We start from the raw sequence: 58274 nt of genomic DNA, 5'->3' as shown, positions 1-58274 counted from the left end.
AGCCATGACATACAACCAGCCACTGGGGCTTTGGGGGAAAAAAAAAAGGAGGATGGGCAATAGATGTTAACTCAGAGCCAGTCTTCCTCAGCAAAAAGAGGATAATTAGCATGGATGTTAGCTCAGGGCTGATCTTCCTCACAAATAAATAAATAAATAAATAAATAAATAAATAAGTTTTTTAAACTCTCCCACTATGATTCTAACTTTTCCAGGTTGTTATTTCAATTTTTGCTCTATATACTTGGAGGCCACATCAGTAGATGCATACACATTTACAATTATGGTTTCCGATACCATCCCTTCCCAGTAAAACAATTAATTTTCATTATGAAAGCAAATCTTCTCTCTCGTAATGCTTCTCACCGAAAGTTCATTTTGTCTGATATTGTTCCTAACTATTCAGGTTTTATTTTCCATTAGTATTGTATAACTGTCTTTTTCTAACCTTTTGTATTCCATCCTCCTGAATCCTCATGTTTTAGATGTCTTTTTTTGTGTGTGTGTGTGAGGAAGATCAGCCCTGAGCTAACATCCATGCTAATCCTCCTCTTTTTTTGCTGAGGAAGACCGGCTCTGAGCTAACATCTATTGCCAATCCTCCTCCTTTTTTTCCCCAAAGCCCCACTAGATAGTTGTGTGTCATAGTTGCACATCCTTCTAGTTGCTGTATGTGGGACGCGGCCTCAGCATGGCCAGAGAAGCGGTGCGTCGGTGCGCACCCGGAATCCGAACCCAGGCCGCCAGTAGCGGAGCGCGCGCACTTAACCGCTAAGCCACGGGGCCGGCCCTAGATGTGTCTCTTGAAACAGCAAAGAACTTGATGTTTTCAATCAAGTTTAGTGGACTAGATAAGGTTCAACTATCTATTCAACTAAGTAATAGATAAGATTACTAAGAAAAAAAGAGTCATTTGGTCCATTCCTTTCCTAAAGGGTAAATTTCTATAATTGCTTACTGTCCGTAATCTCAATTCATTTTGGGACTAATGAATGAAGTCACTTCCCACCACTTCAATATGCCGTTCTCATTTGATCAAAAACAAATTGTGAGTCAGGCATAATATTCTACATTTGCTAACCTTTGATACATACGAAACATGTCAGATAAATACGTTTGTACATATACTATAAATATATATATATATTTTTTAAACTGAATTTTTTCAGGGATGCCATCCTTTTTTTTTTTTTTTTTTGCTGGGAAAGAGTCACTCTGAGCTAACATCTGTTGCCAATCCTCCACTGTTCTGTTTGTCTCCCCAAAGCCCCAGTGCATATTGTATGTTCTAGTTGTGCGTCCTTCTCGCTGTTCCATGAGTTCCACCGCTGCAGCACGGCAACTGACAGACCAGTGCTGTGGTTCCACACTGGGAAACATTCCCTGGCTGCCAAAGTGATGAGACCGCTGAGCTTTAACTACTAGACCATCACGGCTGGCTCACTGTACATATATTTTTAACTGTGGAGAAACAGTCACTATTTCATTCACGTTCCTGTTCATCACACAGTGAGTGATATAGATATCCAGTGATAGAAACATGTAGATGTCTAGTAATATCAGAAGTCTATAAAAATTATCTGTAATGACAATCTCCTTAATGTATGGCTTTTGTTTCTGGTGATGGGCTTAGAGGTTTGCACCATCTGACTTTCTAGTTTCCTATTGTCTTGCAAAACCCTACTTTTTCCCCAGTTCCTTTTTTTTTCTTTCTTTTTTGTTTTTTGTGAGGAAGATCAGCCCTGAGCTGAGATCCATACCAATCCTCCTCTTTTTTTTTTTTTGCTGAGGAAGACCGGCCCTGAGCTAACATCTACTGCCAATCCTCCTCCTTTTTTTTTGTTCCCCCCTTTTCTCCCCAAAGTCCCAGTAGATAGTTGTATGTCATAGTTGCACATCCTTCTAGTTGCTGTATGTGGGACGCTGCCTCAGCATGGCCAGACAAGCGGTGCATTGGTGCGTGCCTGGGATCCGAACCCGGGCAGCCAGTACCGGAGCACTTGCACTTCACTGCTAAGCCACGGGACCGGTCCCCACAGTTCCTTTTTTTTTTTCATCATCAACATCTAAAGAGTGCCTCTCTCCTTCTCTTTTACACTCATCTCCCTCAGAAACGAAGCCTTCCAAGTCTGTTACCTTGGGTCCCTCATGCTTTCCTGTCCCTTTCCTGTTGTCAAAGCTTCAATCTACCAGGACTCTTTTTCAGAATTTTCTTAAGTAATGTAGATTATCTCCTTCTGAATAAAGTCTTAGCTCATTTTTGGGCACTCTGTGGCCCTTTTCTCTTTTCTGGACTATTTTTCTGGACTTACTAGCTCTCCACAAAGCTTTGTAACAAGAGTTCAGGAGATAGCTCTGATAAAATCTGATGTTGAGTTTTCTACTTATGGGAAGATGTGGGCTCTATTTGCTCTTCTTGTTGATCTTTGTAGTGTTTATGGAATCGATTTACATGTAGTTTGTGGAGGGCCAAGGGGAAGGAGAAAAGTCCCTGTGGCGTGCTCCATGTCCTCCATCCTGGCACCTACTTCAGCATTTTATAAACCTTAATGCCAGACAAAGGGGAGGAGATTGGCAAAGAGTAGGGTAGGCTTAATAAGGGAACAGTACACATGAAGGCTCAGGGTTCTTCTAGCACCTATTAAGAAGTCCAAAGTCTCCATTCTCACTCACTTGTGGGGACATTTTGATGTTGATACTTACCCCCTGGTCACTAGTACAAAGTCTCTTGCACAGAAGATTTTAGAGCCCTGCTGATTAAAAAGAGAATCCAACTGCAGATCACACAGACCTGTCACCTGCTTCCCTGCCCTTCCATCCGATTCCAACAGCAGCCTTATGGATAATCTATCATTTATTCTCTGGTTTATTCTCCCTGTGCTTCTTTCTGCAAAGGAATTCAGATAAATATATATTTTTGTTCCCTCCCTCTTCTCTTTTCTTAAAGATATAAGTGAACTACTATATTTATTCTTGCACTTTGTTCTTTTTTACTTAACAATATTAGAATCCATTCAATATCAGTTCATAGTTGTCTTGCTGGTTGTAGTTTATAGCTGCCTATTATTCCAGTGTGTATGTGTACCATAGCTTCATTCCTCAATTGTAATAGTTTTTTTTTTTAATGTTAGGAATAGTAGTCCTTTATATGTGATGTACGTTATAAATATTTTTCTCACACTTTTTATTTTATATTTTACTCTACTTATGGTGATTTAGCCATGTAAAAGTTTTTTTTTTTTTTTGGTGAGAAAGATTGGCCCTGAGCTAACATCTGTGCCAATCTTTCTCTATTTTGTATATGAGACACCGCCACAGCATGGCTTGATGAGTGGTGCATAGTTCTGCACCCAAGGTCTGAACTGGCGAACCCCGGACCGCTGAAGTGTAACGTGCGAACTCAACTACTACACCACCAGGCCGGCCCTGTAAAAGATTTTTTAATATCATCGAATTAGTTAAATTAGTTAACCTTTCTTTCTTGAATCAGGACTTTTGAGTCATATTTAGAAAGCCTTTTCAGACACACAGGTTATGGAGAAATTAACCTTTTTTTTTTTTTTTTTAAGACCCAGTATGATATCCTTTTTTATATTAAATCTCTGATGCATTTAGAGTTTACTTTTGGGTATGATGTGAGGTCTAGATCAAATATTGTCTTTCTTTCCAAATGATTATCCAGTTGTCCCCGCACTGTTTATTCCACGCACCATGCCAGGTGCTGTAACAACAAGATAAATAGGACCCAGTCCCTGACTTTTAGGAGTTTATGGTTTCTAAATAGAGACATATCTGTTAACAAATAATTTCAATATAGTAAGGAAGATGCTTCAAAAGAGGATATGGTGAGCTCTGTTGAGGGTGTGGTGGTCAGATCCAGCCACACTAATGTGAACACAATAACACTGGGTATTGAAGAATAAGCAGAAATTTTTTATTCCAACTAGAGTGGAATGGAATTTGTGAGAGAGGACACAACATGGTCAAAGACACAGAGGTACAAAACAGCATAATGTGGTGGGGTGGGTGTGACAAAGACTCTCTCCACCAAATTTTCCTCAAGCTCCTCTGAGTCCTCTTCTAGACTTGGCCTCAACCTTGGCCTGCTGCTCTGCCCTTGGCCTGCTGAGCCCACTTTTAGTCAAGAATCCTGCTAAGCTAACTTATGAAGAATCCCTCCACCTTTGATGTCTGATTACTTTGGTCTTCTTCCTTTAACAAGAATCTCCCTACTCTTGATATTTAATCAAGTTCCTCTTAGTAATTTTCCATCCACTGACCCCTGACAAAGATTCTCTCCCCAGACCAAACTCTGTGAAGTCTCTTCTCAACTAGGCTCTGACTTTTGGACTTCCATGTTCATCTCTGCCTGGTCAAATTTAGCAAGAATCCTGCTAAGTCAGTTTAGCCAGATCCCCATCCTCTATATCTGACTACCCTCAATATCTAATAGCGTTCTGCATCCTCTACCATCCCCTAGGGGATATCTGAGCATGCTGGCCTGCCTCTCAGCAGAAATCCTGTTAGGTAGGGCTAGCAGAATCCCCCCTTACTCCTGATGTTTCCTCATAGTAATTTTCCATCCACTGACCACACTCCCCCATAGTTCCTTGGCTAAAATTCCCACTTTTCCTTGTATTCGGAGTTGAGCCCAATCTCTCTCCCCTGCTGCAAGACTCATTGCAGTGGTCCCTATACCTATCCCGACAGTACCCCCTTGAACAAAGTCTTCCTTATCATCTTTAACAAGTGTCATTGAATAATTTTTGTCTTTAACACCCCCTCACTCTGAATATTGGCTACGAATCCCCAGTTGTCCTTGCCGTACTCAGAGTTGAGTTCAGTCTCTCTTCCCTATTGCAATATACTCTTCCCTGTTGCAAGAGTCTTGAATAAAATCTTCCTTGCCAGGTGTAACAGTGTCAACATAATTTCTCTTTAAGAGGTGTAGCGTACATTGGAAACGGGCAAGGGGAGGGTAGCTGAGGATGTGCCTACCAGATGTAGGTAGGCAGAGATAAATCACAGAGGCCTTGTATTCCATGCAACGGGAGTCAACAAAGGATTTAAGTAGGGAGTGATGAGATCAGGTTTTCGTGACATCAAGACCCTGCTGGCAAGCCTGTGGAGGATGCTTGGAGAGAACAAACTAGAGACATCATTTTCCATGGCTCACTGGCTGCTATCGATCAGATTTCAGGGATGAGGGTGGGCCTGAGAAAGCACCTGCCACAAAGTGGGCCTCAATGAATTATGAGTTGTGAGGGGAGCACAACATGCTGGGGGTGGGAAGGAGGGACTTACCAGCCAGGGAACCTCAACCCTTGGTCCTTGTGTTGGTCATTGGGAAATAAAATTGTAACTGTTGATTCCAAGGACAACACAAAAGAGTTTCACATCAGTCCTTCAAGGGATTATTGCCACAGACCATTTCAAGTTGTTTCATGAGAATTACAAAAATGAAACCTTACATCTCACACACACACACACACACACACACACACACACACACACATTTCTGCACTTATGCTCCTGGCTGTATGTAACGTCCTTGCAGCATCAGAACTCACAGAGTGGGTAACACCAGGCACCCAGTCCTGCAGACTTCCAAAGAAAATCTTTTCTTAGAATTGGCAAGTGGGGGCCTTCCCTATTTCTGCAGGAAGTATTTCTAGCAGTTGCTTCAATTTTTATGATAATCGTTGCAAGATCTGTTACACAAACCTAGAATTAAGCAGTCAAAAACTATGGTCCTCCCAGGGCCACTACATATGTCTAACGTTTTCTTCTCTATATTTTTAACCCATCAAACGTCATATATTTGAAAATTTTAAGGAGGAACTGAATTCCATCTGAGAATGAAAAAGCAAATATGAGAACATAATCATTTGAAGACGCAATATTTCATGAAAACCATATACCAGAGAGACAGTTTTGCACATGAGTTTAGGAAGGGAGAATGAAAACCAAAAAAAAAAAAAAAAAAAAAAAAAATTATATATATCTAGAGAGAGAGAGACAGAGAGAAGAGAGAAACTTTTGCAGACATGACAGAGCCACAAAACCAGCACTCCATTGCCTGCCTGGAGGCTGTCAAAGAAAGAAAAACCAGACAAACAAAAACCTTGGTGTTTAAGTCATGCTTTTTCTGACTTCTGTTACTAGAAACTGAATGTGACCCCTAAGAGTTTACCACATATGTGGATATTCTCTACTACACAAGGGTTGCAAATTGAATGTTTCCTAACTCAAGAAAGTCTTGGGAACTGCCATCGCCACTGGACTTGAGACCCCATGACCTTACACGTAGATTCCCATTCTCCACTTGAGGTTTCCCTTATCCCATTGGTAAGAGTGGGATTCTTGAGAAGGAAGCTCAAGAAAAATGAGGAACACAGCATCGGCTGTGGGCCAAAGGTAGGCTCCAGGCCTGACCAGCCGAGGAGGTGTCTTCTGCAGGTGAGGACTCAGGGCAGAGACCAAAAGTGGAGTCCTGGGAGGAGCGGTCCCTGCCTAACTACAGGTCAGAGGCCAGGCTTCCTGAGCTTTGAGGTGAGGTGAAAAGGAGATGCAAGAGGAAGGCCAAAAATGGAAGAACTGGCCAAATATCTTTGGTGAGTTTTATGAAAAGTGAAAGAAGGAAAAATTGGGAAAGAGACTGAGAAGTCTCCTGGAGAGGGAGAATGAAATAGTCAGAGCACTGTGACTAGGGACAGAGGGTGAGGAGGAAGGCGGGGCTGGCTGGTGAAGGCTTGTGTCTGAGTAGAGGGGTCCATTGATGAGGGGCAAGTCAAGAAGCCCTAGATCAAATTCAAAGACACAGACAGTAGAACAGGGGTTGCCAGAGACTGACATGGGTTGGGGAGGGGCAGGGAAATGGGCAGTTATTGTTTAATCAGTGTAGATTTTAGTTTGGGAAGATGAAAAAAGTTCTGGAATTGGATGGGAGTGATGTTTGCATGACTATGTGAATGTACTTAAATGCCGCTGAACTGTATACTTAATGATCAAAATGCTAAATTTTATGTGATGTATATTTTATCATAAGTTTTAAAAAAAGAGTCCAAGAGTGCATAATAAGGCTTTCTAAACATAGGCAGAAAATAGTGAGAAGCAATTCGTGTGCCAATTGGAGGTGAGGGGAGGACACCAGGGGTGGCCTGTGCTGGGGAAACCTTCAAAGAACCAGTGGCTGCCCAGCACACCACCCCCCAAGGCTGCACTTGGCATCAGGCCTTCTTCAGCTTCCTGGCCCCACACAGCCACCTGGCCACCACACCCCGCAGCTTCCCACAGAGCCACACGGTGCCCAAGGTGACCACCAGCAGGAACAAGAAGACGTCAAGCAGGTACTGCTCATGCCACGGCTGCTGGAAGGCATGGGGTTTGAGATGTGCAGCACCCTTTGTCTGGAGGATGTGGTCGATACAGCCCACCAGGTGCTGGGCAGGGGCCAGGGGGTGGGAGCGCCTGATGATGCTGGCAGCCACTGTTGCAGATTTGTACCTATTGGCAGAGATAGAGGCGGGGCATGACTCACGTGCTCTCAGAAGCCTTAGAGAGCTTGTATCACACAGGCACTTTCCACCATATGCACAAAAGACTCTGCTTCAAGGGAAAGTTGTTGGCCTGGCCTTGCCACTGTCTAGCTGGGTCCCCTTGAAAAGTTCAAACTGGTGCCTACCTGCAAGGATCCATGCTTAGTGCTAAAGGTACTAAACTACAAAAGAGTGACTAAGTCTATAAGGACTAGTCCTTATCTCAAGAAGATTATGGTACACTAAAGGAAAAAGTGTATATAAATATATACGTTGTAACATATACCTGATTCAGGGTTTATGTCTTTGAAACCCTAATAAGATATTCAGTCCATCTTGGTTATAGGATCATTGTCCTCGATGGGAAGTTACCTAAGAGATCTATGGGCCCTTTTGTTGACTCACTTAACAGACATTCCTTCGAACTTACTTTGTGGCAGGCCCTGTGCTAGGCCCTGGGAACGTCATGGAAACCAAGAGATACACGCTGCTGTCCTGGGGAAGCTTACAGTCTACTTTCTAGTGTGGGGACAGACAGTGAATTAAAACCTAATGAAATGGAGTTAGACAGATCCTGATAAGTGTTAAGAAGGAAATAATGAATGATGACTGGAGTGGGCGGGAGAGGAGTCTAGTTAGGACTGTCAGACAAAGATGGCCTCTCTGAGGAGGTAACATTGGAGATGAGACCCAATGTGATGAAGGATCCAGCCCTGTGAAGAGAAGGGAAGGAGTGTTCTGGGCAACAGCATAGACAGAGGTCCTGAGGTAGGGAACAGTGTGACATACTTGGGACAGAAAGACCATCTCCTAATCAGTTGAAATTCTACTATAAGCACCCCAAAATATAAGACCTCTTAAAGAGGCCTTGTTTAAGTAGTTTTGGTTTCTCACAGCCCATAAATTAGAAAATTATTCTCAGCAACTAACTTAAATCTAACCTAGTCTTGCTCTCAGAGGAAATAGGTCAGCTGTTAGCACCACAAACATATTATTCTATGTCCTTGAAGTTTCAATTTTCATTGCAAAAAGACCCACATGTGCCCTTTGTGTTTGATGCCTTCATTCAGCCTGTGTGGTCACAAGCCCTGAGAGCTGCATACCTCTTGTTTTCTATGACTTGCTTAATCTTCAGAGCCAGTGTCTCAGCCTTCATCTGCTTTAACTGGATAAAGACACCAAACTTTTTGGCTTCTGTTCGGAACAGGTTTTCAGGCTGGTCTCCAAAAAGGGGAATCCCCACCATGGGCACGCCATGTTGGATGGCCTCCATGATGCTATTTATCCCACCATGGGTGACAAAGAAACAGATGTGAGGGTGAGCTGTTGTAAATAAGAAAGCAGAACATCTCAGCATGAAAAGTTTTAAAATACCAGGTAAATCTTAAAGGGGAGAAGAAAATAACAATGGATTCTCAAAGTGTGTTGGAGCCATTGTAAAGATACGTTTTGCTTGGGACACATTCAAGGTGCATGTTCCAACATACAGGACCCCAGCCCTTGACTTTGTACAGAGACTCCTTGAGAAAAGTTGGAATCTAGCTAAGACTGAGAACCCAGTGAATCCTGTAGAAAATGGTGCTGAGCAAGTCATATGTCTCCATCCATCCATCCAGCCAGCCAGCCAGCCAGCCAGCCAGCAATCTTTCTCTCTATCATCCCAGTGCCTTTCGTTGCTTCTCTCATTTCTGGTTTCTCTTTGTGTCTCTGTCTGTCTCCATATCTCTGTTTCGAGCAATGTTTTCTCACTTGCCAACTAATTTCCTTCTCTGAATTCCTGACACATTCATTGACATCACAACTCATGTAGCACTCTTAAGACTTATACTGCATGTATTATCTCCTCAAGTATATGAGAAGACCCTTGAAAGCAGAGACTGGACCCTACACCTCAGTATGTCCAGTTTCACTGTTTCCATTTGATCCTTATGTAGAGCTAACTAAAGTGATTGTTGATAGTGTGAAGCGTTCATCTCAGCCTGTGACACTCAATTGTGATGTGCATCAGAATCTCCTTGTGTCTCTTTGAAATGAGAATCACGTGCCCTGCCCCAGACTTAGAGAAATACACTTGCAGAAGTCAAACCAGGAATCTGTTTCTTAAATTCCACAGATGACTTTGAGTCATAGTCTTGGTTAACAGCCTCTGATCCAGCCAGTGGCTATGGTGGTGAGGAGTCTCTACGAAGCATCAGCGGGCACAGAGCAAACTTGTTGGGAAGTGGGGAGAATCTTTGGTACCAGAGACTCAATGGACCAAAGAACTGGCTATGAGTTTTCTCAGCTTGGCACTCAGGTATTTTGGCATATCCCGAAGGCACTGTGGGCATCAATGTTGTGAAGGTATGAGTCACTCACACCTTAGTAGCTAAGGAGGTTGTGTGTGTGTGACTGTGTCTGTCTGTGTATGTGTGTGTGTGTAAGAACATGTGGATGAATAGGTTCTCCTGAAGACACTAAATACAGTGGCATTGTTCCATGGTACATGTTCTTAGAATTCACAGGTTATTTTGGATTGTGTTTGGGTGACCTTGTTCAAAACCAAATGCAGTCAGTCAAGGGGACTTTAATGGCTGCAGACTTCCAACCTGGGGGAAAAAAATGAAGAGGAGAGAGCTGTTTTGGCTTCTGATCTCATTGGAAGTATAGGCTGATTCCCCCAAAACTCCAGCTGATTGCTCCATCCCTGCCCTCTGGAGACTTACTTTTAGCTATCAGCAGGCCTTTCTCACAATGATGGGATTGCCCAACTGGAGGTCAGAGCCCTGAGCAGCCCAAAGACATGTAAATAAGATGAGAGAAGCCGACCTGCATAGTCCTTACTCAGGAGGTCACTCTGAGGAAGCCAGTCCACAATTTTCACATTTGCTGCCAATTTGATGTCTTTGGGCCAGTGAGAAGCCTTATACCTCCATATAACCTCTTGAGGGAGATGAGCAAAGGCACTGTTCATCTCCTTGAGAAGCTCCTGGGACGAATAGCTGCTCACCATGGAGCCCAGGGCCACAAGGACAAAACCAGAGTCTCCAAACTTGTCAATGAAATTCTCAAATTCCTGGAGAGAGAAAAGAAAGCGAAGGAGGTGTACAAAGCTGTCACAAATGCCAGGACAGCCAGGAAATGAAAGTCAGGTATTAACTAAGCATACCTTCCTGTCACTCCTAGACCTCACTGTCCTGAAACTATTATTATAGCCCCTGAGACAGCTCAGGACCCTCTGGACTGTGCTCATGCTAATTATGGTGGTTGGAACATCTTTCCTCTTTGAAACCCTGATCCAATCATCAGAGCCGTTCTAGACTCTCAACTCATTTTGTGTCCGTGGTGACATGGGATTGTTCCAAAACCAGACCAGAGGTGGCAGTGTAAGGAAGAATTCCAGTGGAGATCAGGGTCCAGCAGAGGAAGATGGGACTTCTGGAGGCTAGAGAGGTGAAGCTGGGAGAAGGCCTCTGGCATAAGAAGAAGTGGAGGCAGAATAGGGAAGGCACCTGGATACCCTCATCCAGTGTGCCACATAATGTGCTTTGCTCTAACATTCCATGATATTCTCAGTGACTGATCTTTGTAGTTCATCTCCTACCTCAGTGGTTCACCCATATGACTGCAAAGTATATCTGCATGGGATGAGTTTTAAAAAGTGGCGTATCCCAGCCCCCATCCCAGACCTGCGCACTTTATTTTTAAAGACCCCCAAATAGTTCTTAAGGAGGGTTGTGACCTTGCAATCATGGCTTTATCACTGTTTTCTCAATTCTCATTTCCAAATATTTCTGAGGACCCTGACTCTCTCTGGACTTCTGGGACTCCTCTCCAGCTCCTAGACTCTCATTCTGTTGGGTGGATTCCAACCAGAATAACACTGCCTGATTTACCATCTCAAAGGAGCAATTTAAAACGACCTTTTATTATTACAAAAGAAACGTGAGAACTTTATATAGAAATTGGAAAATACAGAGAGGAAAACGCTTTGAAAAAAGTCTCTGTCATCTCACAGCCATTACAACCCTTAAGCCCATTATGCTCCTACTTAACCATGCCCTCCGCCTGCCCGTGGCCAAGGCCTGAGTCACCCTCCTGGGTAAGACCTCCAGCAATCTGGCCTGATTATATTTGTGCAACTGAATCTTTCACTCTCTACTCTAGCCAGAGTCACCCAGGGAACCCAGAGTCATGGCCATCTCACTGCTACCTCCACACGTGGGGCTCCCTGTTCTCTCCACTTGAAATGCCTTCCCTCCTAGCTCATTCCTAAAATCCTGCCACCAACTCAGAACCCATCTAGCCCAGGCATCATTCTCTGACTCTTCCTGCTCACTCACTGCAAGGTCAGCAGAGGAAGGGTTGACATATCAGTGCCTGGAATGCCCAGGCCAAATCAGGGATCTCTCTGGCTCTGAAGAGTATGGTGGTGTGAAAGTCATTTCTACCACCTGAGCCTCAGTCCCTCATTTATAAAACTGAGGACCATCATACTTCCCTCTGCATGGCAAAATATATATAATTTCCATATAAATGGCAACCCAGTGCTGATTGGCATCAGGCATCAACTAATCTCAGCTCACCTCCATTTTGAAAACTTCTAGCAGTGGTTCTGAGTCTACGCATTAAAAACGACGGGGCAGCTTTTACAACTTACAATGCCCAGGCCAGAACCCAGATCAACCAAATCAGGCCGTCTAGGTGGAAATAGGAACCAGGGCTCTACAGGCAGGGGATACTGGAGAAAATGCCTGCAGTCAGTCCCACACTGTCCTGCCTTGGTTACACCCTGTCTCACAGTGTTTTGTGTTTCATTGTGAGTAACTCACCTCCCTAACAATTCTTGCATGTGACATGTGACAGAGGCTTACTGCTTACTTGCTGTACATATGATCATACAAAATGCAAATGAAAATATCAGCTTATGAAAAGGGTTATCTCACCAGGGCCAGGACTAGGGTGAGACAATAGATGACCCTGGGTGTACCATTTGAGGAAGTCCTCAATCTCAAGGCGTTCAAGTCCTAATACTGTGCACACATGACCCTGGAAGTGAGTACTTCCTTTAAAAAGTGAGCCCTAGGTCCCTCACTTGCCTCACCCTACCTCATTCCCAAGATGGCGTTGGCAGGGGCAACCCCCAGCTCTGCACTGAAGACCTCTGTATGAAGTCTTACTGAGTGCTAAGGTTTTACTTACTTGTGGTACTGCTTTAACAGGTTTGGCCGTTAAGCCTCCAACATACACAGTATTGGGAAGCAGAGGTCAAGCAAAATCAAAGGCAAAGTCAGAGTTAATAAAAGTCAACTCGACTTTCTTTAGAAGATGAGACAAAACTGGCCTAGAGCCTTCGGGGAAATGCTCTTTGATGGTGTTGTCAAATGCAGACTGCATTTGCCATTGCTTAGTGGACAAATAAAAAAACATCAGAAAGTTCTTCATTCTGTCCCTGAAGTCCATGTGGTTGGTTAGCAAGGAACGGGATACCGGCAGGGGGCTTGGGAGCTCAAGGTCTACGCTGCCCAAGGGGATGGGAAATAGGACACAAATCTCTTCCCAAGCTTCTCAGCAACCAGGAGAGAACAGAAATCAAATGCATCAACAAATATCAGGTCAAAGTTCTCATTCTTTAAGGAATCCATGATATCATTTCTCCTTAGCAAATGATTGCACTGAAGTCCCAGTAGTTCCATCAACTTTAAAAGGTTTTCGAACGTGTGTCTGTAAGAGAGAAAATAAATGATAAATATTCATTCAAGCTGTTAATTTCACAATTCATACAAGAATCTTGGGGTAAAAAGGAATCCCCCTGCAAGCAGGACCACCCCTAGCAGCAGCATCCTATTCCACCAAGTCCATTAATACCCTCTTCTCAGTCAGGCTGGCAGATGTTCTGCTCCTGAGAGTGTTTCCTTCCTCCTCTCCCTTATCCTCTCTGATCCACATCTCAAGCACTCCCTAAGTGAAAAAATTTATCTTGGAACTCTCAGTTCTTGAAATTCATGGGCACAGTTGAATTACATTAACTGAAATTGAATTGCCACTGTTAGGCCTTCTGCTCTGGGAGTCTTCTATGACCATAGCAGACCTCACAGGTCTCCTTCTACTTGATAAATTCTGAGATAGTCTCCTTAACCTTCATTTACATACTGACTCTTGATGAGTGATTTATCTTGTTTACTCAGCCAAAGTGTGGAAGTTACTTAATGACACAGTCCCCGAAATATTGACATATAGGCTACTTTTTAAAATCACTGTGTCTTCTGAACATGACAGATCACCTCACCCAAGGGATTCTTTGATCACATAGAACTCAATATCTCAGCTAAAAATAGGAATTCCACCTTTCTATGCCCATAGGTTAAGCAATAAAAAAAAAAAATCCTGGTTTTGAAACACTTTATTAAACTTTCCACTTCAATAAAGGTGAAGTATCCAGAGACGATAATGGCAAAGCTTACTCATAACTGAAAGTTTGCCTATGAGATTATTCCAGGGACCTATCTTCTTTCAATGCTTTCCCATCATTGCCTGTATAGAATATGATTATGTCTCCTGTTTGTACAACATACGGGGAAATAGATGAGGATGCCCATCTGCACTTTAAGGTCCCAGAGGCAACAGATGCAAGGGCTCAAGACATCAGGGGCCTGCCAGCTGGATGGAGGGGCAAGAGAATCAATACCCTGGCACACCTGTAATTCTATGCCCCTGCAACATTGCACCTCAGATAGAGAAGGCCTAGAGGCTGAGAACTCATTAGTTAAACGCAGATCTCTGCCTGATCTTTAGGATCAACTTCAAATCACAATGGAAGGGATTGCTTGAAATCATCCTCTGCTGTGTATTCTTAAAGATTTCACCTAACAAAGGAGTGGTTGCCAAATATGTTGGATAATTTCAGTAATGCTATAAAATTTCTAGAACATAGTTCATTAATCATCATTAAAATTTAGCTAATAGGTAGAAAAAAAGTTTCAAGAAAGCACAGTTACCTGTACTTGTCCTCAAAAATATTAAATTTGGGGAGAAGAGACAAAGCACATACTTAAATTATATAACTAACAATGCAAGATGATATAGACTAACAGTAAGTGTCAAAAAAGTAGGTTAGATCAGGTCTGTACAGGAAGGACTGGGATCTTCCAATCTGAGTGAGGAAAGAAGGCTTTATGGAAAAAGTCAGATTTAAGCAGGACCTTGACTACTTAGTAGAATTTTAAACATAAAAAGAAGGGGTAAAGCCCTTGTATTAACTGAGATAGACACAGATTTTTGTTGCTCCACTTTTATGTCTCAGGTTAAGGAGTTATTTGTTCCTTTCCACTCAAGATGAAGCAAAAGGAATTAACTTCATGTCTTATTTTGCACCAGGTTAATTGCTGTTCAAAATGACTTTTCAAGGTCAGATGTTCAAGTACTACAAAATATATGTTCATAAGTCTTCCCTTTATTAATGAACATATGTGAGAAGAAGCAGCAAAAATAAATGGGAAAAGATGGTTCTCATTTACATACCAAGAGTGAGAGGTTGATGTACCTATGCTTTTGTGTTGGTGAGATTGTAGACAAAGATTCTAAGTGAAGTATTGTGAGGAAGTCTCAGAAAGAACAGCTCCCACTTTCTACACAAATATATTCATGTTGATAGTGGAAGAGGGACAATACAGAGTAAGAAAGAATCTCCAGTGACTGGACTGGATGATTTGGTGAGAAATACTTGTTTATCTAACCATCCACTTATCTTCTATGCATTCATCCATCCATTCATCTATCTATCCGTCCATCCATCTATCCATCCATCCATCCCTTTCTTATATCCTCGGTCCAACCATACATATATCTATCCCTTCATTTGTATCACTAAAATGGTGACTATTGAGCTCAAATAATAAAAATAAATTACCTGCCAAGCAAATTTTCTTTCATAAAGAAATAATAAAACTTCATATGTTCTTTGTTAGAATCTTCAGGTGGAAGCCAAGTGATAACTTGGTATGATTTCTCCTCCTCTTTAAAATCTAATAAAACACCAATGGGTTTAAATGTTAAATATGTCACACAACATGGATTATTAGCATGATGATAGCCACATTTGTTTGTTCCAATAATTTTGTATTTATTTGAATGTTTGCCTTTTGAAATATTTTTGTTTGGTTTGGTTGCTTTCTCATTCATTCAATCTTATAAACTGAAAACATGGAGTGAGAACCTTACAAAGATTCAGGAATGCTTTTCAATTTAAAGTTTTGGAAGCTTCCATTTAAAGCTTTCACTGAAGTTATAGCTATTTGTCTCTCTTTACAGATGAGAAATAAAAGGTAATAGAGTTTAAGATAAGTTGTCAAGTTTGCACACATAGGAAGTGGTACAGTTTGTATTTAAATACAAGTCTCTTTGATTCCAGATACTTTGCTCTTTCTGGTTTAGGAAAATTCATTCTCATTATTTAAAATGATGCATCCAAATAGTTTTTTGATTCAGTAGAAAGTACTCAATGGCTTAATTGAAATAGCAGTCCTCTGCACATCTACTTACCAACTTGGCTTCTCCCCATCACCCACGTGTAATACAAAGTCTGAGTCTGTTTTTGATGTTTGACTGCTGACAGGGTTCAAGCCCTGTCTCCCACTCCCTCTTCTGTGCTTCATCTGGACAAGCTGTTAAGAAAGTCCCCATGCTCCCTCTCTTGGACTTAAAGGGAGTTTCAAACCATGCAATTCAGGCCAATCAGAAGGAAACCTCACCACATCCAAGCCCCTAACCACAATAAAAACTCAATAAAAATCCCTCCCTGCTGTGGAAACACATTTTTCAGATTTTCTTGGGATCCTGTCCTGCTCTTCCAAAAATGGCCTTATTATTTGAATAATAAACCTTTCATACTCTCTTCACGCAGGTGTGCCTTCATCAGTCATGACATCTAACTTAACTGCGTGTAGGGATCAGGGAGAGATTAATGCATGGTTCCACACATGAAAGTTCCCATATCCAATCTTAGTGAAATTACTGACTCTATCCCAGTATTTACCGGCAAACACTTTACATCATAGACTTGGCTAATATTTTCTATCCAGTAACAATTTCAATAGGCTTTCAACTGTAGTTTGCCTTCATCTTGGAAGGGACAGAATGCTCCTTTAATTGTTTACCTTTCTGATACTTCAACTGCTTCAATCTTTGTCAGCAAGATCTTAACCACAACCAACTTTCTCCAGGAGCACAGGTCTGACATGACATTGAGGACATCCTCCTCCAAGGAGATTCATTTGCCACACTCATCCAAGACATGGAAACATTCACACAGGAGCTCACACAAAGGGATGTACCATTGCCCCCACACAAGCTCAAGGCTAGTACCTCAGTTATACTCCTGGGAATTATGTGGTCAGTCTAAGGCCTCTCTATCCATGACACTGTCAGGAAACAACTATTCACTCAAAACACCACAATACTTCCACAAGTTCAACACCTTTAGGCCTTTTGTCAATCGGGAGACAACATTTTTCTTGTTTACATGTTTTACTTAAGTCCATTTATGCTTATTACTTGGAAATCAGCCCAGTTTGAATAAAACCACAAATCACAAAAAGCTCTAGATTCTGACCAAATTGCAATACAATAGGCACTGCCATTAGTGCCCCCTAAAGTTGCCTATACTGTAGAGGCTTTAGCAACCTCCTCTCATGCCTCCTGGAGTTCTCCTGACCACCTATGATGACTACAGTAGATTCTTATTGCTGCTGTGAAAAATTACTATAATCTTAGAGGCCTAACGCAATACAAATTTATTATCTTATAGTTCTAAAGATCAAAAGTCCAAAACAAGACTCATTGGAATAAATCAAGGTGTAGGCAGGTCTGCATTCCTTCTGGAAGCCCTAGAGGACAATTTGTTTTCTTGCCTTTTCCATCTGTTAGAGCTGCCTGCATTCCTTGGCTCATTGCCTCCCTCCAACTGGCAAGCACAACACTCTGACTTTTCCTTCCATCATCACATTTCCTCCTCTTACTCTCCTGTCCTCTTCTTTCTTATAGAAGGACTCTTGTAATTATATTGGGCCCAACTGGATAATCCAGAATAATCTCCCCATCTCTAGATCCTTATATTAATCACCTGCAAAGTCCCTTTGCCATGTAAGGTAGCATATTTGCTGGTTCCAAGGATTGAGACATGGATATCTTTGGGGGACATGATCTTCTTACTACATTCTGCTCTCTGCACCTGAAACACTCAAGTACATTCCGCATGCAAAATGCATTCACTCCATCCCAACATTGCAAATAGTTTCAAACCATTACACTATCAACTCATAGTTCAAACTCTCACCAACATATCATCAGCTCAAAAGTCCCAAATTATATCATCCAAATAATTTAATCAAGTATGGGTGAGAGTCTGGAGTTGGGTAAAGTTCTACCCTTTGCTCTCACTGCTTCACCCTCAGAATTCTCCTTTGTTCTTCATAAAAAGTATCATGAAATTGCAGCTGAATAGTTTATCAGCCTATTTGTCACTTTTGGGGAGTCTAACAGCCTTCTTTATGTCATCTTCTATTTCTTTCAGTCCAAACTGGTAGTGTTTCTTCTGATATAAAATTCTCAATTACCTTGTGGATCTCCTGGGTATGTCATGGGAATTCACTCCACTAGACAAGAGGCTGCTCCATTGATTCTTACAAAGTAATTTCATCTCTATTTTTGACATCAGCCAATAGGGCTAAAGGGATCCATGAGGCACAAATCTAATCTTCAAAGTGTTCTCTATGAGACTAAATACTCTGACTTTTTAATCTTCCAGGGGCAAAATAGCCATATCACTGATTTTCCTCTACAATATAAAAGAATTCACTGTTTTCCTCACAGTGAATCCCCTAATTTTAGAATCTATTGCAATCAAGAGAGTCTGAGAATTTCCAAAATCATAATGTCCTGGTTTCTTTATGCTTAATAGTTCCTCCTTCAATTTATCTGTTTCCTCTCACATTTTACTACCAATAGCAAGAAGCCTTTAACATCTATATTTCTACCCATATTCTGTCTAGGATGATTTACATATTGTCTAAGATGATATAGATTTTCTCTCCCATGCTCCTCACTTCCTTCTGAGTCCTCATTAGCAGAGTTCTTAACATCCACATTTCTACCAACAATCTATTCAAGGCAATCTAGACTTTTTCTATCATGACCCTCAAAGTCCTATCGGCCTCTCCCTATAACCCAATTGTGATTCCAGATATTGGTTGGAGCATTAGTACACGTGAGCATTAGAGATTTTTGCTACTTCAGTGCCACTCATGTCACTCATTATAGAATTTGTAAATGAATAAACAAGATGGGAAAGTCTGTCCAAACAAGGAGTTAGTGCATGGTTCAAATATTTCAACACACTGAAACTGGCATCAGGTCAGAAATAATAACCCAATCATGTGTTTTCCTTATTTGCATACATTTAGCCAGGCTGTATAATTGAAGTGAAGTATAAATATGCTGTTTCAAAGCCTCAAAAATGGTCATGAATGGAGAACAGTGAAAGAAACTCTAGACATTTAAGCATGAGGCCTATAGATAAAACTGAAGGTGTCCATGAACACCTTGAATTGCTTATAGATTTTGGTGTAAATATATTTGTTAAAGAGGTAGAAGGTCTGTAGCTTTCAAAAGTTTCTCAAAGTTCATGGTAACTGCCAAAATTATGTTTCAAACTAAATTTTTAATTTAACTTGATTTAATTTAACATTTTAATTAAATTTAATTACAATTTTTTAAGTTGAAAATAATTACACTACAAATTAATACACTATGGCTATTTAATCAGATCTGCAGTGGGGATAGATGCAAAAGGATTTGATTATAAATGACGTTCAATAAAGAAAACAGAACCAATCTAGAAGGTAATTAAAATGTTTTTAAGTAGAGACTCAGACAGATACTTGTATAGCAGTGTTCATAGCAGCATTATTCACACTATCTAAAAGACGGAAACATCTCAAATGTCCAGTGACAGATGAATGGGTAAACAAAATGTGGTACATACATACAATGGAATGTTATTCAGCCTTAAAAAGGAAACAAATTCTGACATATGCTACAACCTGGATGAAGCTGAAGACGTTATGCTAAGTGAAATAAACCAGACATATGAGGACAAATATTGTATAATTCCACTTATACGAGGTATTGAGACCAGTCAAATTATTAAGAACAAAAGGAGAATACTGGTTATCAGAGGCAGAGAGTAATGGGCTGATATTGTTTAAAGGGTACAGAGTTCCAGTTTGTGGTGATGACAAAGTTCTGGAGGTGGACAGTGGTGATGGTTGAACAACAATGTGAATGGACCTAAAGTTACTAAAATGTACACAAAAATGGTCAAAATGGTCAATTTTGTGTAATGCATATGTTACCACAACAAAAAACTTAACAGAAATTTTCACAAAAAAAATTGTTGTAAAACAATCTTAACAATAAGAAAGCCTGAAGTCATCTTCAAAGTTTCATAATTTCTCAGATTTTGTTCCTCTAAAATGTTTCTTAATACTGGAATTTTTTTGAAAAATCAATGCCTGAGAAATACTTCGTATTGAACAATCCAGAGCTTAAAGTCCTAAATCCACCCAACAATGTTAGTAGCCTGCATGTGACCTTGAGCAAATCTTTTCAGATCTCTGACCTGCCATTCTCTTGTCTGTCAGCAGAGAAGAGTTGATAACATTTATGAGCTCATTTTAGCTAAACTTCTGTCCATTCAAGGACTCAGTTAGGAACTTCCAACATCACTATACACAAACTCATGGGCAGTCACTGAAATTTCAAGAAAACAAGATCATCTCAATGATAGCTTCTGATCTTAGCTGCATAAATAAGGAACTCCCTGAGAAAGCTTCCTTAAATTTCAGACGTCGTAAGAGGAGAACTTAATCTATGCTATAGGAAAAGAAAATTGATCCTTACCTATTAGAAATCCTATTTATGGCTGAACATTTCTGTTCAACATAATTTCAAGCCACGTTATAAACAAGCACTTACAGAGTAATCAACAATTATTGATTGTGTGGAGGATTGCTTAGGATGGAGTAGAAATCCAAGTAAGGGAGGAAAATATGGCACAGAAGAGTGTGGAGGTCTTGTTGACAGAGCCCAGAAGGTTTCCAACACCTTACATAAACACACACACACACACACACACACACAATTTTTTATTCTTTAAGTCCAATTACATTTTAAAAGCCCCTGTATGCAAAAGGCATTGCTGTTCGTTGCCTGGAGTAGAAGAAGTCAAGAATTAGTGAGAAAAGATACCTGACATCAATAAATTTGTGCTCTGGAGAAACATGGTGACATTATGACCATGATCTTGAAGAATATGAGACATTTGGTCCATTAGTAGATAGTGGCTCCCACCTAGGAACAAGGCACAACTTCATTTTTGTAATGTTGAGAACAGAGGTTCTGAGGTTGATGAGGTGATAAATCCATAAGACAAGAGGTAGAGAAACAGAAAGTTGACAGTGAGTAGAGAAAGATGAACTTCATCATTTGCACTTTCTGTATCCATCTGGGTACGCCCTAGCCCACTTACCCAGAGCCTGCTGGCCCAAATCCTTGACCTGTGGCAAACCTCCATCATAGATCCTCTCTTCTGACTCTGGCCTCCATGTCAATGTGATGAGCCTCCTGGTGCTTAAGCCTTAAGGAGTTCTTGATCCTAAGGTGCATGCTGTGTTTTAGCTGGGGCCCTATGGAGACATAGTGTCCTAAAGAAATGACTGCACTGGAAGAAATTTTGGCACAGTGCTGTGCATGTGAGCGTGAAGGGTCCTAATGCACAATCGATCAGAGCTATTTCTGGAATCCTTATCTTTGGAAATTTATGTTAGTGTAGGAGCCAGAAATATGAGAGCTTGAATGTGAATCCAAGAAACAGCCATTGGAGCAGAAGGACATAGAGCCACTACTTAGAGTCTAAATCCTTGAGATTCAAACATATTTGGGAAGTCTTTTCTCAGCTGGTGCTTCAATTGTGCAGAACATCAAATTAAGACATTCAGGATAATTGCGTGGGCCCTGGATTGGGCCTACAGGATCATATAGGCATGAAGATTGAGACATCAACCATCCTAGGACAATCCTGGGATCCTAAGGAAAGAGAAGCTTGATCATGGGGGAGGTACAAGTTCCATCACACTAATGCCTTCTCTTAGACCCCACTCCAACATGGGACCTTTGATTGAATCTAAAGGTATAAGTAGCAGAGAATGTCAGATCAGGAGAGGAGTTAATTGGAAATGCCAAAAGTTTGGAGGTGGGGGTGACGGGGTGTAGTACTAGAGAAATGGTGTGTAGCTATTTCTCAGGTTTTTACACCCAGGCTTGCACAGTCTGAAATACCAGGGGAGGTATAAAGTACAAATGACCTCCGTCTCATACCCACATTTTAGTCCATATTAGACCTGGGAGCCAGGAAGAAGGGGTGACCACACAGACATCCAATCATGGAGGGTCTTGGTGAGCCCCAGTGCATCCCAGTGAAGGGGCTTCCAGCACCTCACAAACCACACCAGCTCCCTCTCAGTCTGAGGCAGGAGAACAAGGTACTTTCAAGAGGGGAAGAAGTTCTTTTGCTTCATCGCTACTAACAATCAGAAAGAAAACAAAGAAAGCTTTTTGATTTTGTTATAGGGTTTTTTAAATAATCATTATAAAAACTCCCCACTGAAAAGTGGTGAGATTGGGAGCTATGGAGACAATAGTATTCGGGTAAGAAATGCTTGGGGTAAGTAAATACATGGTGTCCACCATTCGGGAGGTCTGGTGCAGTCCTACAAATGGCGCCTCCCTTCCCCGACCCTTAGTTTCCCGCTGAGGAAAACATAGTGGGGGCTGAATTAGATGATTTATGGGTCCTTCCAGCTCTAAGATCCCCTGATTCTTGGTGACCTAAAAGTGATTTAAGAGATCCCACTGTGAGGTTGAAATAAAGTTTTGGGAAACTCTATCCTATCATGACCCCTTCTTCATGATATATTTTTCCCTTTCATATTCTATTCTCATTGGTGCAGAAGTAAAGGAAATAAAACTGAGGGCATAAAATGCAGACTTAACATTTCCCCGAGTCCTTCAAACACTTCTACCAGCACCAGTGAAAGAAAGGGGGGGCCAGGAAAAACCTGAATGTGTGAGGTCCACTCCTCGGCCCTGGTCAGATCTCCTTGTTTCCCCTGGATGAAAACACAATATCCCCCTAATTGTCTTTGAAATACCTTCCCTGCTCCACTTTGGCTCCCATGCTGCCACAGAAAATTAGTGCTACTGCCCCCAGGAGCACCTTTCCTGTCCTCCAAGAGTCTGCAAACACTAGCCACAGTCTTTACTGGCAACTGCTGTGCAACCCCGAGAAGTTTAGGTTGAGCCTTTGAATGTCCGGCCTGTGCCCTGGAGAAAGTGGACCAGGGTCTCCTGCACTGGGCTGGATCTTAAACTTCTGGCCCCAGCCCTGTATTATAGGTAGATGGTCCTGAGTAAGAAGAGAGAAGAAAGAGTATTTCTGTTTTATCCAGAACTATCTTCTCCACTTTGGTGGTGGTAGAGGCCCCTTTCTGCCTCCACAAACAGTGCCTACCCCTTCATCCTTAGGCCAAGGAAACAAACCTGCCCATCTGGAAAACCACACGGAATTATGCCCTGAGCAAGGGCTGTTTGCCTAATCCCTGGCACAGGTGCTTGGGACACTCTTGTCTCTGGATTCTTGGCCAAGCACTCATCCAGGAAGGACACAGTTAGAATTTTGGCAGCCTCTGAGAGCAGGAGCCCAGGCAGAAGGGAGCCAATGAAAAATAGCACCCGTTGCCCCATGATGCTGATTCCTGCATGGGAGCCCTGTGCCCTACTCCACCCAAAGGAACCTGTGTTGGTGCTTTGTTGGTGCTGGCTGGAAGCCTGGGAGATGGTAAAAGGTGGATCCTGCCTGTCTCTCTTCTATCTATCCCCACTTGCCCTCTACCTCTCCTCCCTAGATTCCTGCTCCATTGGATATTCTGCCTTCACTCTCCTACCCATGGGCAGTGGGAAGGAGGGGTTAGTGGGCTGATCCTTAACCCCTCTCTCTCCAGGTAATCACCACACTCTCCACATAGAAAATACTCTGAACCAGGAATGGTAGACACCTTAGGAAATCATGTTGATGACAGCTCCACCTCAAAGTGACTGGAACCTATCTCCATTTTATAGACCCTTCTGGAATTTAAGGTACTCTCTGTCCAATCTAACTCCTCTAATTACCTCACACTGCCATCCCCATTCCCCATTTCCCCAGGGACCTGCTTAAAATCTTTTCTAGTGTCCAAACTCAAGGGACACTACTCCTTGGAAGTAGTGTATACTCCCTGGGAGTAGTTTGTTTCTACCATCTGGAAGCAAAGCTCTAAAGGAAATCAACCTACCGTTCCTGCATTATATCTCTAAGGGCCTCTTAAGGAGGTAATCTATTCATGAACAGCTGCTCAAGTCCTAATCTTGGAAGTGCAGGTCTCTGCCTGGAGGACTGAACCACTAAAGCTGAGACTATAATTCTGCAAGAGCATCATAAAATAGGACTGGGGATCTTTCCACAGTCTCCTCAGGCACAAGCTGAAGACATCATATAATTATTCCTCTAATAATATCAGCCCTGGGGAGGACAGGGCATACAAACCCCAGAAGTCATCTTTGCATTTTCTATCCTCAACACAAGACTGGCTTTAGTAAAGGTTTCAGTGTAACTCTAAAATAGGAAGAGAAGAAACTTGAATGTAAGACCTGAAACCATAAAACTCCTTGAAGAAAACATAGTCAGTAAGCTCCTTGACATCAGTTTTAGTGATGATTTTTTGGATTTGACACCAAAGGCAAAGGCAACAAAGCAAAAATAAACAAGTGGGACTACATAAAACTAAAAAAACTCCTGCACAGCAAAAGAAACTATCAACAAAATGAAAAGGCAACCTACCGAATGGGAGAAAACAGTGTCAAATCGTATATCTGTTAAGGGGTTAATATCCAAAATATATAGAGAACTCATACAACTCAATAGCAAAAAACAAACAATCCAATTAAAAACTGGACAGAGGATGTGAATAGACATTTTTCCAAAGAGAAGATAAAAATGGCCAACTGGTATATAAAAAGATGCTCAACATCACTAATGAGCAGGTAAATGCATATCAAAACCACAATGAGATATCACCTCACACCTGCTAGAATGGCTATCCTCCAAAAGACAACAAATAACAATTGTTGGTGAGGATGTGGATAAAAAGGAACCCTGTGCACTGTTGGCAGGAATAAAGTGTGCAGCCACTATGGAAAACAGTATGGAGGTTCCTCAAAAAATTAAAAATAGAACTACCATATGATCCAGCAATTCCACTTCCGAGTATTCATCTGAAGAAAATGAAAACACTAACTTGAAAAGATATATGCCTCTCACGTTGATTGCAGCATTCTTCACAATAGCCAAGATATGGAACAAACCTAAGTGTTCATCAATGGATGAATGGGTAAAGAAATTGTGGTGTATGTATACAATTGAATATTATTCATCCATAAAAAGAATGCAGTCTTACCATTTGCGACAACATGGATGGACCTTAAGCATAATTATGCTCGTGCTAAGTGTAACAAGTCCTACAGAGAAAGAAAAATACCACATAATCTCACTTGTATGTGGAATCTACAAACAAAAATAAACGTACTAAGCTCATACAGACAAAGAACAGATTGGTGGTTGCCAGAGGCCGGGATAGGGTGTGGGTAATTCGGGTGAAGGGAGGCAAAAGTTAGAATCTTACAGGTATAAAAAAAATAAGTCATGGGGATGTAATGTACAGCATGATGACTATGATTAATAATACTGTATTGCATATTTTAAAGTTGCTAAGACAGTAGACCTTAAAAGTTCTCTTCTCAAAAAGAAATTTGTGGGCCGGCCCCGTGGCTTAGGGGTTAAGTGCACGCGCTCTGATGCTGGTGGCCCGGGGTTCGGATCCCAGGCGCACACCGACGCACCACTTCTCTGGCCATGCTGAGGCTGAGTCCCACGTACAGCAACTAGAAGGATGTGCAGCTATGACGTACAACTATCTACCGGGGCTTTGGGGGGAAAATAAATAAATAAATAAAATCTTTAAAAAAAAAAAAGAAATTTGTAACTTTTTATGGCAACTGATGTTAACTAGACTTCTTATGGTAAGTATCATTTCACAATACTTACAAATACCAAATCATTATGTTGTACACCTGTAATTAACATAATGTTATATTTCAATTCTACCTCAATAACAAAAATTTTAAATTAAAAATAAAAAAGGCATAGGGCCGGCCCCGTGGCTTGGTCGTTGGGTGCGCGCGCTCTGCTGCTGGCGGCCTGGGTCCGGATCCCGGGCGCGCGTCAACGCGCCGCTTCTCCCGCCATGCTGGGGCCGCGTCCCACGTGCAGCAGCTGGAAGGATGTGCAACTATGACATACAACTGTCTACTGGGGCTTTGGGGGAAAAAAATAAATAAATAAAAATCTTTAAAAATAAAAAAGGCATAGAAAGGCATTCAAAGGATTCCTTGTCTACAGGATGAAGTGGGTCCTTGAATTCTGTTGGCACTATTACTGTCTTCTGTCTACAGGTCTTATTTTTTCATCTGAATTTAAGGCATTACATTCTCATCCATGTGTGCATCCTTCACATAGCCATGCCCATTGTGGTGAGAGAGAGAGAAGAGGGGCTTTACCAGGAATCACAAGGCTCCAGCCCATATATTATTCTTCTACCTCTCATAATGTACTAGCAAAATAAATCATTTGTTTCTAACTCCAAACATATGCATTTATTCAACAATTATATTGGTAGCTAATTATATTCCAAGTACTGTTCTGCTAGGCAGACAGATGCTAAACACAATAACAAATAGAATATATAGTATGTTAACGGCAAATGCTACTAAGAAAAATCCAACAGGGAAGGAGATGTGAAGGGTCAACTATCAGGAACATTAAAATTTTAGATGGCATAAGTCAAACAAATTCTAAAAATTTATGAGTATCAGAGAAATAGGAGCACAATATGTGATGATATTTAATAGTTACTATCAATTTGGAGAAGTGCTACAATGTTATTTTTATTATTTAAAAAGAGATTGCTTGTCTCTTAAGATACATTCTGAAACATTTACAGATGTGGTGTTTATGGTTTGAAAATATCAGGGGGTGAGGACGGAGACGAGGTTGAAAGTGGGTGAAAATATAAAGGAAAGAAAATGTGTCAGGAGTGAGTAATCATGGAAGCTAAGTGTTGGGCCTGGGAAGATCTTCTGTTATGAATGTTAGAAATGTTTCATACAAAAGCTTTTTAGACTCTCCCAAAATGATTCTAATTTTTCCTGTTATTGTTTCAATTTTTGCTCTATACACTTTGAGGCCACATCAGTAGAAGTATACATTTACAATTATAGTTCCAGGTATCATCCCTTCCCAGTGAAACAATTAATATTCCTTAAGAAAGCACCAATTTTGTCTCCAGTAACACTTTCACTTAAAGTCTATTTTGTCTGATATTATTCCTAATTATTCAGGTTTTACTTTCCATTGGTATTGAATGACCCGTTTCTTTCTATCCTTTTATATTCAACCCTTGTATAGCCTCAACTTTTAGATGTGTCTCTTGAAACAACAAACAACTTGATGTTTTTAATCAAGTTTTCTGGACTAGATAAGGTGCAACTATCTTTTCAACCAATGAATAGATAAGGTTATTAAGAAAAAAAAAAGATATTTTGTCCATTTCTTTCCTTAAGGGTCGATTTCTATAATTTCTGTAATTTCTTAGTTTCTATAATTACAATCCATTTTGGGGACTAATGAATAAAGTTATTTCTCACAAGTTCAATATGCCATTTCACATTTGATCAAAAATAAATTGTGAGTCAGGCATAATAGTCTACATTGCTAAGTTTTGGTAGATATGAAACTTCAGACAAATGAGTCTGTACATATATTTTTAATTGTGGAAAAAGAGTCTCTATTTCATTTATGTTCCTGTTCATAACATAGTGAATGATATAGACATCCAGTGACAGACAGATGTAGATATATACTGATGTGCAGAATTCTATTAAAATAATCTGTAAAGAAAAACTCATTAATGTATGGCTTTCATGTCTGGTGATGGGCTTAGGGGTTGGCATTGTCTGACTTTCTAGTTTCCTGTTGTCCTGCAGGACCACATGTTTTCCCCACTGCGTTATTTTCTTTTTCATCATCAATATCTAAAGAGTGCCTCCCTCCTTCCCTTTTACCCTCGTCTCTTTCAGCAATGAAGATTTTCCAGGCCTGTTACCTTGGGTCCCTCATGCTTTCCTGTCCCTTTCCTGTTGTCAAAGCTTCAATCTACCAGGACTCTTTTTCAGAATTTTCATAGGTAATGTAGATTTTCTGTTTCTGGGCAACATCTTAGCTCATGTTTGGGCCCTCTGTGGCCCTTTTCTCTTTTCTGGACTATTTTTCTGGACTCACTAGCTCTCCACAAATCTTTGTAGCAGGAGTTCAGGAGATAACTCTGATGATAATTTTGATGATAACACTGATGTTGAGCTTTCTACTTATGGGAAGATGTGGGCTTTATTTGCTCTTTTTGTTGATCTTTATACTGTGTATGGCATCGATGTACATGTAGTTTGTGAGGGCCATACAGGGAGAAAAGGCCCTGTGGCATGCTCCATTTCCTCCATCCTGACACCTACTCCAGCATTTTACGAACTTTAATGACAGACAAGAGGAGGAGGTTGACAAAGAGTGGGGTAGGCTTATTAAGGGCACCATATGCATGAGTGCTCAGGTTGATTCTAGCGCCTATCCATAAGTCTAAAGATCCTATTCTGCCACACATATGGGGACATTCTGATGTTGATACTTACCCCCTGGTCACTAGTCTTTTGCACAGATTTCAGAGCCATGCTGAATAAAATGAGAATCCATTTGCAAATCACATTTTCAATAGAACTCTAAATAGGATGACTTTCACCCTTCTTATACCACTTAAGGCTGTAGCAATAGTCCCTTGAGAGACAGCACCCAGCCCTCTCTGTGCTGTCCTTTGAATCAACGGCCACAATTCCGTTCCCCCTTCTCATCTGCACAGGAATCGAGGGCTGGGGCTCCGTGATGGAGATCATCCCCTCCCTCTCTCTGCCTGTGGTCCACATTGCACTTAGAAAGTCATTGAGGGCAACTCTGGGCCAAGTGCTTCCTCAGGCCCAGCAAGAGACTGTAACCAGAAGACAAAGGTTTTGATTTTCCGTTATGTCCAAGATTGCTGGCTGATTTGGCGTATAAATATAGACCAGGACAAAACATCAGAACCCAGAAAATTCTGCTTTGATGGGTCAAGCATTGTGGAGGGTTTTTTACCCATTTTCCATCTGCTTCTGACACTACAGGTTGGATAATCTGAACCCACTTGCAGCTCTGTTTGTCCTCCCCAACTGCCAGTGCAGAGATTTTCCCAGCTTTCCTTGCAGGCTTGAGTAGCCAGGAGACAGAATTCTGGGCAATGAGGACAGAAGTCTCATGGCTGGGAGGAGGGGGGAATGTAATTCTGTGAAAACTCTTACTCTCCTGATCAAAGTGATATATGAAGCTCATATTGCCCTTTCGGCTTTTTTGTGCTTTCTGGAACGCGGACATGATATCTGGAGCTGGGCAGCCAACTTGCCACCAGGAATTAATGGGCAAGAATTGTAAAGATTCTTCTTGACGTTGTAGACCTATTGATCAGTTGCCTATTTCCCATCTACTTTTCATGTAGGAAAAATAACTCTCATTTTGTGTAAGCCAATGACAAAAAAATTTGTGATTTTCAGAATTTTTTTCTCAACTATACCTAACAATAACAATTCTTTGAAAGAATACATTTTTAAATGGACATCTAAAATTTCTCGTCATAAGTTAAATAATTGAGCAGGATGCCATTTCTGGTGCACTGTAAATGTTGTGCTTTTAAAGTGAACAGTTACATCACTGTTCAATTGATGCAGTGGTTGTAAATGTGTCAGCAGTTGGATACTCACCATCGTCCATTCTTGACAGAGATAAGCGCCTCATTATCATTTGGAAATATTTCATCATTCCATTTCTTCTTGAATTGTTATTTCTGTTCACTTTCCCCACAGAATTTAATTCTACTCTGTATGTGTTTATCCTTGAAAGAATTGTATTGAGTGTTCTATTTAATCTTAAGCATCAAAAATACGTATTCAAATTCAAATTAATATTTCTATTTCCTACAACAATAAAGCTCTAAGAGTTGAATATTTTTACCAAGTTACCATTCTAAGTTTTAATAATTGCATTAAATGAGCCAAAGTAACATAAACATACTTCAAATTTGATTAACAATTACTGAACATAAAATACATATCTCATAATGAGATAAGGGGCTGTTTTTAAATTCATTTAAAATTTTTTAAGATAATCATTTTATTTGCTCTTGATTCTCTCTCTTGTTTTGTTTTGTTTTTTTTTAAGAAGATTTGCCCTGAGCTAATATCAGTTGCCAATCTTCCTCTTTATTTTTTCTTTTTTCTCCCCAAAGCCCCAGTACATAGTGGTATGTCTTACTTGTAGGTCCTTCTAGTTCTTCTATATGGGACACCACCTCAGCATGACTTGATGAGTGGTACATAGGTCCACGCCCAGGATCCCAATCGGCGAACCCTGGGCCGCCGAAACTGAACACTGAACTGACCGCTACACATCTGGGCTGGCACCTCAATTTATTTAAAATTAATTCATGTGTCTGTAGATAAACATTATCTGCTTCTGGAATGAGACAGGTTTATATCAATATCTCTTAGTTATGGAAACACTGAAAAAATTATTCACATCAATAAGTAACATGAATAGTAGGAGTTTTGTTATGATCATCTTGAAAATAACGCTCCTCCATTCTTTGAACACCTTCAGAATACTGTGCCAAAAATCTCATAGAAATCCATCATCAAAGTTATTTTTAATTGCTTAACAGCTGAAAATCACAGTTCATCCTTGAATTTTGTTAAAAATAAAGAATTGTAAGTCACTTTAATGACAAAGTGTTTCTTGCCCAGTCATTAGATTTCAAACTGTCCATTTGGTATTCCTGTTTTTCCACCCTGGGACAACGCACCACAGTGAGAATAGGGATGGGTGAAAGGTGTGCATTTCTTTGTAATATGAGTCAGGAAATTGTGAAAAGTGTAGCAGGAAAGATACTCTATCACCCAAACACAGCACATTGTTGGGCAGACCAGAGTTAGGAAACTAGAGTACACACAGGTGTGAGAATTATCGCCTCCAAATCCTCTGTACCCTGCAGCCCTGGAGAAGTCTTCATGTGTACACTAAGGTGCAGAGAGCCCAGGTTGAAGGCCACTGACTTAAGCCCCTCCACTGAGGCTTTCTGTTACTGGTGGCTAATTGATTTCAAATGACGATATCTTTCATCTGAGACAATATGAAGTTCATAAATGGTCACTAAAGGAATATGGAACAAAAAGTCTAGCTCAATAACCTTCCAGGAGAGAGATTTTAATAAGTAGAAGGAGTGAAATAAAATAAACTATTATTTGGTCTTTATGTCTGGAACTCTCTTCTCTGGCATATTTTGTAGGCTTGCTCATTTGTAAAATCTCTGTAATGGGCAAAGCTCTCAATACCACAATTGAGAAAGGAAGAGGGGTCACTGGCTTCCATCCTTCCCAAGGATCTCATCTACAGACAATGGAGGGGGCTCCATCCTTCTTTGTGGAAACTTCTTTGCTTTGCTTTTGCCCTAACAAAAGGAGATCTTTCAAAATTCATCTTGGACTTTTCATCAGGAAAAAACAAAAAACAAGCCCAGAGGACTGAATCATTAGTGCAAGTGTTATCTGATTATTACTTACTGTTATCTTGAGACGAAATTTCAATAAATTTGTAGAAAATTCAATTTGACAGATGTGTGTCTCTAAAGTTCTGAATATTTCATTTGAATACTTAAAAAAAATTAAATGATTAACTAATTTAAAGGCTAGCATACAGAAAGGAGCCTCCTTAGGTCTTAGGGGCAAAAAATGCCCCTAAAACAAAATATCCCAAGAGAATTCCCTAGCTGATCAAACTGTCCTCTGCATGTGTGGGCATGGAATCTCCCTGGGTGGGAGGGGTCCACCTGCCAGGACCACCATGTGGTAGGGCAGGTTATTCATTGCAAGGACGTGCCCACAAGAGGGACCTGTGGGGCCTAAAACCAGCCCATCTCCACTCCCCAAGCCTTGTGCCTGGGTTGGAGGAGACAACAGGTTTTGCTGCTGTTGTCTCCATTTGCACAAGGGTTCCCTCTACATGTGTGGTTGCCTCTGCTGGCACCTGCTTCTTTGGGTTGGGCTAAATAGACACATCTACCTCACTACACGGCAGAAAGGAGATGAAAGAATTAGGAAAGCATAACACACTTCAGAATATTAAAGGACTATTGTTCCTATTTTGCATGTTCACTACTCTGAAAGGTCTGCTTTCCACCCACAGGTGGTCACTGTTGGTTTAAGACTGTCCCTGAGGACACTGAGTCACAGGGTCACAGGTGGAACAAAACATCCAATCCTGCCCCTCCCTGCATGCCCTCCAAATGTGGCCAAAGCTCTAGTTTCCTGCTATTATCCATCCTGAAAATCCAGGGCGACCTTGAGGATGAAAGCCACCTACTAAGGAAGGCAGATCAGTCAAACAATAGATCTGCATTATTGAATATATCATGGAGCCACCATACTACTCCTGGACTGCCTGCATTCCTACACATCTCTTTTACATGAGAAAAAAAGAGGAAAAAGAAGAAAACCCTAAGCTGTCATAGCCACTTTTTTCTGGTCTCTATTACTATCAAGTGGATGCAATTCCCAAGAATATGTCACATAAGTAAAGGCTCAACCTCAAGAGACACAACAACACACTTAGTTTAAGAAGAAACGACCTCCTTTCTCATGACTTTTTCCTTTTGTTGAGGAAGAGTCACCCTGAGCTAACATCTGTTGCCAATCTTTGTCTTTTATTTTTTTTTGCTTAAGGAAAATTCGCCTTGAGCTAACATCTGTGCCAAACTTCCTCTATTTTGTATGTGGGTTGCCACCACAGCATGGCGGCCCACAAGTGGTGTAGGCTCGCACCTGGGAACAGAATCCAGACCCACAAATTGGAGCGCACTAAACTTAACCACTATGCCACAGGGCCAGGCCCCTCTTGACTTGATGTTTTTAGTGGGAAAATTGAAAGACAGCTTACTACTATGAAACGTGGAGACCAAGGCCACTTGAGCCCATGACCAACCTGCAAGCTCCATGCCTGATCAGAAAAGAAAGTGGTCTCTGTAGGAACCAAGGAATGAGTCAGACACAGTCCTGCAAGGATAATTCCAGCCCTGAAGACACATGTGCAGGACAGGCTTCCTGAGCTTTGACAAGAGTCTGCAGGTAAAGCAAACAGGAAATGAAAGAATTATGAAAGCATCCATCTTAGGTGTTATTCCACGACAAGTGGTGGAGGCAAGAGTAAGGGAAAGAGGCTCAGAAGATACTGGCCCTGGAGGCTGGAGTGGTTCAGGCTCAGGCATGATAAAGAAGGTGGGCTTCAAGGCTTAAAATCTGAGGGTCAATGGTCTAAATGACCCAGGGACAGAATCACACAACATCCCTTGCTGACTGGCACACAAAGAAGGCCACAAAAGCTGAGTAAAGAAATCTGATCATAGGAAGAAGTGAGTGAGCAGGAATATGTTGCAAAATTAGCAAGTAGATATGATGTGGAGAACAAGGATTGCCAGTACTGGTGGGGGGCTCCAAAGAAATGGTAACCACCCCCCACCCCCGCAAATAAAGCTCCGCAAGTCTGCTCTTGGCATCAGGCCTTCTTCAGCTTCCTGGCCCCACACAACCATCTGACCACCACACTCAGCAGCTTCCCACAGAGCCACACGGTGCCCACGGTGACCACGAGCAGGAACAAGAAGACGTCGAGCAGGTACTGTTCATGCCACGGCTGCTGGAAGGCGTGGGGCTTGAGGTGTGCAGCACCCCCTGTCTGGAGGATGTGGTCGATCCAACCCACCAGCCGCTGGGCAGGGGTCAGAGGATGGGAGCCCCTGATGATGCTGGCGGCCACTGCTGCAGATTTGTACCTGTTGGCAGAGACAGAGGCGGGGCATGACTCTTATGGCCTCAGAAGCCTTGGAAACCTTGTATCACACGCAAGGCACTTTCCACCATATGCACAAAAGACTCCATTTCAAGGAAAAGTTGTCAGCCTGGCCTTGCCACTGTCTAGCTGGGTCCCCTTGTAAAGTTCCAACTGGTGCCTACATGCAGCCATCCATGCTTAGTGCAAACTAAGCTACAAAAGAGTGACTAAGTCTTTAAGGATTAGTCGCTACCCCAAGGAGGTTTATGATATACTATAGAAAATTATACATGATGTAATTTAAATACTGAGAGAGAGAGAGTGCACGCACACCTACTTTGTCCTGGTGTCTGGAAAAAGTGACAGATATGACTCTGGAGACTGCACCCAGGAGGACACCTGCACGTTCCTGGCCTTCAGAGCATCGTGTTGACCAGCACTGGCTCCATGGGCTGCCGCCTGCATGTTTGCACAGGGCCTCACACTTACACGGGTCCTGTGATTGATTTAATTCTCTGCTCTCACCTCCTTGAAATATTTCAACTGTATAAGAAGGGGCTCCACTTGCCCAGGCCTCACAGGTTATGAAGCCAGCCCGATCCATGATGTCTGGGGACCATCTTAGCCCAAATGACTCCCAATAACGGTGGCCAATTGTTCATGGCCATTTTGCATCTAGGCCTTTGAAAATCCAATGAAAGTTAGAAACCCATTCTTCAGAAAGTGAACATTTGCAACACATAAGATACCAAATATATATTAAAATTTCTGAGTTTTCTGACCCCTAGGGCTTAACACCTTTTCTAGGGCTAAGAATCACAAGCTGTGTCTGTTTTTCCGCCATCTAACAAGAACTGCTTGCAGGGCTCTTATGTGCAAGGCGTCTGTTAGGTCTTGAGGTCTAATTCAGGTTTGTGCCCTTGAAACTCCAGGCTACTCAGTCCTTCTTAGTTATAAGAAAAAATATATATATTTTTCTCTTCACAACAGATCTTTGTGCTCAATGGGAAGTAACCTAAGAGATCTATGGGCCCTTTTATTGATTCACTTAACAGAAATTCCTTCAGATTTACTTTGTAGTAGGCCCCGTGCTAGGCCCTGGGAACATCATGGAAAACAAGAGACACAGACTACTGTCCGAGGGGAGCTTACTCTCTACTTTCTACTATTGCGGGACAGACAATAAATTAAAATCTAAAGAAATGGAGTAATTAGAGATCCTGAGAAATGTTAAGAAGGAAACAATGATTGGAGTGGGTGAGACATGACTCTAGTTACGAATGACAAACAAAGATGTCTTCTCTAAGGAAGCAACAGTGGAGATGAGGCTCAAATGGGAAGAAGGAGACAGCCCTGTGAAGAGACAGGAAGGAGTGTTTTAGGCAGCAGCTCAGGCAAAGGTCATGAGGTAGGGAGCAGTGAGACATATTGGAGATGGAAAGGTAACCTCCTACTCAGTTGGAATTCTACTAAAAGCAACCAAAATATAAGACCTCTCAAAGAGACCTGTGTAAGTTTGTTGGTTTCCTCACAACCCATAAAGTAGAAAATTATTCTGAGCATCTAACCTAAATTGTCTAGTCTTGCTCAGAGAGGACTCAGGTCAGCTGTTAGCATCACACACATATTATTCCATATCCTGGAAGTTGCAGTTTTTAATGCAAAAAAGACCCACACGGTGCCCTTCGTGTTTGATGTCTTCATTCACTCTATGTGACCACAAGCCCAGAGACCCACATACCTCTTGTCTTCTATGACTTGCTTCATCTTCAGAGCCAGTGTCTCAGCCTTGATCTGTTTTAACTGGATAAAGACACCAAACTTTTTGGCTTCTACTCGGAGCAGGTTTTCAGGCTGGTCTCCAAAGATGGGAATCCCCACCATGGGCACGCCATGTTGGATGGCCTCCATGATGCTATTTATCCCACCATGAGTGACAAAGAGACGGATGTTATGGTGAGCTGTTGCAAATAAGAAAGAGAGCAGAACATTTTGGGATGAAAAGTTTCTGGATATCAGGTAAAGTAGGAGGGCAGAAGAAAATAATTATGGATTCTCAAAGTGTGTTGGAAGAACTGTAAAAATAATTTTGCTTGGGGCAAATTCAAGGTGCATGCTCCAACATTCAGAATTCCAAGCATTGCCTTTGTACAGAGACTCCTTGCCACAGTCGGAACCCAGCTAAAAACAAGAATCTAGGGAACACTGTAGGGAATAGTGCTAAGCAAGGCATATATCTCCATCCATCCACCCACCCATCCATCCATCCATCCATCCATCCATCCATTCTTGTTTCTATCATTCCAGTGCCCTTCTTTACTTCTCTCATTTTTGATTTTTGTATGTCTCCCTGTGTCTCTTTCTTTGTCTCTGTCTCCCTCTTTGTTTTGAGCAAGCCTTTCCCACCTGCCAACTAATTTCCTTCTTCTCTGAATTCCTAACACACTCATTGACATCACAACTCATATGGCACTCATACAAGTACACTGTATGTGTGTCTCCTCAAATATATGAAAACATCATTGAAAGCAGAGACTACATCCTACACCTCAATATTTCTAGTTCAGAGTTTCCATGCCACCCTTATTTAAAGCTAACTAATGATTGTTGATAATGAAGAGTTCATCTCAGCTTGTGCCACTCAACTGGGATGTGTATCATAATCTCCTTGTGTCACCTTTCAAATGAGAATTATGTGCCCTGCCCCAGACTTAGTGAAATACATTTGCAGAAGTAGACTCAGGAATCTGTTTCTTAATTTCCCCTGATGATTTTGAGTCATCATCTTCGTTAACAGCCTCTGATCCAGCCAGCAGCTATGGCAGTGAGGAGTCTCTTAGAAGCATCGGGGGGCACAGAGCAAACCTGTTGGACAGTGAAGGAACTCTCTGGTACCGGAAACTCAATGGACCAAATAACTGAGTATGAGGTTGTTCAGCTTGGCACTCAGGTATTTTGGCACATTCTAAAGACGCTGTGGGCATCAATGTTGTGAAGGTATGAGTCACTCAGACCTTAGCAGCTAAGGAGAAGGTATCTGTGTGTGTGTGTGGTGTGGGTGTGGGTGTGGGTGTGGATGTGTGTGTAAGGGCACTTAGGTGAACAGGTGCTCTTGAAGAGACTAAACACAGTGGCAACCTGCCCCTGGTGTTTGTTCTCAGATTTCAAAGGTTATTTAGGATTGTGTTTGGGTGACTTTGTTCAAGACCAAAGCAGTAGGTCAATGTGACTTTTACGGCTACTGACATCCAGCTTGGGACAGAAAGGATTGAAGGGGAGATGACTGCTTTCGCATCTGATCTCATTGCAAGTATGGCCTGATTCCCCAAGACCTCTAGCTGGCTGCCCCGTTCTTGCCCTCTGGAGACTTACCTTTAGCTAGCAGAAGCACCTTCTCATGATTATGGGATTGCCCAACTAGAGGTCAGAGCCCTGATGAGCCCTAAAAACATGTAAATAAGATGAGAGATGCAGACTTGGGTAGTCCTTACCCAGGAGGTCACTCTGAGGAAGCCAGTCCACAATTTTCGCATTTGCTGCCAATTTGATGTCTTTGGGCCAGTGAGAAGGTTCATACCTCCATATAACCCCTTGAGGGAGATGAGCAAAGGCACCATTCATCTCCTTGAGAAGCTCCTGGGACGAATAGCTGCTCATCATGGAGCCCAGGGTCACAAGGACAAAGCCAGAGTCTCCAAACTTGGCAATGAAATTCTCAAATTCCTGGAGAGAGGTAAGAAAGCAAAGGAGGTGAACAAAGTTGGCCATGAAAGCCGGGATAGCCATGAAACGAATGTCAGCTATTTATTGAACATACATTCCTGTCACTCCTAGAGTTCACCATCCTGAGACTATAATCATACCCCTAGGAGCACCCTCTACATTGTGCTCATGCCCAGGGTGTTGGTGGGAACATATTTCCACTTTGATACCCTGACTCTAGTAGCAGAGCCATTCCAGACTCTCTACTCATGGTGCATGGAGACATGGTCACTTGTGTTTTATCCAAAGCCAGAACAGAGGTGGTAGTGTAAGGTAGAATTCCAGTGGGGATCAGGGTCCAGCAGAGGAGTTACAGCTTCTGGAGAGCGGAGAGGAGAAGCTGAGAGAAGGACTCTGGCATAAGAAGTGGAGGCAGAATAGGGAAGGCACCTGGCCACCACACCCAATGCGCCATGTAGTGGGCTTTGCTCTGATATTCCATGATATTCTCAGCCACCGATCTTTGTAGTCCATCTCCTACCTCAGTGGGTCACCCACATGACTGCAAAGTATACCTACATGGGGATATTCTTAAAAATGACAATGCTCAGTCAAAACTCCAAACCTGGGCACTTTATTTTTAAAGTCTCACAGGAAGTTCTTAAGAAGAGTTGTGACCTAATGTAATTGAGGCTTTAGCACAGTTTTGTCAACTTTGACTTCCAAAATTTCTTAGGATCCTGACTCTCTCTGCATTTCTTTGGCTCCTTCTCAATCCCTAACCCTCATCCTACTGGGTTGATTCTATCCATCATAACATTGCCTGAGTTACCATCTCAAAGGACCACTTTAAAACAGCCTTTTATAATTACAAAAGCGACAGAAAACCATTATATAGAAATTGGAAATACAAAGAAATTGTTTAATTGCCTCTGTTATCTCACAGCCATTGTGACCCTTACTCCAATTATACTCCTGCTTAGCAATTTCCTCCCCAGCCCTATGGACAAGGCCTGAGTGACCCTCCTGGATAAGACTTCCTGCAATCAGCCCAGGTTATATTTGTGAATTGAATCTTCCACTTTCTAGTCTAGACAGAGTCACCAAGGGAACCCAGAGTCATGGCCATCTCACTTCCACCTCCACACTTGGGGCTCCCTGTTCTCCTCATCTGAAATGCCTTCTCTCCCAGATCATTCCTAAGAAATCCTGCCACCAACTCACAGACCATCTAACCCATGCATCATTCTCTGCTTCTTCCTGACTGCACAATGCAAGGTCAGTAGAGGAAGGGTAGGCACATCGGTGTCTGGAAGACCCAGGAGAAATCAGGACACTTCTGGTGTCAATCATTTCATTCCTGAAATGAATGATGGCAGGAAAGTCACTTTCACCACCTGTGCCTCTGTCTTTTATTTATACAAATGGAGATCATCATACTTCCCTCTGGGTGGTAATATATATATATATGCATGTAAGGTAAATTCCATAAAGTGCAACCCTGTGTTGATAGACAACAGACAGTCAACAAATCTCAGGTTCCCTCCATTTTGAAAACTTCTAGCAGTGGTTCTGAGTCTACGCATTCAAAATGCCTAGGCAGCTTTTACAACTTACAACGCCCAGGCTTCACCCCAGATCAACCAATCGGGAGGTCTAGGTGGAGTTAGGAACCAGGGCTCTACAGCCTGGGGATACTGGAGAAAATGCCTTTTGTCAGTGCCATGCAGTCCTGCCTTGGTTACACCTTGTCCCACAGTTGTGTGTGTTTCATTGTGAGTAACTCACCAACTTAACAATTCTTGCATGTGACATGTGATGTGGGCTTACTGCATACTTAGTGTACATATGATCATACAAAATGCAAATGAAAATATCAACTTATGAAAAGTCTTATTCCACTAGGGCCAGGATTAGGATGAGGCAAGAGATGATCCTGAGTGTACCATTTAAGGAAGTCCTCAATCTCAGGGATGTGCAAGTCCTATCACTCTACTTACATGACCCTGAAAGTGAGTGCTTCCTTAAAATGTGTGCCTTAGCTGCCTCACTTGCCTAACCCTACCTCACACCCACAATAGCGCTGGCAGGGGCAGCCACCAGCTCTGCACTGAAGACCTCTGCATGAAGTCCATATTGACAGCTAAGGTTTTACTTACTTGTGGTACTGCTTTAACAGGTTTGGCCATTAAGCCTCCAACGTACACAGTGTTGGGAAGCAGAGGTCGAGCAAAATCAAAGGCAAAGTCAGAGTTAACAAATGACAACTCTGCTTTCTTTAGAAGATGAGACAAAACTGGCCTAGATCCTTTGGGAAAATGCTCCTTGATGGTGTCGTCAAATGTGGAATGGACTCGCCATTGCTTAATGGAGTAAACAAAAAACATCAGGAAGTTCCTCACTCTGTCCCAGAAGTCCATGCTGTCGGTTAGCATGGAATAGAATACTGGCACATAAGACAAGGGGCTTGGTAGCCCAATGTCCAGATAGCCAAATGTGGTGGCAATAATGGACACAAATGGCTTCCCAAGCTTCTCAGCAATCAGAAGAGAACACAAGTCAAATCCTTCAAGAATTATCAGGTCGAAGTTCTCACTCTTTAAGGAATCCAAGATATCATTTCTCTTTAGTAAATGACTGCACTGAAGTCCCAGCAGTTCCATGAATTTTAAAAAGTTTTCAAATTTGTCTCTGAGAGAAAGAAAATAAATGATAAATATTCACTGGAAGTGTTAATTTCACAACACATAAAAGAATCTTGGGCTACAAGGGAATTTTCCAGGTAAGCAGGACCACACCTAGCAGCAGCATCCTATTCCACCATGTCCATTAATACCTTCTTCTCAGTCATGCTGGCAGATGTTCTGTTCCTGAGAGTCTTTCCTTCCTCCTCTCCCCTCTCCTCTCTGATCCACATCCCAAGCACTCTCTAAGCCAGTTCATTAGAAAATTTATCTTGGGTCTCTCAATTCTTGAAATCCGTGGGTGCAGTAGAATTACCTTAACTAAAATCAAATTGCCACTGTCGGCTTTCTACTCTGAGAGGCTTCTATGACCATGGGTGACCTCACAGATCTCTTTCTACTTGATAAATTCTGGGATGTTCTCCTTAACCTTCATTTACATACTGACTTTTTATAAGTGATTTTCTTGTTTAATCAGCCAAACTGAGATTTTCTTGATGACACAGTACCCAAAATATTGACATATAGGTTTTTTAAAAAAATCGCTGTGTATTCTGCATGTGACAGATCACCTCACCTAAGGGACACTTTGATCGTATTAACATTCATAATCTCAGCTAAAAATAGGACTTCCACCTTTCTATGCCCATGGGTTAATCAATCTAAAAAAAAAAGCCTGGTTTTTAAACACATTATTAGCCTTTCCACTTCAATAAAGGCTGAAGTATCCAAAGAAGATAATGGCAAAGCTTACTGACATGTAATTAAGACTCTTATGGAATTATTCCAGGGACCAACTTCTCACAAGGCTTTCCCATCACTGCCTGTGTAGAATATGAATCTGTTTCCAGTTAGTACAACATATGGGGAAATAGATGAGGATGCCCATCTGCACTTTAAGATACCAGAGATAACAGTGCAAGAGCTCAAGACATCAGGGGCCTGGTGGCTGCATGGAGGGCCAAGAGAATCAAAACCCTAGGAAACTTTTATTTGTATACCACTGCAATATCACACCTCAGATAGAGAAGGCTAATAGGCTGAGAACTCATTAGCAATATGCAAACTTCTGTCTGATTTTTAGGATCAACTTCAAATCACGCAATAGAAGTGACTGGCTGAAATCCTCCTCTGCTGTGTATTTTTAAATATTTCACCTATCAAAGGAGTGGTTGCCAAATATTTTAGATAATTTCAGTAACACTATAAAATTCCTAGAATATAGTTCTTTAATCACATTTATAATTTAACTAATAAAGAGAAAAAATTTCAAGAATGCATAGTTACCTATACCTGTCCTCAAAAATATTAAATTAGGGAAGAAGAGACAAAACATATACTTAAAATATATAACGAAAAATGCAAAATCATATACAGTAACAGTAAGTGTCAAATGAGTGGGTTAGATCAGACCTGTATTGGAAGGACTGGGATCTTCTAATTTGAGTGAGGAAAGAAGGCTTTATGTAAAAAGTCATATCTGAGCAGGACCTTGACTAGTAGGTAGAATTTTCAAGGTAAAAGGAAGGGATAAGGCCACTTTAATTAACCAAGATAGACACAGATTTCTGTCTTTCCACTTTTATGTCTAAGGTTAAGGACTTATGTATTCCTTTCCATTCAAGACGAAGCAAAAGGAATTGGCTTCATGTCTTACTTTGCATGAGGTTGATTGCTTTTTTTTTTTTTTTTGGTGAGGAATATTAGCCCTGAGCTAACATCCATTGCCAATTCTCCTCTTTTTGCTGAGGAAGATCGGCCTCGGGCTAACATCCGGGCCCATCTTCCTGTACTTTATATGGGATGTCGCTACAGCACGGCTTAACAAGTGGTGTGTCAGTCCGTGTCTGCAATCCGAACCCCCATGAACCCTGGGCCACCAAAGCAGAACGCGCAAACTTAACCGCTAGGCCACCAGGCAGGACCCAAGGTTGAACGCTTTTTAAAAGGACTTTACATGGCCAGATGTTCAAGCACTACAAAGCCAATGTTCATAAGTCTTTCTTTTATTAATGAATATATATGAGAAAAAGGAAAAATAAGTGGAAAAAGGTAACTCTCATTTCCCTATCAACAGTGAGAGGTTGAGGTGCCTATGCTTCTGTGTTGGGGAGATTATAGACAAAGACTGTAAGTGAAATATTGCAAGGTCCCAGAAAGAAAAACTCATCCTTTCTACACAAACATATTCACGATTATGGTAGAAGAGGGACAGTACAGAGTAAGAAAGAATCTCCAGAGACTGGACTGGATGATTTGGTGAGAAATAATTGTTTACTTGACCACCTATCCCATTATCCATCCATCCACTCATCCATCCATCCATCCATCCATTCATACATCCATTTATCCATCCATCCACTTCTCATATCCTTAGTCCAAGCATACATGTATAAATCTGTTCATTTGTGTCACTAAAATAGTGAATCTTTTGTTGAAGTAATAAAAGAAATTACCTGTCAGCCAAAGCTTCTTCCTTATGGAAATCCAAATAATTATAAAATACTTTGTTATGATCTTCAGGTGGAAGCCAAGTGATAACTTGGTATGATTTTTCTTCCTCTTTAATACCTAAGAAAACACCAATGGGTTAAAAATGTTAAATACGTCACACAACATGGATAAACATTAGCACAATGATAGCAAAATTTGTTTCTGGCAATAATTTTATATTTATTGGAATGTTTGCCTTTTGAAGTATGTTTGTTTCGTTTGGTTGCTTTCTCACTCATTCAATCTTATAAACTGAAAAGATGGACTGAGAACTATGCAAACATTCAGGAATGCTTCTCAGTTAAAAGTGATGGAAGCTTCCATTTAAAGCTGTTACTGAAAGCATAACTATTGGTCTCACTTTACAGGTGAGAAAACAAAGGTAACTGAGTTTAAGATAATTTCTGAAGGTTGCACACATAGGAAACGGTAGAGATTGTATTTAAATACAGGTCTCTTTGATTCCAGAGCCTCTGCTCTTTCTGGTTTAGAAAAATTCATTCTCATCATCTAAAGTGATACATCCAAATCTTTTTTGTGATTCAGGAAAACATACTCAATGGCTTAATGGAAATAGCAGTCCTCTGCACTTTTACTTACCAACTTGGCTTCTCCCCCATTACCCACCTGTAATACAAAGTCTGAGTCTGTTTTTGATGTTTGACTGCTGACAGGGTTCAAGCCCTGTCTCCCACTCCCTCTTCTGCGCCTCAGCTGGACAAGCTGTTAAGAAAGTCCCCATGCTCCCTCCTTTGGCCCTAATGGGAGCCTCAAACCATGAAAGTCAGGCCAATTAGGGAGAATCGTCACCCCATTGCAACCCCCTACCTACAATAAAAACTCAAGCTAGACATCCCTCCCTGCTCTGGAAAACAATTTTTCAGAGTTGCTTTGGAGCCTGTCCTGCTCTTCCAAAAATGTCTTATTATTTGAGAAACAAATCTTTCATATTCTCTTAATGTGTATGTGCCTTCCTCAGTCATGACATCTAACCTAACTGTGTGTAGGGATTGGGGAGATATTAATGCATGGTCCCACACATGAAAACTCACATACCCAATCTTAGTGAAATTCCTGACTCTGTCCAAGTGTTTACTGCTTAATAATTTCCATCACACATTTGGCTAATACGTTCTGTTCAGTAAGTATTTCAACAGGCTTTCAACTGTAGTTTGCCTTTACCTTGGTAGGGACAGAATGCACCTTTAACTGGTTACCCATGGGGTACTTCAACAGCCCTACAATTGGTCACAATCTTTTTCCACAGGATCTTAACCACATCCAACTTTCTCCAAGAGCACAGGTATGACATTACATTGAGGACATCCTCCTCCAAGGAGATTCATTTGCCACACCCATTCAAGACATGGAAACATTCACAAAGGAGTTCACACATGGGATGTGCCATTACCCCCACACAGAACTCAAGGCCCAGTACCTCAATTATATTCCTGGGAATTATGTGGTCAGTCTAAGGCCTCTCTATCCATGACACTGTCAAGAAACAACTATTCATCACGGCACCACAATATTTCAATGAGTCTTACAATTTTAGGACTTTTTGCATTCTGGAGACAATGTATTTCTTGTTTATATGTTTTACTTAAGTCTATTTATGCTTATTACTTGAAAATCAACCCACTTTGAATAGGGACCCCAATAACTGAAGTCTCTAGAATTGGTCCAAATTCCAATACAATAAGCACTGCGATGAGTGCCTCCCAATATTGCCTTTACTCTAGAGGTTTTAACAACTTTCTCTTGTGCCTCTTGGAATTCTCCTGTCACCTGTGATGACTGTATTAGTTTTTTATTGCTGCTGTAAAAAATTACTGTAAATTTAGTGGCTTACCACAACATAAATTTATTATCTTACAGTTCTGGAGATCAGAAGCCCAAAAAGTTTTGCTGGGATAAAAGCAAGGTGTGGGCAGTTCTGCATTCCTTCTGGAAGCCCTAGAGGACAATCTATTTTCTTGCCTTTTCCAGCTTTTAGTGGCTGCCTGTATTCCTTGGCTCACGGCCTCCTTCCAGCTGGCAATCACATCACTCTGACTTTTCCATCCATCATCACATTTCCTTCTCTTACTCTGCTGTCCTCTTTGCTCTGATAGAAGGACACTTGTAACTATATCGAGCCCAACTGCATAATCCAGATAATCTCCTCATTTCAAGATCCTTACATTAATCACATTGGCAAAATCCCTTTGCCATTTAAGGTAGCATATTCACTGGTTCCAAGGATTAAGTCATGGATATCTTTGAAGGGACATCATCATTCTATGATGTTCCACTCTCTGTACCTGAATCTCATGTACATTGCACATGGAAAATGCATTCACTCCATCTCAACATCCCCAAGAGTCTCAAATCAGTACACTATCAACTCTTAGCTCCAAAGCTCATCTAAATATCATGAACTGAAAAGTCCCAAATTATATCATCCAAATAATTTTTCAAGTATGAGTGACAGTCTGGGTATGATCCCTCCAGGAGTAAAATTTCTCTCTACCTGTGAACCTATGAAATTAGGAAACAAGTTATCTGCTCCCAGGAAACAATAGTGGGATAAGTATAAAATACCAGTTATTGACATTATCACTCTAAATGGAACAAAACGAAAGCGAAAAATGAGTTGCCTGTCCTACAAAATTTTGATATCCAACTGGGCAAACAGTATTAAGCTTTAAGGACAGGAAATAATCCTCTGTGATTTTTGAAACTCAGCCCCATGAGCATGAAGATCTACCTTCTGGGCTCACTGCTTGACGCTCAACAACTTCTTTGTTCTTTATAAAACGTACCATGTGTTTGCAGTTGAATGGTTTATCAACCTCTTTCTTACTTTTTAGGAGTCTAACAGCCTTCCTTCATGTCATCTTCTGTCTCTTTCAGTCCAAACTGGCAGTGTTTATTGTGGTATAAAATTCTCAAGTATGTTGTGGGTCTCCTGGGTATGTCATGGGAATTCAATCCACTGGAGAACTGGCTGCTCCACAGGTTTTTACAGGGTAATTTCATCTCTATTTTTTGCATCTGCCAATATGGCTGGAGGGATCCATGAGTCACAAACCTAATCTTCAAAGAACTTCAGTGAGACTGAATATTCTGACCTTTAATCTTTCAGAGGCAGTAGCAAAAACATTATCTAGCCACAACTCTCGTTTTCTTTATGAGAGAAAAGAATTCATTGCTCTCCTCACAGTGAATCCCTTAACTTTTGAATGTGTTGCAGTCTGGTTAGACAGAATTTCCAAAATCATGAAGTCCTGATTTCATTACGTTTAAAAGTTCTTCCATCAATTTATCTCTTTCCTCTCACATTTTACTATCAGCAACAAGAAGCCTTTAACATCTACATTGCTACTAAAATTCTGTTTAGGATGATTGTCTAAGACAATTTAGATTTTCTCTACCATGCTTATGAGTCGTCATTAGCTGAGTTCTTAACATCTGCATTTCTACTAACAGTCTGTTCAAGGTGGTCCAGGTTTTGTCCATCATGCTCCCCAATATCCTATTGGCCTCTAACTATAACACATTTGTGATCCCAGATATTGGTTGGAGCATTAGTACATGTGAGCATTAGAGATGGTTTCTACTTCAGTGCCACTCATGTCATTCATTTATTAAAGTTGTAAATGAATAAACAAGATGGGGAAATGTGTCCAAATGAGGAGTTAATGAATGGTTCAAATATTTCAACACACTGAAAAGGGCATCAGGTCAGAAATCATAACCCAATCATGTGTTTTCCTATTGGCAGACATTTAGCCAGGCTCTACTACGGAATGAAGGATGAATATGCTGCTTCAAAGCCTCAGAAATGTCCATTAAAGGGTATGTGAAAGAAATTCTAGACACTTAATTGCGGGACCTATGGATAAAACGAAGGGATCCATGAACATCCTGAATTGCTTACAGATGTTAGTGTACATCTATTTATTAAAGGGGCAGAAGGTCTGTAGTTTTCAGTAGTTTTTCAAAGTACATGGGAACTGCCAAAATTATTTTTTAATCTAAAATTTTAATTTGACCAGATGTAATTTAATAGTTTAATTAAATTTTATTATAAGTTTTTAAGTTAAGCTAATTATATTAAAAATTAATACACTACAGCTGTTTAATCAGTTCTGCAGTCAAGGTAGATGCTAAAGGATATGTATATAAATGATGTTCGGTGAAGAATAGAGAACCTCATCTAGAAGGTGATTAAAATGGTTTTAAGTAGGGACTTAGGCAGATATTTGTACACCAGTGTTCATAGCAGCAATATTCACAATACCCAAAAGGTGGAATCAACCCAAACGTCCAGTGACAGATGAATGGATTAATAAAAGGTGGTATATACATATATTGAATGTTATTCAACCTTTAAAGGGAAACAAATTCTGATACAAGCTATCACCTGGATGAGCCTGAAGACATTATGCTAAGTGAAATAAGCCACACATAAAAAGACGAATATTGTACAATTCCACTTAGAGGACGTATCCAGAATAGTCAAATAATTGGAGAAATAAAGAAGAATAGTCGTTATCCGGGGCTGGGGGATAATGGACTGTTATTGTTTAAAGGGTACAGAGTTCCAGTTTGTAATGACAAAAATCTTCTGGAAATGGATGGTGGTGATGGTTACACAACAATGTGAATGTACCTAAAGTCAGTAAACTGTACACAAAAATGATCAAAATGGTCAATTTTATGTTATGCATATTTTACCAGAATAAAAAACTTAAAAGAAATTTTCACTGAAAAAAATTTTCAAAACAATCTGATAAAACCAAACCCTGAAGTCACCTTCAAGTTTTATAATTTCTCAAAATTTTGTTTCCCAAAAATGCAGCTTAATCTTGGATTTTCTTTTGAAAAATCAAAGCCTGAACAATACTTCAGATTGAGTAATCCAGAGTTTAAAGTCCTAAATTGACCCAATTCCATTATCAGCCTGTCACGTGACCTTGAGCAAATCATTTCAGTTCTCTGACCTGCCATTCTCTTGTCTGTCAGCAGAGAAGAGTTGATAAGATTCATGAGCTCATTTGAGCTAAACTTCTTCGGATTCAATGACTCAATTAGGAACTCTCAGCATCACCGTGCACAAACTCATGGGCAGCCACTGACTTTTCAAGAAAACAACATCATCTCAATGGTAGATTCTGATCTTAGCTGCATAAATGAGGAACTCACTGAGAAAGCTTCCTTCAATTTCAGATGTCATAAGAGGAGAACTTAGTCTATGCTACAGAAAAAGAAAAGTGATCCTTGCCTATTAGAAACCTTATTTATGGCTGAAGACTTCCGTTCAACATATTTTCAAGCCACGTTATAAAGAAGCATTTACAAAATAATCTGTAGTAAAGTGCAGAGGATTGCTTGGGATGGAGTAGAAGTACAGGTAAAGGAGGAAAATATGGGACTACAGAATGTAGAGTCCTGGTCGACAGAGCCCAGAAGTGTTCCAGCACATTCCATAAACACACACGCATACATTCACACTCCTTTCTCATTTTTTCAATCCAAATAGATTTTAAAAAGTATCTGAAAAACCTTTCTATGCAAAAGGCATTACTGTTCTTTGCCTAGAGTAAAGAAATCAAGAATTAGTGAGAAAAATACCTGATATCCATAAATCCGCGCTCTGGAGAAGCATGGTGACGTTGTGACCGTGATCTTGAAGAATCTGAGACACCCGATCCATTAATAGATAATGGCTTCCACCTACAAACAATGCACAACTTCATTATTGTAATGATGAGAACAGAAGTTCTGAGGTCGATGGGGTGATAAATCCAGAAGAAGAGGGTTAGGGAAACAGAAAGTTGATGGTGAGTAGAGAAAGATAAACTTCATCAGTCTCTCTCTCCCTAACCATTTGTGTACGCGCTAGCCCACTCACCCAGACCCTGCTGGCCCAAATCCTCGACCTGTAGCAAATCTCCATCAAAGATCCACTCTTGTGACTCTGGTCTCCATGTCAATGTGATGTGCTTCTTGGTGCTTAGGCCTTAAGGAGTTCCCAGTCCTAAGGTGCATGCTACAATTTAGCTGGGGCCATTTGGAGACATGGTGTCCTAAAGAAATAACCACACTGGAGGAAATTTTGGCACAGTGCTGTGCATGTGAGTGTGAAGGGGTTTAATAGAATGTCAATCAGAACTATTTCTAGGATCCTTCTCTTTGGGAATTTATGCTAGTGTAGGAGCCAGAAATATGGGAGCTTAAAGGGGAATCCAAGAAACAGCCATTAGAGCATAAGGATATGGAGCCACCACTTGAAGTGCAAATCCTTGAGATTCAAATGTATTTGGCAGGACTTTTCTCACTTGAGTGCTGAATTATGCAGAACATCAAATTAAGACATTGAGGATAATTGTGGAGCCCATGGAGTGGGCCTGCAGGATCCTATATGTATGAAGACTGAGACATCACCCATCCTACGAAAATCCTGGGATCTTAAGGAAAGAGAAGCTTCATCGTCAGTGGAGGTATGAGTTCCATTACACTACTGTCTTCTCTTAGACCCTGCTCCAACATGAGACGTTTACTTGAATCTAAGGGTCTCAGCAGCAGACGAAGTCAGATCAGGAGAGAAATTAAGGGGAAATGCCATGAGTTTGGAGATGGAGTTCAGAGTGGTGTAGTACTAGAGAAATGGTGTGTAGGTATTTCTGTTTTTTATACCCAAATTTGCATAGTCTGAAGCAACAAGGGAGGTATAAAGTACAAATGACCTCCATCTCATACCCACATTTTAATCCATATGAGAACTGGGAGCCAGGAAGAAGGGGTGACCACACAGGCATTCAATCATGGAGTGTGTTGGTGATCCCCAGTGCATCCTGGCGCAGAGAATGGGCTTCCAGCACCCCACAACCACACCTGCTCCCTCTGGGAGTCTGAGACAGGAGAATAGTGTATTTTCAATAAGTGAGGAAGCTCTTTTGCTTCATCGCTACTAACAATCAGGAAGAAAAAATTAAAGAGCTTTCAAATGGTGTTACAGGGTTTCTTAAAGAGTGATTATAAAACTCTTCACTGAAAAGTGGTGAGAATGGGAGCTGTGGAGAGGATAGTCCTGGCTAAGAAAGGCTGAGTAAACTCATGGTGTCTGCCATTAGGGAGGTCCTAATTAGGGAGTGTGAACTTGCAAAAGGCACCTCCCTTCTCTGACCCTTAGTTTCCTTCTGAGGAAAACATCCTGGGAGCTGAATTAGATGATTTACAGTTCCCTCCAGCTCTAAGATCCCCTGATTCTCAGTGACCTAAAATTGATCTAAGAGGCCCACTGTGGGTTGAAATAAAGTTTTGGGAAACTCATCCTATCATGACCCCCTCGTAGTGATTTATTTTTCCCTTTCATCTTCCATCCCCTTTGGTGCAAAAGTAAAGGGAATAAAATAGAGGCCACAGCATGCAGAATTAACAGTTCATGAGTCCTTCAAACACTCCAGCAGCACGAGTGAAACGAAGAGGGACCTAGACACTGGAATGTATAGGGTCCTCTCCTTAGCCCCAATCAGTTCTCCAGGTTTCCCCTGGATAAGAACACTCCACCCTCCTAATTGTCATTGAAAGATCTTCCCTGCTCCACCCCAGCTCCCATGCAGCCTCAGAAAATTAGTGCTGCTGCCCCCAGGACAACCTTTCAGCCCCAGCCTCCAAGAGTCTGCAGACTCTAGCCACAGTCTCTACTGGCAACTGCTGTGCACCCCCCAGAAGTTTAGGACAAGACTCTGAATGTCCAGTCTGAGCCCTGGAGGAGTCCTCCTGGGTCTCCTGCACTGGGCTGGATCTTAAACTTCCGGCGCCAGCCCTGTGTTATAGGGAGCTTGTCTTGAGTAAGAAGAGAAAGGAAAGAGTATTTCTGTTTTCTCCAGAACTATTTTCTCCACCTCTGTGGCAGTGGAGGCCCTTCTCTGCCTCCACAAACAGTACCTCCCTCTTCATCCTCCAGGCAAGAAAACAAACGTGCCCAGTCTGGAAAACCATACGAAATGACCCTCTGACCTAGGGCTGTTTGCCTGTCCCTTGTCATGGGTGCCCTGGAGCTCCTGTCTCTGGATTCTTTGACCAAGCACTTACCCATCAAGGACAGATGTAGGAGTTTGGCAGCCTCTGAAATCAGTAGCCCAGGCAGAAGGAAGCAGATGAGAAGAAGTACCCATGACTTCGCCATGCCAGTTCCTGTGCTGGGAGCCCAGTGCCCTTCTCCACACAAAAGGAACAGTGTGCCCCTTGGACAGAAGATGTGCAGGTACTGACGTATGTGCAGGTACTGGGAGCTAGAGCTGGCTGGGAGCTTGGCAGGCGGTAAGAGATGGATCCCACCTGTCTCTCTTCTCTCTGTCCCCACTTGCCCTCTGCCCCCTCCTCCCGAGGTTCCTGCTCCATTGGATATTCTACCCTCACCCTCCTACCCATGGGCAGTGGGAGGAGGGGTTAGTGAGCTGATCCTTAACCCCTCTCTCTCCAGGTAATCACCACACTCCCCACATAGAAAGTACTCTGAACCAGAAATGGTAGAGACCTTAGGAAATCATGTTGATGAAAGTTCCACCTCAAAGTGGAACAAAACTATCTCAGTTTCATGGACCCTTCCAGAACTTATGGTACTCCTCCTCCAGTCTAACTGATCTAATTACCTCACACCACCACCCCCATGCCCCATTTCCCCAGGGACCTGCTAAAAATCTCTTCCAGTGTCCCAAGCTCAAGGGACACTACTCCCCGGAAGTAGTGTCTACTCCGTGGGAGTAGTTTGTCTCTACTCTCTGGAAGCAAATCCTCAAGGGAAATCAACCTACGTTTCTGGATTATATCTCTGAGGACCTCTTTTATTTTATTTTTTTACTTCTTTATTGTTTTATTGTGGTCACATTGCTTTATAACATTATATAAATTTCATTGTATTTTGACTTCCTTATAGACTGCATCGTGTTCACCACCAAAAGGCTAGTTTCCATCTGTCACTATACATATGTGCCACTTTACCCTTTCTGCCCTCTTCCAACCCCTTCCCCTCTGGTTACCACCAATCTGTTCTCCTTATCTATGTTTTTGTTTATTTGTTTATCTTCCACATATGAGTGAAATCATACAGTATTTGTCGAAATTTCTCTGTCTGACTTACTTTGCTTATCATAATACCCTCAAGGTCCATCCATGTTGTGACAAATGGCATGATTTTGTCTTTTTTATGGCTGAGTAGTATTCCATTGTATAAATATACCACATTTTCTTTACCCACTCATCCATTGATGGACACTTGGGTTGCTTCTAAGTCTTAGCTATTGTCAATAATGCTGCAATTAACATAAGCATGCATATATCTTATCTAATTAGGATTTTCATGTTTTTTGCATAAATACCCAGAAGTCAATATGCTATTCCTAAATTAATTTTTTGAAAAATCTCCATACTGTTTTCCATAGTAGCTGTACCAGTTTGTGTTCACACCAGCAGCATGTGAGGATTCCCTTTTCTCCACATCTTCTCTAACACCTGGTATTTCTTGTCTAGTTAATTACAGCCATTCCAATGGATGTGAGGTGATACCTCACTGTAATTTTGATTTGCATTTCCCTAATAATTAGCGATGTTGAACATCTTTTCATATGCCTGTTGGCCATCTGTATATCTTCTTTGGAAAAATATCTGTTTATATGCTCTGCCCATCTTTTGATTGGGTTGTTCATTTTTTGGTTGTTGAGTTGTATGAGTTCTTTATATATTTTGGAAATTAACTCCTTGCTGGATATATGATTTGCAAATATTTTCTCCCAGTTGGTAGCTTTTCTTTTTGTTTTGTTGATGGATTCCTTTGCTGTGCAGAAGCTTTTTAGTTTGATGTAGTCCCATTTGTTTATTTTTTCTTTTCTTTCCCTTGCAGGGGGAAACATTGTATTCAAAAAGGTACTGCAAAGACTGATGTAAAAGAGTATACTGCTTATATTTTCTTCTGGGCGTTTTACGGTTTCAGGTCTTTCATTCAAGTCTTTAATCCATTTTGAGTTAATTTTTGTGTATGGTGTAAGATAATGGTCTACTTTCATTCTTTTGCATGTGGCTGTCCAGTTTTCCCAACACGGTTTTTTGAAGACTTTACTTTCTCCTTTGTATGTTGTTGGCTCCTTTGTTGAAGATTAGCTATCTATAGACATGTGGGTTTATTTCTGGGCTTTCAATTCTGTTCTATTTACCTATGAGTCTGTTTTTCTGCCGGGACCATGCTATTTTGATTACTATAGGTTTGTAGTATATTTTGAAATCAGGGAGTGTGATACCTTCAGCTTTGTTCTTTTTTCTCAGGATTGCTTTGGCTATTCGGGGTCTTTTTTGTTCACGTATATTTTAGTATTCTTTGTTCTGTTTCTACGAAAAATGTCATTGGGATTCTGATTGAGATTGCAATAAATATGTAGATAGTTTTAGGTAATATGGACATTTTACCCGCGTTTATTCTTCCAATCCATGAGCATGGAATATCTTTCCATTTCCTTGTTTCTTCTACAATTTCCTTAATAATTTCTTGTAGTTTTCATTGTATCGGTCTATCAATTCATTGGTTAAATTTATTCCTAGGTATTTAATTCAGTTTGTTGTGATTGTAAATGTGATTGTATTATTGATTTCTCTTTCTACTAGTTCCTTGTTAGTGTATAGAAATACAACTGAATATACCTAAAAAAAACTAGAAAAAGAGCAAACAAAGCTCAAAGTCCCTAGAAGGAAGAAAATGATAAAAATCAGAGCAGAAATAAATGAAATAGAGACTAAAAACACAATAGAAAGGATCAATGAAACTAAGAGATGGTTATTTGAAAAGACCAAATTGACAAACCCTCAGACAGACACATTAAGAAAAAAAGAGAGAAGACTCAACTAAATAAAATCAAAAGCCAAAGAATAGAAATTACAATAGATAGCACAGAAATACAAAGGATTAAAAGAGAGTACAGTGACAAACTGTGCCAACAAATTGGATAATGTAGAAGAAATGGATAAATGCTTACAACCAAACGATCTCCCAAAACTAAATCAAGAAGAAATAGAAAAATCTGAATAGACCAATCACAAGTAAAGAGATTGAAACAGTAACCGAAAATCTCCCAGAAAATGAATGTTCAGGACCAGACGGCTTCTCTGGTGAATTCTACCGAACATTTGAAGATGATTTAATACCTATCCTCTCAGACTCTTCAAAAAAAAAACTTAAGAGGATGAGATGCTTCCTGACTCATTTTAAAAGGCTAACACTACCTTGAAACCAAAACCAGACAAGGACAACCCAAAAAAGGAAAATTACAAGCCAATATCACTGATGAACATAGATGCAAAAATCTTCAACAAAATATTAACAAATCGAATACAACAATATATTAAAAGGATCATACACCACGATCAAGTGGGATTTATGCCACTTGAATAAAGGGATGGTTCAGCAGGGATGGTTCAGCATCCACAAATCAATCACCATGATACACTGTATTAACAAAAAGAAGAATAAAAATCATGTGATCATCTCAACAGATGTAGAGAAAGAATTTGACAAAATTCAATATCCATTTATGATAAAAACTCTCAATAAAGTCGGTATAGAAGCAAAGTACTGCAACATAATAAAGGCCATATATGACAAATCCACAGCCAACAGTGAAAAACTATTCCGCTGAGAACAAAAACAAGATGAGGATGTCCACTCTCATCACTCCTATTCAACAAAGTATTGGAAGTCCTAGCCAGAGCAATTAGGCAAGAAAAAGAAATAAAAGGGATCTACATAGGAAAGGAAAAAGTAAAACTGCCACTGTTTTCAGATGACAAAATTCTGTAGATAGAAAAAAATCAAGAATTCACCAAGAAACTATTATAAATAATTAACAAATACAGTAAAGTTGCAGGATACAAAATCTGAGGGCCAATTAAGGAAGTAATTAATTCATGAAGAAGTGCTAGAGTCATAATTCTGGAAGTCCACTTCTCTACCAGAAGGACTGGGCATCTAGGGCTGAGACTGTAATTCTGAACAAGCACCATAAAGTAGAACTGAGGATCTTTCAACAGTATCCTTAAGCACAGGGTGAGAATACCTTATAATTCTGCCCCCTTTTATTGTCAGTGCTGGGAAGCACAGGGCATGCAAACCCCAGAAATAATCTTTGCATTTTCTATCCTCAAGACAAGATTGGCTGTAGTAAAAGTTTTCAGTGCAACTCTAAAACAGGCAGAGAAGAGACTTGAACTTAAGACTTGAAACCATAAAACTCGTAGAAGAAAACGTAGGTGGTAAGCTCCTTGAAATCAGTCTTGGCAATGATTTTTTGGGCTCGACATAAAAAGCAAAGGCAACAAAAGCAAACATAAACAAATGGGACTGCATCAAACTAAAAAGCTTCTGCACAGCAAAGAAAACCATCAACAAAATTAAAAGGCAACCTACAAAGAGGGAGAAAATAGTTGCAAATCATATATCTGTTAAGGGGTTAATATCCAAAATATATGAAGAACTCATACAACTCAATAGGAAAAACCAAACAATATAATTAAAAAATGGGCAGAGGATATAAATAGATATTTTTCCAAAGAAGACATACAGATGGCCAACAGGTACACGAGAATGTACTCAACATCACTAATCATCAGGGAAATGCAAATCAAAACTACAGTGAGGTATCACTTAACACCTGCTAAAATGGCTGTCATCAAAAAGACAACAAATAACAAGTGTTGGTGAGGATGTAGAGAAAAGGGAACCCTTGTGCATTGTTGGTGGGAATAAAGTGGTGCAGCCGCTATGGAAAACGGTATGGAGCTTCCTCCAAAAATTAAAAATAGAACTACTATATGATCCAGTAGTTTCACTTCTGAGTATTTATCTGAAGAAAATGAAAACATTAACTGGAAAAGATATATGCACTCATGTTCATTGCAGCATTTAGAATAGCCAAGATAAGAAAACAACCTATGTGTCCATCGATGGCTGAATGGATAAAGAAATTGTGATATATATATAAATGTAAATACAATGGAATATTATTCAGCCATGAAATGATGAAATCTTACCACTTGCAAATACATGGAAGGATCATTAGGGTATCATACTAAGTGTAATAAGTCAGACAGAGATGGCAAATATGCATGATCTCACTTACATGTGGAATCTTAAAACAAAAACAAACAAATTGAGCTCATCCATACAGAGAACAGACGGGCAGTTGCCAGAGGCAGGAGATTGAGATTGGGTAAAACAGGTAAAAGAGTCAAAAGTTAGAATCTTCCAGGTATAAAAAAATAAGTCACGAGGATGTAATGTACAGCATGATGACTATATTAATAATACTATATTGCATATTTGAAAGTTGCTAAGAGAGTAGATCTTAAAGTTCTCATACCAGCAAAAAAATTTGTAAGTGTTTATGGTAACCAATTTTAACTAGACTTACTGTAGTGATCATTTCACAATATATACAACTATCAAATCATTATGTTTTACACCTAAAAGTAAGATAATGTTATATTTCAATTATATCTCAATAAAAGAAATTTAAATTAAAATTTAAAAAAAAATGACAGAGAAATACATTCAATGGATTCTTTGCCTACAAGATGAAGTGGATCCTTGAGTTCTGTTTGTACTATTACCACCTTCTGTCTACAGGCCTTATTTTTCCATCTGAATTTAAGGCATTACATTCTCATCCATGTGTGCATCCTTCACATAGCCATGCCCATTGTGGTGAGAGAGAGAGAAAAGGGGCTTTATCAGGCATCACAAGGCTGCAGCCCTTATATTATTCTTGTACCTCTCATAATGTACTAGCAAAATAAAGCATTTTTTTATCTAACTCCAAACTTATGCACTTATTCAACAATTATATTGATAACTAATTATATTCCAGGTACTAATCCACTGAGCAGACAGATTCTAAACATAATAACAAATAAAGTATATAGTATGTTAATGGAAAATACTACTAAGAAAAATCCAACAGGGAAGGAGATGTGAAGGGTCAGATATCAGGAATACTAAAATTTTAGATGGCATGATTCAAACAAATTCTAAAAATTTGTGAATATCAGAGAAATAGGAACACAGTATGTGATGATATTTAGTAGTTACTATCAATTTGGAGAGTGTTACAACGTTATTGTGGTTATTTAAAAAGAGATTCCTTGTCGCTTAAGACACATCCTGAAACATTTACAGCTGAAGTGTCATGATGTCTGGGGTTGGTTTCAAATATTGAGGGGTGAGGATGGAGGTGAGGTTGAAAGTGGGTGGGAATATAAAGGAAAGAAAATCTGTCAGGAGTGAGTAATCATGGAAACTAAGTGTTGGGCATGGGAAGTTCAACTTCTAACATGGCAATGTTAGAAATGTTTCATTCAAAAGTTGTTTAAACTCTCCCACTATGATTCTAAATTTTCCTGCTGTTATTTCAATTTTTGCTCTATACACTTTGAGGTCACATCAGTAGATGCACACACATTTACAGTTACAGTTTCAAGTACCTTCCCTTCCCAGTGAAACAATTAATCTTCATTATGAGAGCACCAATTTTGTCTCTAGTAATGTTTTTTACCTAAAGTCTATTTTGTCTGATATTATTTGTAACTATTCAGGTTTTATTTTCTATTAGTGTCACATGACCCATTTGTTTCTGTCTTTTTATATTCAACCCTCCTATATCCTCAAGTTTTAGATGTGTCTCTTGATGTTTTTAATCCAGTCTGTTGGACTAGATGAGGTGCAACTATCTATTCAACCAATGAATATGTAAGATTATTGAGAAAAAAAAGATATTTGGTCCATTTCTTTCCCTAAGCATCGATTTCTATAATTTTTGTAATTTCTTAGTTTCCATAACCCGATTCATTTTGGGACTAATTAATGAAGTTATTTCCCACAGCTTCAATATGCCATTTCACATCTGATGAAAAATAAATTGTGAGTTGCAAAATATTCTACATCGGCAAGTTTTGGTAGATATGAAACATGTCAGGCAAATGAGTCTGTACATACACTGTACATATATTTTTAATTGTGGAAAAGGAGTCACTAATTCATTCATATTCCTGTTCATAACATAGTGAATGATATAGACATCCAGTGACAGACAGATGTAGGTATCTACAGATGTGCAGAATTCTATTGAAATAATCTGTAAAGACAAACTCAGGCAACAGGAAAGGGACAGGAAAGCATGAGGGACCCAAGGTAACAGGCCTGGAAAATCTTCATTGCTGAGAGAGACGAGAGTAAAAGGGAAGGAAGGAGGTACTCTTTGGATATTGATGATGAAAAAAAAATAACGCAAGAAGGGAAAACATGGGGTTGTGCAGGACAACAGGATACTGGAAAGTCAGACAATGCCAACCCCTAAGCCCATCACCAAACACGAAAGCCATACATTAGCTTCAATCTACCAGGACTCTTTTTCAGAATTTTCACAGGTAATGTACATTTTCTGTTTCTGGGCAACATCTTAGCTCATTTTTGGGCCCTCTGCGGCCCTTTCCTCTTTTCTGGACTATTTTCCTGGACTCACTAGCTCTCCACAAAGCTTTGTAGCAGGAGTTTAGGAGATAGCTCTGATAAAAATCTGATGTTGAGTTTTCTACTTATGGGAAGATGTGGGCTTTATTTGCTGTTTTTCTTGA

General features: G+C 40.7%; 1 protein-coding gene and 1 pseudogene across 2 annotated transcripts; both read right to left on the bottom strand.

Moving 5' to 3' along the window:
- Positions 1 to 7229: 7229 nt before the first annotated feature.
- LOC131418917 (UDP-glucuronosyltransferase 3A1-like) lies at positions 7230 to 23372 on the bottom strand (annotated as a pseudogene).
- Positions 23373 to 33427: 10055 nt separating this feature from the next.
- Positions 33428 to 50860, bottom strand: LOC131418915 (UDP-glucuronosyltransferase 3A1-like). 2 transcript variants are annotated; one of them, XM_058563488.1, is made up of 7 exons: positions 50697 to 50860; positions 48231 to 48332; positions 42575 to 42689; positions 39594 to 40125; positions 37224 to 37455; positions 35474 to 35693; positions 33428 to 33733 (listed from the first exon to the last, which is right to left on the bottom strand). In XM_058563488.1, the coding sequence occupies exons 1-7, from the start codon at positions 50788 to 50790 to the stop codon at positions 33457 to 33459; spliced, it is 1572 nt and encodes a 523-aa protein (XP_058419471.1). In that variant the 5' UTR covers positions 50791 to 50860; the 3' UTR covers positions 33428 to 33456. The 2 variants fall into 2 exon arrangements, with proteins under 2 accessions (XP_058419471.1, XP_058419472.1); XM_058563489.1 differs by lacking the exon at positions 48231 to 48332.
- Positions 50861 to 58274: the final 7414 nt, after the last annotated feature.

This window comes from Diceros bicornis, chromosome 20, assembly GCF_020826845.1.
Source record: "Diceros bicornis minor isolate mBicDic1 chromosome 20, mDicBic1.mat.cur, whole genome shotgun sequence".
NCBI lineage: Eukaryota > Metazoa > Chordata > Mammalia > Perissodactyla > Rhinocerotidae > Diceros > Diceros bicornis.
This window is presented reverse-complemented; position numbering and strand designations above follow the sequence as displayed.

Bases quoted from the DNA above. Each gene is read 5' to 3' on its own strand.
- LOC131418915 (XM_058563488.1), bottom strand. From the start codon at position 50,790: ATGGCGAAGTCATGGGTACTTCTTCTCATCTGCTTCCTTCTGCCTGGG. The intron at 48,333-50,696 runs GTAAGTGCTTGG...CATTGTTTGTAG, and splicing joins CCTACATCTGTCCTTGATGG to GTGGAAGCCATTATCTATTA. The intron at 33,734-35,473 runs GTATGTGGGTCT...CTCTGCCAACAG, and splicing joins CAAGTCATAGAAGACAAGAG to GTACAAATCTGCAGCAGTGG.